The 59,397-nt window shown below is 39.0% G+C and overlaps 3 protein-coding genes across 6 annotated transcripts in view; 2 read left to right on the forward strand and 1 right to left on the reverse strand.

Annotated features, from left to right (window-relative positions):
* Positions 1–3,246, forward strand: part of LOC139146277 (cytochrome P450 4A24-like) — a 21,622-nt gene extending 18,376 nt beyond the window's left edge. Inside the window, exons 9-10 of the mRNA XM_070717684.1 lie at positions 1,244–1,326; positions 1,639–3,246. Of these exons, the coding sequence (XP_070573785.1) occupies positions 1,244–1,326; positions 1,639–1,804 (249 nt within the window). The 3' untranslated portion in view covers positions 1,805–3,246. The remainder of the gene's footprint in view (positions 1–1,243; positions 1,327–1,638) is intronic.
* Positions 3,247–23,147: 19,901 nt separating this feature from the next.
* Positions 23,148–44,730, forward strand: LOC139145621 (somatostatin receptor type 5-like). Of its 4 annotated transcripts, none has more exons than XM_070716889.1 (3): positions 23,187–23,282; positions 37,615–37,856; positions 41,514–44,730. In XM_070716889.1, the coding sequence occupies exon 3, from the start codon at positions 41,794–41,796 to the stop codon at positions 43,081–43,083; it is 1,290 nt and encodes a 429-aa protein (XP_070572990.1). In that variant the 5' UTR covers positions 23,187–23,282; positions 37,615–37,856; positions 41,514–41,793; the 3' UTR covers positions 43,084–44,730. The 4 variants fall into 4 exon arrangements, with proteins under 4 accessions (XP_070572991.1, XP_070572990.1, XP_070572993.1 ...); XM_070716892.1 differs by lacking the exon at positions 23,187–23,282 and adding an exon at positions 34,948–35,134; XM_070716890.1 differs by lacking the exon at positions 37,615–37,856 and having other exon boundaries at positions 23,148–23,282.
* A 3,508-nt stretch (positions 44,731–48,238) lies between these two features.
* LOC139145624 (alpha-actinin-4-like) lies at positions 48,239–59,162 on the reverse strand. Its single transcript, XM_070716897.1, has 3 exons — positions 58,836–59,162; positions 50,705–50,863; positions 48,239–50,153 (listed from the first exon to the last, which is right to left on the reverse strand). Exons 1-3 carry the CDS (start codon positions 59,025–59,027, stop codon positions 49,998–50,000), a joined length of 507 nt encoding a protein of 168 aa, XP_070572998.1. The 5' UTR covers positions 59,028–59,162; the 3' UTR covers positions 48,239–49,997.
* Positions 59,163–59,397: the final 235 nt, after the last annotated feature.

The raw sequence follows: 59,397 nt of genomic DNA on the forward strand, positions 1-59,397 counted from the left end.
GGTTATGAGATTGTTTTCAAGCGACGGCGGCAGACCGTACGGGGCTCTGGATATGAACCTACCGCCGGTGTAGCTGTAATAACTGTTGCGTTGTTTTTAGTGCCCACAGACGAAGTCCTGGGGGAGTTATAGGTTTGGTCATGTCAGTCCGTCCGTCCGTCCGTTCACGCAGATATCTCAGACATGCCCTGGTCAATTTCTTTCAAACTTTGCACAAGAATAGTACCCAACCCCATACAGATGCACGTCGATTTGTTTCACAATGCGATCGAATTTGGCCGTGTTAGAGGACCTTTTAGTTTACACCTCCATAGACTCCCATGTATAAGGCAGTTCTCCATAGACTCCCATGTATAAGGCCAAGAAAAATAAAAATTTAGTTTCTCATCGTATTCATATTGCCTAAAGGATGCAGTGACACAGTTTTTTGTCCCCACGGATAAGGTCCAGGGGGCTTATAGATTGGGTCATATCCGTCCGTGAGTCCATCAGTGAGTCCATCGGTCTGATTTTTGGTATATAGGAATAACTTAGCAATACAATTATTTTGACAAAATGTCACGTGACCTCAATGACCTATGACCTCAATAATATATATATATATATATATATATATATATATATATATATATATATATATATATATATATATATATATATATAATATATATATATATATTTGTCCACAACTCAGTAACCACAAGTGCTACACCCTTCATATTTGGTATGATGGGACACCTTATGACACCACATATTGTACCTCATTAATTATGCGCATATCTAATTCTGAGCAAGCCAATAGAGCTGGATGTCCGATTTTTGGTATATAGGGATAACTATACGGTAGAAATCTAAATATGCCCATCTAAATATTAGACATCTACCATCGAGAACAAAAGAAATTTGCTGTAATTTGAATATTTAAGGAGTTTAAGCAATTTCCACTATAAATAAAGAACCCCTGCCTCAAACTCCACAAAAGTTGCTAGACATATTTTGCCGTTGTCATGCCATTGCTTCGTTTAATAACCAGTTAATCAAATGCCTAATTGACAGGAGGAAATTCAAGACCATATTTGAATAGTAGTATATATTGTCCTCAAAATTACTCTATCACGGCCCAAGTACTCATTGCCTTCAGCAATACTGCCTTGTTATTATTATTATTATTATTATTATTATTATTATTATTATTATTATTATTATTATTATTATTATTATTATTATTTTCAATTCAACTTAGGAGTTCAAACCGGATCGCTTCAGTCCTGAAAATACTGCAAAGATGGACCCGTTTGCATATTTACCATTTGTTGCCGGCCAAAGGTAATGTGGCTATGTAGCCTATACAACGGTTAATTTCATTTGTAAAGCGGGGCTTTCACTGCGCTACTCTATGACAACATTTTGGAAACTATAGGCTTCCTTTCTGTCGTTGCCACCAAAACGATGGTGAGGCTTTTCTCCAAAAAATGGCATTGAAATTAAATTTGACCAGAATGGGCAATTTAGACACTTTGAGCGACATAGTTTGTTTAACACTGAGGAAGTATTTCGTCTTCAAATGAGCGAGAAAGAGCCCCGGCTGTCTTTGCGCTGGCATTCACAATTAACACAGAATTTTATCCGCGCTTTCAGAAACTGCATCGGGCAAAACTTCGCCCTCAACGAAGAGAAAGTGGTACTCGCGAGAATTCTCCACAAGTATGACTTGGAAGTGGACCCTGACCACGGGGTGGAAAGAATTGCTCTGCTGGTTTTGAAGGCTACGCACGGAATTAAACTCAAGATTAGGCCACGTTAATATCACGTGGTGACAAAATTGGAAATATGAAACCGCCAGCCCTGTGTGATTTTGTATGAGGATTTGCAACAATTGAGAATGGACATGAATAACTTTTCGTTGGTCCTTTCATGACCGTACAAGCTGCAATGGTATATGCGTTGGGATATGTGTATCCGCCAGAATTGTTATACACTCCTTAAATTCAAATCGTATTCACTAAACACTACAATAAATTCCCTCTGTGGCTCGTTTCAATGATATCTGCACATTGCCTGCAGGGATATATCACATATTCCAAAACTGTATGCCACCGAAATAGTTCAGGATTGAATAGTATCGGTCCCGTTAGCAATCGGTGTCGACTGAGTGCCCCAACGGAACTCATTCAACAATCTTTTAACAGTCTTTTTTGTTCATTCAACAATCTTTTAACAATCCTTTTTGATCGTGTACAAAAAGTACTGTGCCCTAGAGGTCTACTGATCTACCATTGCGTATTTTTCCTGAGTTCTGAGATTCACACTAAAAACGTTTCATGAGCTATCTAGTTAGTGATGAGGATTTAAAATCCTTGTATACAGCCTTACGGTTTGGTTTTTTACGAACCTATAATTTTGAGGTATTTTAACACTTTAAATAAATGCTCGTTCACCACTCTTATAGATGCCATGGGATTGGTGAAATCAGAAACGTTTCCGTTAATCGCGAAACGTACCCACCAAGCGGTGTGTTCTGAATTACACCAGCACACCCACGCGGAAGTGTTATGGCTGAGGGCATTTTACCAATTTGAAAGAAAATCAGCACGTAAAGAAGCAGCGATCCATGGAATGTCTCTTTGATTTACCTTTGCTAAACTGAAAGGCTACGTCTCATCGATTCCTCATTTAGTTGATTAGTGACGCTTGCCAATCTTTCCTCTTTCAGTTTCATTTCTAGATCCACGTGCCACACATGGTCAAAACGAACATTATCCAATTTATGTCCTATTGAAGTTACATCCTATGTGATTTTACTTTTGATTATTAAGATAGTGTGTGCCTCATACTCAAAACTTTCCTCGATGAAAATGTCAACCATTCTCTTGAAAAATCGTGCAAACTTTGGTACCAGACAAACAATTTCCCGAACATTTACTGATATTTGAAATTCAAAATGGCCGCCATCCCCTGTGCTCACAAAATGGGAAAATAAAAACTGGAATTGCGATTTTCGAAAATCTAAGAAGATGGAAAACTTAATGTGCCTCAATAGCTTTTAAATGAGCCCCACAAGTGGTAGATCAGAAAGGAATTGTAAAGAAATTTAGTCCGAATATCTGTCCGCGGGCGCGTAATAGAGATTATTCGCTCATAACATACATTAAATTTCACGTACCCTCCCGTTTCACGATATTTTTCCACTACACATGTATGCATGCACCTTGATTTTCAATTTTCTTAATAAAACTTACTTGACAATCCGTTGCTAAGAATCATTAATATACAGCTCTCATGGACGGGTGTCTTGGTACTGTCTTCACGCCCAAAATGGATATTCGATGGCTATATTGACAATCACCGTCAGTTTTGATGATATTTTCGATATATTTATCTTTAAAGGGTTACGTTTCTTACTGTCCTCCCAAAGTATGTAGAAATACGAAGTATTAACCTGACAACGAAACCCCCCTGCTCTGTATTATTTGCGGCTATATCATAGACCCTCCAATTTTTTGAGGGTCTATGGTTATATATTTATGACAATAAATTTTATAGGTCGGATTGAAATTCAATCGTAAACAATTACTCATACAGGATGTATCGACAAATCGACCACTAAGGACTTCTACATGTTTTTTAAAAGTCGCATCGTTTCATAGAAAGAACAGAATACAGGCAAATACAGCAAAAGTTAGTGCCGTTGGGGACAGACTTTCAAGGTCCGAGTCAAAGGTCATGTATGGACCTCCTCAGCTATCCAGTTGCATTATTTGCCAGTGTTATCGTGTTCCTCGACTTGACATTATCTGCTTCGATGAAGAAAAGAAGATTAATAAGGTATTAATTTACAATCTCTTAATGTATCTGTATTTCGGTGTTAAGCGAGAAACATGTTCCATTAGGCCCTTTATTCATATTCGAATACAATAGGTACCGGTTGTTTTTTTACAAAATGCACATTAAAACACAGTCACATTAAATCTGACTGTTCAGGATTTTTTATCGTTCTCAGGACAATAAAAAACATCCTTTACATTTGTCGGAGAGAGTAGTTATTTCTGACGTTAATTGCATCATGCTGCGAGAATTTATTGGTTCCGTATCAAATTTAAAGGAAATGTTACTTTTCATTTAAGGCAGCGTTTGTGATTTCTCTGATATCTATGTGGTAGTACACGGACATATTCATCGAGACAAACAAATTATTTCTTCAGGTCACATATGTCGGTCGATCAACCACCCATCGTCTTGACCATCCGTGCATGTGACTTGCGGCCTAGTAATTGTTTTAGTGTCAATCTAAAACATCTATTATTTATCCGCTCATCAAGTTCATAAGAAAATAAATTTTATTTTGTGATTTTTCGTTCATCTACCAACCAAAATATCTGCCTTATAGCTTTTTAACTTTTGATAAGGGTATTATCTAGTTTTTATTTACAATCAAATCAACTTTTACTTGAATTTAATGTCACGTATAGTAATTAGTTGAAGTCACTTCCAGCGGAACAATCCGTTTCCAAGGAGATGAACATAATTAAAGATATAGAGTTAAGAGTCCAGCAATACTGAATAAAGACGTTTTAAACAGTATGATATTACCAAATAAATCAAGTCAGTTGAATATTTCTCAACGAAATCGCACAAGAGATTATGGTTGGTCGTGATAATACTTTCATTTGCTAGTTATTCTTCAAAAGATTCAGAAGACAGTTTTTCGTTCACTCGAACTTTCTATTCACAGTATTTTCTGACCATCTTGTATGGAGCCTCCATTTTTAGGTTTCCGCTGTCTTTCTGCTTCGATGTCAATCTTGACAAAACCTTTGATGACGGTGTCTGTTAGATGTATCGAAGAAGCCTTTAATATCTTCAGCTTCTTGATGTCATGTGTGTCAGATATTCTGCCAAAGTGTTTGTGTGTCTTTGTCTTTATGTCCTCGCTGTCGTCTGTCAGTTAACTTTTGAAAATTCAAAGGAAACGTCGTATACTTTGTAGAGAGTTTTAATGACAGTTAGTTCTCATAACACAGTCATAGAACACATGCTGCATATTAAGTTTAGTTGGTCGTCTGAGATACGAGAAGGGGATGCACGAAAGATGAGTGATGGACGCTCTCACTGAAAAATTATGATTACACCGTTCTGCACCCTTGCATGGAGCGCTATACGTATTTAGGTACATACACATACATACATACATACATACATACATACATACATACATACATACATACATACATACATACATACATACATACATACATACATAACACACACACACATACATACATACATACATACATACATACATACATACATACATACATACATACATACATACATACATACATACGTAGGTATATTTAAACACATATATAGCATGCATACGTTATTTCACGCAGCTTTTAATTGTACAAAAATCGATTTTAGACATGACGTTATCCACATAGATTCATAAATGACAAGTTTCAATGGTAGCCGAGTTGTACAGAAGGGTTTGAGTTAACCATTCACTCAATTAACGTTAATTGTGTAATTAGGTTGAAATCGCTCCATTATGATAATGATGTATGGTGTGATATTAAAATAATGATTGTAATTACCCTTCGGTAATTAAATTAATGACTTTCTTGACTGCTATATTTACAATACTTGATTGAGCGGGTTTGTAAATCAACATGTAGACGCCCTGTACGTTGAGATTATCGTTTGACTGACTAAAACATTAAGTTCAAAGCTGTTCAATTCATGGAATGTTGAACTTTCCCTTCGTGTTATGAGTTTCCTATTTAATACTGATTGAGTTCCTCGTCTGACAGAACTACATGTAGTTGTATCGCCCATCTTTTAGTGAAGAGAAATTAGTACGTACCTGTCTATTATACAAACCAGGCGTTGCTGGACATCTGAACACTGTTCTTCAACGTTTTAACGAGACAGGGGGCACATATTGAGTCTGACTCAGGGTCATCAGTTTCTCAGAAGCACTTTCTCTGGAATCGGTTTTAAGGTAGAATGCGCCTCGGGGACATGTGCAGATATATTCGGACTCTCAAACTTTTACAATATTCTTTTGGCCTACCACTCGTGGCTGTTCATTTTGAAGCTAATGGAGTAAACTGTTTTAAATGGCTTAGTTTTGTGAAAATCTGGAATTTTATTTTTCTCCACAGGGATAAAACAGAGGTGGCAGCCATTTTTAGTCCTTTGGGCCTTTGGCCCAAAGTACTAATGTGATGACGCGGCCTCTGTTGTCGCATACAGTGGGCCGTATGCTGTGGACGCAGGTATCTCAGAAACGCTTCAGTAACTTTTTCTGAAATTTGGTCTAGTGGTCACTTGGGCATGTATCTCGAACGGTCTTTTTTCTTTTTTTGATTCAATCATTTTAAAGTCACTTTTTTAGCTTTTTTGTGAAAACCACTATTTTCAATTTTTCCTCAAAACCACTGATTTGATTATTGTGATATTTGGCATGGGTGTTCGTATAGTTGAAATGCCGTCAGAAATGTTCAAAATTTGGTGATACATGCCTTGTATTATTTTTAAACAATATTTTTATCCATTTTTATTTTATATTTACTTGATTTTGACTCACTTTCGCTAAAGCTACCGTCTGCGCATGCGCACAACTGTAGGACAAAATCTGAGTTGAAGAATCGAAACGGACGCCATCTTGTTTCTCGGTCTGGGCATATTTTTTACGTTGTAAACGTTTCACTGTGTATTTCAATATGTTCTATAGTTATGAAGTTGACAGTGATGCACTTTTGCGGCTGTCGTGTATTTTTTGGTACGAAATGCGCCTTTAATCGACTGCAGAATGATGGCGATAAACACCGGTACCGGCAGGCATATCAGTTCTGCTGAGGAAGTAATCCAATGGCCCGTATAGGTCAGGGGCTCACATAGGGGAGAACCACTTGATTTCTGGGGGGTATGGAGGATTTTGAGAAAAAAATTGTCACCAGGTGAAATAAAAGAAAAAAATTAAGCCTGTAATGGCTTGAGAAAAAAAATTCTCATAACAGACAGAAATAAAAAAGGAATTGTCACAATGCACTTGAAATGAGCAAAATTTTGGAAACTTCATTCTCATGTATTCTTTGCTTGTATGCTGCCATAGGCAGCGCAAATGTTTTTACCACAAGCAATTCTTATGTGGTTTTTTTTCCCAGCACTTATGATATAAGCATTCACTACTTTACACCTCAGTGCACTCGATGTTTTCCTTCCCTTTTCTGACCCAAGAAATCATATTTCAGGATTTCTGTTGCAATATCTCAATGGCATAGGCAATATCTAGATGGGACTATTTGACTTCTGTAAATTGTGAAAATTTAAAACACAAGACAGGAGTCAATAAACTAGTGTTAAAACCAATATATTATTCTCTCAATATAAATATGTTAGAAAGATTACAAGTTGTCAATGAAAAATTGAGGAACAACAAATATAATGAAATACAATGTGTGAGCCTTGTTTCTCTGACCACAAAAGATAACATCTCCCCTGAGAACTTAAAAGGAATTGACTGTTTTAAAGAAAAGCAGGTATAGTACTGATCACAGTTGATTTGCCAAAAAAGTGTTCTATAATTGAAAGTTGTATATATACTAGACTTTCCATTTTGTTTTCATTTGTTGGAATGTAAAATGAATACATAAAACCATCCTGTGATATGTGAAACACTGGCTTAAATTTGAAAAATTGCACTGCTACTCCATTTGAATAAAAAAAATTGATGCAGGTCTTACATTAGAAATAAAAAAATGTTGTCTCTCTGACAAAACAAAAGTTCCCATACCCACTTCCTACATACCCCCCGAAATCAATGGGTCTCCCCTTAATATGCGCATGCGCTCATAACAAGTTAGCGTTGTTTTGCAAGGACTTTGAAAAATCAAACCGACGCCATCTTGTTTCTCGGTCTGGTGCGAAGTTTTTAGCGTGTATTTGATGATGTTTTGTAAATATGAAGTTCACAGTGATGGTACTTTTGTTGCTGTCATGCATTTTTTGGCACGAAACGCTCCTTCGATAGACTGGAGAATGATGGCCTCCGTACTCGGTACTCACCACAGGCGTGATGTTTTCTGGGTAGTTTCTATAAGGGACTGGTCAGTTTCTTTGGCCTGGGGGGGGCCGGTGGATTATTTTTTGCCGACGTCAAAAAGTGGCTGACCCCCCTATGCCAAATTTTGAAAACAGGGTGACCCCCCCTATTGCAAAGTTCGAAAACAAGGTGACCCCCCCCCCCCGGCGCGCGACATAGGTAAAGCAAAAGGTGGACAAAAATTTTATATATATATATATATATATATATATATATATATATATATATATATATATATATTATATTTTACATTTTACATTTTACATATATTTATATTTTAAATAGTCATTCTATGTTTTAATGAAATTGTTGACATGTCAGTTGTAAGATAGGAATTTCAAAGTGTCAATCTTAAAGTTTGAATACAGTACATTTTGAATGAGCTTTATTTTGAATGAGCTTTGAATGTATTTCACACTTTCTATGCTTAACCAGATGTCCTGACTGTTGTACAGAAATGGATGTCAATCATTAATATCAAAGAGGAAAAAGCAGTGAATCAAAAACTTTGATGGGTGTAAAGACTTGCCAACCATCCAATTAAATCTCCTGAGGAGCCATAGAGAGCTTTTTTAGCCAAATCTGATGTGTACAGTGTCTGAGAGGACCTTTTCTTGTAACATTGAAACCATAAAAGCACAGCTAATAATGACAAAACTGCCTTTTTAACTGTTATTTTGTTCATAAAAAAGCATCTTTCTACAGAAAACCTGTGACAAAAAGGAAAATAATTGCATCAATGAGAAGGAAAGATATCTTGTCATTTTTCTATCTCTAAAATAAGTCACTTATCAAATATATATTGTGAAATATTTGTGCATGTTGCTTTCTCATATTGAATTCTCATAGAGAGAACAGAAAAGTATCAGAAATTTGTCATCCTTTCATATGAAATGCAGATTTCATAATGGTACACTTTCACTTAGCAAACATCAAGATATCTCTGATTTTTTAAAGTATGGCGCCCGAAGGGCGCGCCGAAAAATATGAAACATCCTGATATCTCTGATATATATGCCTTGTATATTAAAGTCATGCACCTGAACGGCATGCTGAAAAATGTCTGATATATATTAAAGTAATGAGCTTGAAGAGCACGCTGAAAAATATTGAACATACAGATATCTCTGATGTATGTATGCTTGATATGTTAAGTTGGGTGTGCTGAAAAATATGACTGATTATTAAAGTTACGCGCCGAAGGGCGCGCCGAAAAATACAACTGAATAATGAAATTTGTGGCTGACACTAGATTTTAGGCAATGATGAGCCTGTGTCAAAATTCAAAAACTCACTGACCCCCCCTATGGGGCATTTCAAAAACAAGGTGACCCCCCCCCCCATCACCAAAGTCAAAAACAGGGTGACCCCCCCCCCCCCATGAATCCACCGGCCCCCCCCAGGCTGAAGAACTGACCAGTCCCTAAGTGTAGTTCTACGTTTCGACGTTCTCTTCCGTAGCCCACGGTCCCTCCCTTTTTGTGGAGGGACCGTGCGTAGCCTAATCATCAAGGTAAGAAACAGAATTATCCGGCCTGCCAAGAAAACTGCACGTTCTAGTCGTTAAATAATCACGAATCCTTCATTGAGTTACCTAGTTAGATGCGGAAGGATCTCGGCTGTCCAAAAAACACACTCATGTCACGATAAATGTAAACTTTCGAAGAAATCTGCCGCGTTTTGACAACATCAGCGTTTCTGATGGCCACCGTTGTAATAACGCAACCATTAACATAATGGACGGGCTTACACTATTTTGCGGAACGGAATGAGCGGAACGGAACGGAACGGAATGGAATAGCCACACCAAATAAAAAATAGTTTCTCTTAATTAGAGTCCAATTTTTGCCCACAGATTTTTTGAGCGGAAAAGAATGAAATGAAGAGAGACATTTTGATTTAAATAAATATATGATTTATTTAACTCTACAAGTAAGGCACCTTGGTTTTTGAAGTTTCCAAAATGAAAATTATGTCAAATACCACAGGAAATGAAGCTTGTAATTTCGATTTGAAGCTACATCTAAATTTAAATCTAACCCGTAGCCCTAGAATCACGCCTTATAGAGGGCAGTGCCATAGTGTGGAGGGGTGGGGGGTGGTCAACCCAAAAGAGGGCGTGTCTATGGCCAACATGTAGTTGTGCACTCTGTTTTGTACGATCGCAATAGCTCGACATACTTTTCAAACAATAATGGCATGTGTACGGCATACAACGACAATTAGGGGTGTAAACACTACCTGCCTTCAAAAACTGATCACAAAAGAATGACTAAAATTGCAAAACGGCCCGTAATTTCATATTAACGCGTTGATCGACTGTGTATGTAAGTATGAGCGATGCCTTTTGTATGCAGGGATTACCCTGGCTCAAGAACGGCATGAGATAAAATCGCACATGAAAAAAAACAGTGGGAGAATTTCAAAGTCTGTGGGAACCGGACCTAACTTTCCCTGATTTTCTGCATATTGGTTAATTTGCATAACAATACACTCAGTTTCGGACGACCTCAGTTTTCAGACATTTAATGACATGCTGTTCGTTATACGCCCTTCGCTCCGTTTTGATAGCGTTTTACAAGTCATGCTACAGCATATTAAGCCGTCCCATTTTGGATTTTTTTGGGGTAAAAGCTATTTCGGGCGCTACAAACTTGGTGAAGTTAGCCACACCGTACAATACTAGGTGTAGAACGCAACACACAGGAACAGCCCGTGTCCGATATCTAGAAGCGCTATACACGTTGAAATATAGTTGCGTCGTCCATGGATTAAACGTAACTAATTATCACGAAATATTTCCACATAGTTTTCTAAACACATCGGAATTGAAAATCGGAGTTCGAAGTTTCAAAATATCAATATTTAGCCCCTTATCACATTCAAAATACGACGTCCAATTACAGCGATAGCAGTCCGATTACATGCGCTCAACATGGGGCAAAAATTTGGCAACTTTGACCCCCCCTAAATGCCACTTCTCTTGGTGTTAAAAGTTTGAGGATAAACACAATAAAATTTCGAAGGGTATGGTAATAAGATTTCGTTGTGCTCGTCATTTATGAAACGGCTTTGGGCGAAATTCACTACCCTGTCCGAAAACTGTCATTCTGAGTGTAGTTGTAATCGGAGGCGGTCGAATCCATACTTTCCAGTGCGGGAGTAACGGAAGTACAGTAGTCCAGAATAGTGCATTTTCATTTTTTCTTCGCACTACCACTCGTACTGGACACGAATATTCCTTCGAAAGCGCCATTTTGAGCTACGACAACACACTGTACATCAGCAATGAACACTTGCTGTATCGACTCCAATGATTTGTCAATGAACGCAAAACTTCCTGTTGGAAACCAATCACAAACGCTGTTGAAACGGGTAACTGCAACAGCTTTTTTCTAGCGTAATTATAGCGCTCTCTACGGCGACACAATGAGTGGTTCTGTACTGAAACCGGCCAAATGTTACCGATGAATTTAGATCGCGTAAAGGTATCACGTACGCTCCATTTGAATTATCGGCGCGACTTTTTTGCCCAATTGATTTTTCTGAATGCAATTTTTCTGATTTTTGAGCATAAATATCGCGTTATCGCGCCCCAAAGTGATCCCTGGTATGTATTACTGATGTCCTTTGACCTATCGATAGATTGATTTCAGCCCCATGTTTTTTACCGAGCATGCTAAGGGGAGAATCATTTGATTTCTGAAGGAGGGGCTGGAGGATTCGGGAGGGGGAATATTGTCATCCCCCCGGAGAATGATAAAATAATTTGCTGCAAAACCCCAAAGTGAGAAAAGAAATGTTACCACTTCCCTGAGATGAAGGCAAAAAATGTGATGCAAGGTGCTGGAATTACCAAAAATGAATGTTTAGAACCGACCTTAGTATTTTGATCTTTGAAATCTGGATATTTAAAAATTTTCTAACGTGAGAAGGGATTAGATGTGCAAAATTCTGTAATAAAGAGTACAGGTTGCATGAATGAACTTTGACATGCACAACATATGCACCTGCACTTCATTTTGAGAACAAATGAAATATATTGCATTGCCTTCAGTTGTGCAGAAAATAATTTGTTGCGCGAGCATGCTTTTGAAAAAAATGCTGTCATAATGCGTGAAAAAAAAAATTGTCTACACCTCCATTTTCACAATCCCCCCAAATCCCCTAAGTCTGCAGACCCTCGGCAACAAAAACAAAAGGGGGCATCCGCGCCAATGAACACACAGTCAGCAATGCAGTTGCAATGTATCAATTTTAGAAGTTACAATCCGTCACCGCCTCCCTCGTTTTTCACCTCCGCGCCACATGTAATTAGGCACCATGCCATCGAGGTGAAATAGTACACAGACCGCCACCTCACAGGCATTCTGTTGTGTGGGTAGTTTGTAAAAGTGTAGTTTATGCTACGTTTGGACGTTCTCTTCTGTAGCCTTAACGTCGGAACGTAGCAGAAACTAAGCAGTCTTGCCTAATAATATGTGTAATGTTTGATTTATTGTACTTATTCTACCACAGTTTCCGAAGTGTGTTTCTATGGAATAAAATTCTTATTAGTAGTCTTATTCACGATTTTCATCACGGCAAGAGAAACTTCGAAAAACAGATGCATTACTTTAAGGGTTGAAAAATGATATTTTATTTAAATCCAAATTTCTGTTTTAGATCCGAAATTCCATGCTGTTCCGTTCCAAAATTCAATGGACGAATAAAATGGACTCTAATTAAGAGAAACTATTTTTCTTTTTGGTGTGGCTATTCCGTTCCGTTCCGTTCTGCTCATTCCGTTCCGCGAATCAGTGTAAGCCTAATGGACGGTGTCTGCACACAGAAAGTGGTGCATCTCAGTCTGATGACGTTGATGGCGTTGCTCATGGACCAATCAGCGATGCGGACGGCGTACAATTATGATAATAAGTTGCGTTATTACAACGTTGGACGCCAGAAATGCCTAGTTTGTCAAAACACGGCAGATTTCTCCTAAAGTTGTCATTTTATCGTGACATGAGAGTGTTTTTTGGACAGTAGAGAGCCTTCCGCGTCGAAAGAGGTAACTGACTGTAGGATTCGTGTTTATTTTTCGACTAGAACGGGCAGTTTTCTTGGCAGGCCGGATAATTCTGTTTCTTACCTTGGTGATTAGGCTACGGAAGAGAACGTCGAAACGTAGAATAAACTACACTTATAGAAACTACCCAGAAAACATCACGCCTGTGGTACTCACCCGACCGGCGAAGCCATTGCTTTAGCGAGGCAATCCCACCGGCGGCCCGTACTAATAGCTGGGTGAGAGCGAGGGAACGCTCTCTCCTTCTACGTCCATTTCATAACAAACTAGCGTCGTTTTATGTTGATGTACTGTCCTTTCGACACAGCGATAACTTTTAGTTTTCTGTTGCTTATGTTGGGTAATTTCATCAGTTGTGCATTGATTTTGACATCATTGTTGACTTCGATCGCTAAAGACAATGTGTGCTTATGTTGACCGATTTACTAAGGAAGTACGCGCACTTCAGAATCACGGCATAATCCGACATGGCAATTTGGCAGGATCATCAGATCATACATGATCCGAGATTGCACTTTAGCACGGTCACGATAACTAATATTGTTTGTTTCACTGTTGTTTAATACCTATATTTCCACTAAAAGACCATTAGAATTTCCTCGTGGCTACTTGAAATCGTGCACTGGCATGCATGTAGTTGTTAACATCACTAATATGCTTGAATGTAGTAGACTCTTACTATTAATATATCGACTGTCACTGCATATTGCATATGTGTGCAAGTCACTCCGTATCATATCAAAAAATGTAGTATTGCGACGTTTGAGCTGCCAGAAGCCAGAATTTACAGTTTACGAGAAAGTTATCTTACATGTAAAACTCAGTTCTACTGTGAACAAAATGCAAGCTATGTTGTATAACTATCGTGAATAGCATAATATTTTGTACCGACAAACTGTGGTCAGGATGATACTGTCCAATTTTAATATTTGTCTCTTGGCACACACCAGATACTCATGACTGTAAAACAACATTTCCATATAATTGAATATTCAGTTTTATATTTAGTTTGCTTTTCACCATATTGTATGTCCTTCCCTGCACTATGTAATTCAATCCGTGACAAATTACGTCCACTCCTTCTGATGTCGTGATTCTTGATATATCATATTCTAAAACACTTGTTTTGACATTTTCGATTTGAAATTTTGATGATCTGAGTCGTGACAATGCCCCAGTCCTCAAACGTTCACAGTGAATAAAACAGAAGGAAGATCCAAGACATCCTTCTTTTTATATATATAAATACAACGGCACCAGACTTTAAATCAAATAAGTCAAAACGTCGTTTTAGCGTGACCAATCACGTCCAGGTGATGTGTCATCTTTCAGCTGTTCTGGGCTATCATCGGGGTAACTATATCATTGGGCACATTGCTTTTATTCCTTCTGGCCTATACAAATTTAATATTCGATAAGGTACCCTTCTCGCATGTGAGTTTGACCCTGGTTTGACCAAGAGTTTGACCCAAAGCGCCCTCTATCGTTAATTTGATGGAAACGGGGCAGAATACATGGCAATCATGTTGCTAAAAAGGCTTTGCTTCAGCACCAACTTTAATCTTTCATTTTTTCAAATTGTTAAAGATATCATATATATACAAATTATTTTATGAACGTCACATTACGACCATCAAGATTTTTTAAAAAACTAAAATTTCGCTAGTTATAAAATGTACCAGTCAAGCTCGAGCACGGTAATGAGATCACCCAGCACGGGCGGCCGGTCGCAGCTGTTGACCGGCTTTCATTGGCAGCACCCGCGTACTCGTGTGCGGGATACAGGGTAGCTGTAGGCCTATGTATCCACGGAGTTGTTGTGCGGTCGGTGTTAGTTTCCAGTTTTTATATGCTTGCTAGCTACCAGAATGCGAAAACAGCGAAAGAAAACACTCATAAACGAAACAGCACTGCTAAACAAATGTCAGTACGACGGGTGTGTACTAAGAAGAGTACGGCCGCATTTAACGTAGCTCAGCATGGCTGTGTGTTACGGAGTTAGGGACCGTTCAGTTTTTACGGCTGGGGGGGCTGGCAAAATCCAGGGGGGGTCATCATAATTTTGGAATCCACGAAGGGGGGGTCATCACTTTTTCACTGGTAGGAAAGGGGGGGTCACCACATTTTCAAAAACATAATACCTACAATAAAGTTCACTTTATGCCATGGCCATGATCGACCCTCTTTACCGGCGGGCCGCCTTCGGCGGCCCACTACAATAAATATATACTTTATGTATTACCCATTACCCTCTTAACGGGCAGACGCCTTTGGTGGCCCACTCCAAGTAGGTTTACTTCATGCAATGGCCATGATTGACCCTCGTTACCGGCGGGCCGCCTGCGGCGGCCCTGCGTACAATAAATTGACTTTATTGTAATACCGCATGACCATCTTAACGCCGGACGCCTTCAGCGGCCATGGTCAGTAAAGTTTACTTCGTGCAATGGCCATGATCGACCTCTTTTTACCAGCGGGCCACCTTTGGTTGCCCACTAGAATAAAGTTGACTTTACATAGTGGCCCATGACCCTCTTAACCGGAGGGCTGCCTTTGGTGAACCACTCAAATAAAGTTTACTTTGTACAATGTCCATGGACATAAGTTGTCCATGGAAATGAAGTTCAAAATTGCCTTACAGTTGTCCTGATTAACAGACGTTTGCATGGATGTGGCTGAGAAGTTTGTGCACTTTCATCTCTGCTACACGAATAAAGTGCGCCGCGTACCGGAGTTCAAATCCAAACCGTGAGGGTAAATTTGACATATGGGTTTTGGTTATTTTTCAGCGGGGGGGGGGGGGGGGTCATCAAATTTTTCGTCTGACAAAGGGGGGGTCATCATTTTTCTCGAAAAATTCAGGGGGGGGTCATCATTTTTTGAACACCGGCGACAAGATTTTGCCGGCCCCCCCCCCCAGCCGTAAAAACTGAACGGTCCCTTATACGGCCTCCCACCATAGCCCGGCTGACTGCCATAGACAAAATCGCTGGTAGCACCTCGGAAATACGGCCCGCAGTTTCTCCGCCGAAACAGCCGATTTTGAATCCAAAACTTGCATTGATCTACTTTTTCGAGCACACCCACCTCGCTTAGGTACATGATGACTGTGCTTAGCTGCGCTTGTAAATTTACGCAGAGCCCAATTTTTTCTCTAGGCCTATATGCGGGGGAAGCGATCGTAATTAGTGTGAGCAGTTTTATTGCAGTTCACTGCAGTGGCTTCGATATCTATTACTGAAAATGGTTGTAATCTGATTCAACCCATCAGCACTCGGGCGAAAACCAGCCCTGCAAACAACATGAACAAAAGAGCATCGCGATATCGAACTTATAAAGTCGACGTTCATCGAGGAGTGCAACCAGAGAAAATTATGAAATATGTAACAAATCTGATGAGAAAAAAGAAAAATATTTACAGGATAGAAAATGTTCATCGTCGATAGTAAATAGCCGAGCGGTTGTTAGAAATAATGTGAATTACAGACTGTTACATCGCGATGTTCATTTGTTTGCAAGGCCGGTTTTCGCGCGAGCTTGGCCAGATCTTTAAGGTTGCGAAATCTCCGATATATATCGGAAAGTATTTACCGCGATTTGAAAAATCTGTAGTAACGTCCGTTTTTCTAAGTTGGGGTCGAACTGAGGAAGTCGTGCTTGCTCAGATCTGTAAAGTGATGAAATCTTCGATATAAGCTTATATTGGATATTTACCCGCGATATGGACAATCCAGTTATGAGTATCGTCTATCGCTGTAAATAATGTATTTCGTGGAAGACCAGCCAAAACTCCCGATGATGTCCGATCGGTCCTCTGTCCAAGTCCCGATCGTCAAGTAAATTTTTTTAAAGCCTACATGTAAAGAATGTATTTCGTGCAAGGCCCTCCCGGAAACTCCCGATGATATCAGATCGGTCCTTTCGACGAAGTCCCGCTATTAATTATGTGTATGAAGTTTCGTGTGGACATTTAATGAAAAAATGCTTTAAATGTAAAAATGTATTTCTTGCATGAATAAATTTAATAATGTAAAACATGTAGGATTCTTGACTAACGGCCATGGATGCTATTTTTGAACTAAGAGTCGGACAGAGGTAGTCGGGTGGTCAGATCTGTTAGGGAGCATTCGTTTTTTACAGGGAGGGGGTCGGTGGAAATCAGGGGGGTTGACTTTTACGAAACCGTTTTTAAGGGGGGGGTCAAATTTTGCAATCAATGATTGGAAGGGGGTCAAATTTTACAAAGGTTTGTATGGAGTTATGGAAAAAATTTGACTTTTGAATTTCACAGAAATGTTACTTGGTCCTTCATACAAAATCTATGAGTAGTCTATGAGAAGCTATGAATAATTTCCTTTAAATACAAAAACTAGCTAAATCTGTGTTTTTATAGACTCTTGATTATTGACATTAACGTTCTTGATTAGACTAGGGCGATTACAAGTTCATGTGTGTGCAAGAAATTTGATTTTGGAACGTCATGGTCACCAAAAATATTGATTCTCTTTAAATTGTGGTATGTGATGAAACTTTGAATATATTTTTTACAATACAAAACTAGCTATTAAAATCAGTGTTTTAAAAAAGTTTGACAATTGATATAAATGTACAAAAATACGTGACAAGAATATTATATTTAAAAGAGCAGATCTAAAAAACCAATATGACAATTTAACCCAGTGATTATTTGTAAAGTTCAAAAAGGATTCTCTGAAAGGTCAAAGGTCAAATGGGAAATTATAATTCAATTAAGATATTATTGATACGGACTTTGACATCTGGGGGATGGTCGCTGTTTTTTTGTGCATGAAAATTCAAGGGGTGGGTAGCTCTTTTTCTTGCAAACACTTTTGAAGAGCCTAATTTTTCAGCCAAGGGCTATAGGGTGCAAAGGTTTAATGAATCAAATCTGATGATTTTTTGAGGGGTCACATTTTACAATTGATGAATTGAGGGGGGGGGGTTTAAATTTTAGAAATTTGATTTGGAGGGGGGTAGCTTACGTTTTCTTTTGTCCCTCAAAGTCCACCGACCCCCTCCCCGTAAAAACGAATGCCCCCTTAGGTGGTTAAATCTCCGATATACATTGGATATTTACCCATGATTTGACAAAGTATCGTCTAGTATCAGAGTTAAAGTCCGAAATCGCCTATATTTATCGGGTTAATATTGGTGATTTTGAAGACGGCGTGTCGAGACACACTGCAAGGAAATCTAGTATGATCGTTTGGTATGATATTAGAGTCTCGGAATTGCCAATATTTATAGGGTAAATATCAGCTATTTCTCAGCGTGTCAAGAAACGATAGGCAAGAGGTCGTTCTAGGCTGAGGTGTAGTCCCGAAATTGCCCATATTTATCGGTTTATATCGGCGATTTCGCAGACTTTTGAACGGTGCAGAACATAACTTAGTATCTTGACAGTTTTTAACATTTTAGGCCCTATTACCTCCGACTCGCCGGACTTTCTTTAGCCACTGTCTTCGAAGGAGCTGCTGTGTGGGAAAGCGGTAAAAACTAACACCGTTTTTGTTCTTCCTTTAGTCGTTTTTGCACCCAACTGCACTTAATTCATTCTTCATTCTACTGAGCATTAAAAAGTTGTAACATGCAGAACTATACTAGACAGTCATAGACTCCAATGCTACGGTAAGCTGTCACACACGATAAAAATTACAAACGACCTCAAAAGAGGGCTAAAACTGCAGCAAGTGAAAAATAATACAGTAAAAAATTAGGTCGACCAGCGAGAGATAATACTTGCTAAAACGCAGAGGGTGACAACTGCAACAAGTTAAAACAAATACAATAAAATACTGACCGACCAGCGGGAAATAAAACACTTGCAAAGCACAGAGAATAAAAACGCAGACGTTTCGGGTGCGACCCTTCGTCAGTGTCGCACTCGAAACGTCTGCGTTTTTATTCTCTGTGCTTTGCAAGTGTTTTATTTCCCGCTTGTCGGTCAGTATTTTATTGTATTTGTTTTAACTTGTTGCACTTTTTATCCTCTGTTTTTTTACTGTCACACACGCTCGTATCGCCGATGACATCACGCACACTCCTCCCATGAGCCCTTTCGCGCCCATGGGATTTCGAGTTTAATTTCGTAAATGTCGTCTACTTCAACGTCTCCTTCGTCGCGCCGCAGTCGCTGGCGGGTGCAAACATGTGGCAAATTTGAGCTGCATTTTATTCAAGGTGGATTTTAGAAGGGATAAATGGTGACACTCCCTAGACTTAGGTTTCCCTTTATCGGTTTTCCCTCCATCGGGGAGATTACACAGCACGGAGATAAATTTCCCACAGCGCGGAGATTTTTACACAGCGCGAAGATATTGACACAGCGCGGAGAATTGTCGTTTTCGTCCACGGTACAAGAAACATTAAACAATCTCACTCTCTAGCTAAACCTTTTTAGCAATGATGATTACCCTGTATATTTTGCCCCGTTTCCATCAAACTAACGATAGAGGGCGCTGTGGGTCAAACTCTGGGTCAAACTCACATGCAAGAAGTGTACCTTATCGAATATTAAATTTGTATAGGCCAGAAGGAATAAAAGCAATGTGCCCAATGATATAGTTGGCACGATGATAGCCCAGAACAGCTGAAAGATGACACATCACCTGGACGTGATTGGTCACGCTAAAACGACGTTTTGACTTATTTGATTTAAAGTCTGGTGCCGTTGCATTTATATATCTAAAAAGAAGGATGTCGTGCATCTGCCTTCTGTTTTATTCACTGTGAACGTTTGAGGACTGGGGCATTGTCACGACTTAGATTATCGAGATTTCAAATCGAAAATGTCAAAACAAGTGTTTTAGAATATGATATATCAAGAATCACGACATCAGAAGGAGTGGACGTAATTTGTCACGGATTTAATTCAAAATTAATATTGTTTTTAGCCTATACATACTTAGGGGTAAGCTTATTTAGTCTCATACATTAAAGATGCACTGTTGACCTACAAAGTCCAATCTTTTTATCATTGTATTGTAGATAGGTGTACACTCCAAATACTAAGTACAAGTGTGGTGAGTGTAACAAGCAAATGTGTTTTAGTCAATGGCCCAAATTTATTTTCTATTTGATGGACAATAAATACATGTGTAATCAATGCCAACAATCCAGTTTAAGTAATTGATTTATAGATTAGCCATTGTCCATTATATTACAATAGTTTGTGGCTAAATTTTCTCCCCTTCTGTATTATATAAGTTCACCGTTTCCTGTTTTAGATATTGTTGATCCTATTGAGTCCCATCTCTTATTCTTAATTCACTTTCACACATATCAAGGCTGTTGATACTTAGAATCCACACTTGAACTTATGCTGGAGCAGTAACCAACCAGTTCAAATAACTTTCATTTATGTCCAAACAATTTGACTTTTTGCCAAATTTCACATTTATGGCAAATAATAAACAGTAAGGAGGTACAAAGGACGTCGGTGCCCCCGGGCCCCATGTTTAGTTCCAAATATCGGTAAATATTGGGTAATTTGTTTCCCCAGTACCACAATTTGCGAGGTGACCCCCGATTTCATTCTTGATTTTGGAAGTGAATGATTGCAAGTTGAAGAAAGTGTGAGGAACTGGATTGAGTTGCGAACTACCTTAAATGGCATAAACAACAATGGTCTATGAATGCATGTGGAATGTAAAATCCACGTTGAAATAATCAGATTCAATACAGGATACCGACTGCAAATAAGCCGTCTTCTCCTGATTACCTATCGATGATTTGTCTTTTTATTGGCTTGCGCGTTTCCACGAGTCCCTCGGAGTCTAACTGTTGTGTTCAAGCATTTCAATGACTTGTTAGGTAACAAAAAATAGAGCTTTCAATTTTAGAATTATTGATCACTGAAGCAGTTAAAAATCGATATAGCTTGTGCTAATATTGAAAACCACTAAATTTGAATATTCATCTTCGTTGGTCACACAATGAACTCAAAATTGCTTCACTTTATTACACGCTGTATTTACGTAACTGCTAACGGGGTGTTCAAATGAGGCCGTTTTGTTTGTAAGCTGATAGTGTGTTCAAACATTAAGAGTACCAGCTTATTTTTGATTTGTAATCTAATTTTTATTCATTAAATGCAGGATCCCACATGCCGAACGCACATGCAGGCAGTACCGACAACAGTAGAATCGATGAATAATTAATAACATGCCCTCTCTTTCATGTCGTAATTATCATAATGCCGAGTTTCTTTTTATATTTTCCCTGCTCTAAAATATCTAACTTTTCTTATCGTGAAATTTAATTATCAAGCTTCAAAGTGATCCAAATAAATCAATTTGATGTAAAACGTTGGCACTTTACAATGCTATCTACAACTTTGTATTGGCAATACAGTGTCTAATTTCCGACCACTGCATTAACTGCAAGGCAAAATCAGCGATGTAAATAACTTACATCACAATTGAACAATTTTCAAACAGGTGATGGCAGAATCCTATATAGGCGCAGCCCGCAGTATTCTGGCCTGGTTGTCAATTACTGCCGTCGTCAAGGTTGCGAACGATGCGCGTCGCTTCATCCGTATGACCAACCAGTGCAATGCCCACTGGTTCCCGTTTTGTTTTTCGATCGCTATCAACTATCCTTTGTTACTACGGCGACACGTACCGACTAAAAACTGAAAAGCTGTTAATTTACTCACTTATTGAGCCAGTCCAGTGTGTTTGCTCAGAAATCTTAGATGAGTCACTGTCCTTTTGGAAAGGACCTTGTAGAATAATAAGGTGTGATACAACGGTAGATGTGCACGTGTTGTAAAGAATGGAGCCCCGTCAATGTTTTCATATTCTGCGCACTACGCTGTATCCAAGGAAGTTCATGACGTAACTAGAGTTTCACGACGTTTCTGTGACGATCTTCCAGAGTCTGAAATAATCACAATCAGCATGACTCGGAATATCTTATTATGAATATCCTTCAAAATGCGATGCAATTTTTTTGAGAAAAGAATTGAAATTACCATGCTTATCTTCACGAAATAGTAGCAGCGTGCTGTGAACAGTCTAACGGCGAACTATAGTGAATTATCGTTTTCCATCTCTATTTGTATTTTTTTCAAAAATATGAGGGTGTGTATTTTGTCTACTTTGTTAGAATTAGCACGGTGAGTCGCCACACAGTTGATGGGTGTGCCAGTTCTCAATATTATATTACCACCTGATATTTGCATCTTTAACTGAATACATCGGTTCTTCTAACGTACCATCTTGTAAGCTCAGCTCGATCAAATGGGTCTCAAAGTTTTTTGGTTTTTTTTCGCTCGATGAGTATTTACCTATTTATTGTTTGGTTTTGAAGTCTTACAGGCGATTCTCCATACCGATCGGATATTATCGACAATACGAAGGTATGGCCATTGCCGCACAGCAAGAATCACCGAACTTCGGTGTAATAAATTCGCGCCATCTTTCTTCTATATACAAATCAAGGTTTGCGGAGAAGCAGTCGACGAGACAACACAAGGGCCCTCACGTCAATCATAATCGGTTGTAAAAATGTTACCTGCATTTTAAATATAGGAAGGGGAAAGCAACATACTTCATAGTAAAAACACTACAGTGATAATTACTGTAGATCGTCATCATTATCATCACAGGGACCACCATCATCGCCATATGATAATTAGCATCAATACGCCATTGCGCCACCATCAGCTGACGTAATCACCGACATCAGTTAATTGAATTCTCATGTAGTTCAATACTACCAACCTCAAACAACGCCAATATTTACTGAAAGCCCAGAAAACAAACATTAGTGCACTGTGGGCCGCATCCCAAAAAGTGTGGTGAAACCAGCAAAGTGTGACGTTATAATTTAAAAAGTAAACAGTCAAAACCTTCATAAAGTCTGTCAATTCTCCGCACAAATTAGCATAATGTTGTGAAATTATGTTAATTAATTAATTCATTTCAATCAAGACACATGAGTAATATCGATTCTGGACGGTTCCCTGGCGTCATTAAACAGCCAGGTATTACTCCGCGCAGCACTGTCGCCACTCTCATTGTTACGTGTTGTCATTTCGCGGTGAACTTGTCATCCACACAGCAGCTGAATATATTGAAGGTAAGATGATCATTTAGTTGTATTGAAAGTTGAGCAACTTTAGTAATTAGAAATGTTGTGGTCAGATATGAGATACAGTTTTTTCAAATGACTGTCAACAATGAATGATCGAAGCAGATATTGGCATACTGTGTTGTGTTTCATAGAAAAAATATGCAGAAATGATGCATCGTGTAAACATTAATTTCTTTGAGTTTTATTCAAGAGCGATAACTCGCCTTGACCTTTAGGTGATTTAATAAATTGATTTACAGGGCGATATAATACAAATTTGTTTGAAATTGGGAGAGGTGGCTTATAGTATGTCTAAGTGATGCAACAATTCAACTTCACTCCGTTGATTATTTGATCAGAATTTTGACTTAGTTGAAGGGTTTACAAAGTTAAAAATAACGATTCATCGCAAATGCGCACAGAGTCCAGTGCAGTCTGTTTTTATACGAAATGTTATCTTTGACAAACATGAGCAGAACGAATTTAAGTCTTTAATGATGGGGAGAACTACTTTATGCCTGTGATGCGCCAGTTCGACCATGTTGGATTCAAAACTTAAAGCAGAGGCGTTATTGACCATGAAGAGAACCGGTCGACAAGGAAGTCGGGCTGCCGCGTCAAGCATTGAAAGACAACGGTGGGGGAGGTTGTTGTTTTATTTTCGGAAACCTATGTGCACTTTCTTCGCAGCGTGATGAAAATATTTAACAAGATTGTCGTCGAAACGGATAGATTTTTGTTGATTCAAGCGACAGGTTTTAATTTCAATAAGCAAAAGGCATTCACAAATCAAAGGGAATGTATCAAATTAATTTCCTATTAGTACCGATGCATTAGTTCCGTCCTTTGTAATAATTGGTTTCGCACGTTTGACTGTCTAATTCCCGCCTCCCACGACTCCACTCGTTTGTTATGTACGCGTTGTCAATCACGACGTCCTTGTCAACTATTTTTATACCTGCATGTTTGTACTTTTACCACGGTACCAACAACACGGCCTTCATGAATATGTGCTCGTATATGCACGGTAAAATAGTAAGCCAGTATCTTTTTCTCCACGCTTTTTCAGTCCAGTTATAAAAAACTTCAAACTATTCGAAATGTGGGGTTGTTCCACCGCACCTCGTTTGCAAATTACCATAGCGTGCTACCCGTGACGAATACGGAGAATTCTTGCCAGACAATACTCATTAAATATAAGGAACAGAGCGCCGAAATTCTGGTGTTAATATTATCTGTTACCAGAGAGCATCCACTATGGACATAGATTGTGAATACTAATAACGGGAAAAATGCAAAACAATTTACATCTGGCCAACCAACGTACAGAATTATCACCGGCCCGCCTTCACAATCCATATACAGAATTTTTACGGTCCTTTGTTTTCAAGTTTTCATATCCTATTTAGTCATTCTATGGAATAAGAGCATGTTGTTTATTCGGCCTAGCTTGCCACTTTTATTAAAAAATCATACATTGGTATACTAAATCCGAGAAACTTCGCCAAGGACTTGTATAAACGACAAGGGCTCCAGTACAAACAAAAGCGCGTGTGTGGTTTTCTTGGATTTCAATACTCGACCGGTCCACGCAACATTGTGTCAGTTTCACGCGAGATACACTCATTAATGGATATTGTAACATTTAAATACTAAATCGGCGTGAAGCCTGGCAAATATCCACCATTGTAGATTTGGTATCGGTTAGATTTTCCCGCCAATTCTGAGTCGATGACGTAGAGAACACCGTGGCAACTATCCCATAAAATACTCGACTCGGTAAACCACGGCAATACCGTTACCAAGGTTAAATGGCAAAAATAAATGAATTTCTGCTTTCATTTGACGAAACGATTAAATCTGGTCTAGAGTAAACAAATCAAATATACCACAATATGAAACAGGTGAGTATTGAAATCTACACAGTTATTCTTTTGGATGAACTTATGGGGAACGTAAGCTTCTGTGTCAACCTAGTACTTAAATTACTTATCTGCGGTTTTCTACATTTTGATATTTCTACTAAAACCAGAAGCTATTGTAATTGTCGTAGTCTGCTTTAAGTCTTCATTAAATCTGCTCCATTGGCTAAATTCCCTCGAGTTACAGGTACAGTATGACTCGGACTTACTTTCTACGTCAAGCTTCTCTCTAGTCCTGAGTGCATGTAGACCTTCTGGCGTTGACAAAGATTACCTCCGCAGGGCGTGATGAATTTATTCCCTTTGACAGTGAAATCAATCGCTCAGCTAATGATTAATTCTATCAATGTCTTGTTAAAATACCCCGCTTTCGCTAGGGCCATTAATTCTCAGATTAAAAACCACAGGCGCTAAAAAGTTAGGAATTAACCCCTTTATCTCAACCAATGGCTTATTAATGGGGTGTATTTACTGTTGCAGTGAATGCAGTGAAAGCGGGATATATTTTGATGTTGAAATAAAACGTATTACCGTTACAATCATGATAAACACCTTTTCTCAAATGGTTGTGATTATTACAAATCATGAGATTCAAGCAAGGTATATGTATTGTTCTAAACGGGGTGTCAATGTACGCTGCAGCATTGGCCAGTCGCTTGAGGAAGGCGAAACGGCATTGGACTGTCAATCATTCATCATTAATTTAATTTCTATATTCTGACCAGAAACAGAAAGATGAGAGATTTCATCTACAGTTCTTAAAGGGAGGGGTCGTCGGAACTGCGCATGTGCGACTTTCTTGTTTACAAACAATGTATTTGATGCATTACACCTAGTTGCACCATGTCACACCTTTATGTCTAGTTGCATCATGTCAACATAGCTGCAACATTTACATTTTACGATATTCATTGTTAACAAACGTTTTTAACTTTCATAAATCGCCACCGTACCCCACATACAGTGTTTACAATCGGTCGTAGAGGTCCCTGGCAACCTTTGAGCAGAGTTCCGATGACCCCTCCCTTTAAACAGGATACTGGTCTAAAACAGTACACTGAAATAGTCACATTGAACACTTATCTATGAGTTTTCTTTCAAAGTGCACTTTAAATTCAAAATCAAAATCAACGTAGGTCTCAAAATACTATAAATTGTAACGGCACACTGTGATATTAATTTGGCCATGCAGTTGTCACGTGATATGTTAATTGACGGAAAATGTTTGATACACTGACCGGAGAAAATATGTGAGTATGCAGAACGCCAATAATGACGCGACTGTGTTGTGATAGCGTCCTTGCTTTGACTTGTAAAAAACTTGCAAATTTGTGTTAAGAACATCCTACAACGAACAGAAAGAGAGACAACGATATATTAGCAAGTGGGGGTTTTGAGATTATTACGTGTTTTCCATGAAGTGGAAATCCTCTGATTTAGAAAACTGTCTCTTTTTGCAAATATGGGCGGTAGAGTTTGTGACTGGGTAAAGGTGTGCACGCGTGCAACTCTCTTCTTGCTCGTGTAACTCTTTATGGAATAATATAAACATTTCTCATCTAATAACGATAATTTGCTAAAGTTATAAGGGTATGTATGTATGTATGTATGTATGCATGCATGCATGCATGTATGTATGCATGCATGCATACACACGTATTTGATGGTGTGTGTCGCAGAGTAGGTATTTGCCGCCAGATTTATGAGGAAATGTTCAAAAAAGGAGAAAACTATCAGCAGAGCGAATATTTTTTAAAGTAATTAAGCAATGCTGCTGTTGTAAATACATACATTACTTGAAACAAAAGTCTAGAATACTTGGAATAAGTATTCACGTCTGTCTACTCCGACAAAACACATCAAAGTTTAAAATACTTACATCTTCAATCTGACCAAGATCTCTGTTATTCGTCCGTCGATGATTTATTCTTATGGTTAATTTCTTCGATTTACTATAGTCACATTGCTATCAATGGGCAATCCTTTAACCCTTTGAGCGCCAAAGTCAATTTTTGTCGTCTTCGTAAAATGTACCCCTGTCAAATATTTTCAGATTTTTGCCAAAATTTTGATGAAAAACTGTAGCCAATGAAATGTGACGTCCGTTTGGTCTAAAATAATCAACAAAATTACAGAAAACGTCATAAAAATTGGTGAAATGTTACACTAAAATTTTGCTGGGAAAAATTACAGCACTCAAAGGGTTAACTATGTTTTACTATTCGTTTGGTTCCGTTCGCTTTTACATGTATATCTTTACACTCTCGTTCACTATCTTTTAGTATCGCCTTGCAACGGTCATGCTTGTCTTAAGGTGAAGGCTGACTCACTGTCATGTTAAAAAGCAAATAGAGGCAAATACATTCTGTAAGCGACATAACCTTTGCCTTTTGTTAATCCAGTCTACGGCGATGTAAGGTTTGCGTTATGACGCAGAGAAACCACACCCGGTGTTTGAGGCAGGATGTGAATCGATATCGGAAATCTTGGAAATGGCGCTGTTCAAACATGTATCGATGAAGAATCACTTTTTTACAGATTTTGATGTCAATATTTGATTTATACCGGAATTGAGAGTAAGCAGAAGGCTGAAGAATGTCTTGAGAGACAAGCGACGTATTACTGGACATTAGGACACGTGGACGACTGTTTTTGTCAACAAAAAATTGAATAAGATTTGTCTGATAGAACAGGAAAACTGACTGATTTGATTAAACCACGACAGATAACATACAAATGATGTTACAGTCAAAGCCAAGAAAAGTCATTTATTGAGAAAAATTATCGTGATTTTGAATTGTCAACTTCTATTTTGGTAACACTTGAAGCGTAGTCCATTTTAGGACAAAAAACAAAAGGGGGGATACATGCGTCTGCGCGACTGTCTTGTCTACCAACAATGTATTTTATGGACGATATCCAGATGCATCACATCAACATCGGAACAAAATTTACATTTTACGATGTACATTATAACAAACATGTTTTAACTTTCATCAATCACATCGTACCTTGGATACGGTATTTACATTGGTCGTGTGGGTCCCATGCTACCTTTGAGCACAGTGCCCACGGCCCTCTCTCCCCTCCAGGATCACAAAGTTATTCATATAATACAGCCGATAATAGTCTGTAGTAGGAACACACCATGCTTTACTCAAAAGGTACTGGAAATTTAAACAAGTTCGATTTAGCTTGTTATGAATTTGAAGAGCGCCACGGGATTATGAATAGTGGCCACCATTCCAAAATATCTTCATTCAAAACCCACATAGTTACTTCCTTTCCTACGTGGTGTTTTTCACGTCAACAAAACCCGTGGTGAGATTGAGCCAGCTACACTGAGCTGTTTTGTAGCTTGAAAAGCGACGGTTATTCAGCGATTCGAACGAAATGTTTGAGAACAGAGTCAGCTTTCTCAGATTGCGGTCTTTACTATTTAGGATTTCTGTGTGTATAAAGTGTGTAGTTACTGGGGTTTTGCCAATTGAAGACAGATTACATAGGCGAGTTTCATATTTCGGTATAAGTCATGTCTCTATAACGATTGTGAATGGAGAAATGAGATTCCTGACTGTAGCGCGTCTCTCAGCCAGGGCAGCATTTCTGACGATGGTAAGGAACGTGTTGCATTGAAGAAGTGTGCAACATTACAACTGTAGTGTTTTGGTTTCCGTACCTCTGATTTTGGGTATTTTTACGCCCCCCCCCCCGTAAACTTTTGCAGCTTTTTAATAGGCCCATCCCCTTTACGTAATAGTTTTTGCAAAAAATAACAATGCCCCTACACGTCACACAAGTCAAACTCTCTATTACCACGTTTGGGTTAAAACTGGAATTCCGAAAAGTCCCCCTAGAAGTACAATATGAAAACCTCCTCGAGAGTTTAAAATATAATATTCGCAGAAAATCAAATGTAACCTCCCGAGGAAAACGTACACTATTCAGTAACCTTTCAAAATTCTACTTGTTGGAAAAACATACGTAAATCATTTGTCATAGGAACAAAGCTAAAAATCTTCACAAAACAAAACGAGAGGAAGTGCGTGACAGTCAACAGCAATCTTAACGGAAGAACTCCGGCGTTCAGGAAATCCTTCGAACAACTCGAACAATTCAAAAGGGGCTTTTCTTCTTGAAATAAGAATGAATCAAACAATTGAAAAGGCGCAAAGAGATTGATTAAAGATCATGAAGACAGTAAACTCTCAATTGACGAATATACAGTTACGAAAGTGACCTCGCACCAGGCTACTAAAGTACGGCCCTCTTCTTGCAGTCCATAGTATCCATCGCCGTTTCCATGACGACTTCATGTGCAGGAAAGCATTCAAATCTTGATAAAAGGAGGAGAGAAGAAACGATATAAAATAGTGCCTTGCCTGGCAGCGAATACCAGTTTCTGCATATATATCAAGACAGTGATCCACTCGGTTGATGCAAGGCTAAAAGATTTCTAGTAAATTGACAATTATTAACCTCGCTGTTCACTTTACCCGTCTCTCTGTCTGTCTCTCTCTGTGTCTTTCTATCTGTCTGTCTGTCTATCTCGCTGCCTGAATGAATTTTATGTGCACAGTCAGCCTCCCTGTCTGCCCCTCTATCTGTCTGTCTGTCTGCCTGTTTCTGTCTGTCTCAGACTCTCTCTCTGACTCTCTCTGACTCTCTCTCTCTCTCTCTCTCTCTCTCTCTCTCTCTCTCTCTCTCTCTCTCTCTCTCTCTCTCTCTCTCTCTCTCTCTGAGAGACAGATGTTTCCTCAATTTGCTTGGCACGCGTACGAAAGCAGAGGCGTTAGACAAGTTGCTATTGTCACAAACAGTATTTACTTTTATGACGTTAAAGAATGACTGACGGTAAAAAGTAAATGTAAAATACATGTTTTGATAGTGGATTAAATTTACACTGGAACAATAGTAACTTAAAAGCAATATCTGAACAGAAGTATTTGAGGTTGATTTGGCTGTATTTCAAAATCAAAATCTACAAAAGTATACGCGACGATTCGAAAGTATCAAACGACGGTTTCTGGCCAGAATGAGGAATTTTCTGTCACTCTTTTTCAAACTATCACTACCATGGCCAACTTTTTTTAAATCAATGAGCTGGCAAGCTATTATGGCCATACGTTGGCATGATTTTTACGAGGCATAACTCAATTTTACTCCTTCATTATGTAACACCGATTGACAATTTAAGTGGTATCCGTGCAGATGTGTCGAGCTTTGGTGACAGAATACATAAAACTATATATTGTTCTGGCTTTACAAAAAGTAATATTTGTTTTGTTGAGTATTCACCTTGCATGCAGGTTTCTAAGACGTACGGAATGTACATGAAGGTCGCTTTACTTTAGGCCAAACTTAAAGAATTTTCAGACTCTTAATTGTTTTCTCGACAAATCGTACGCAAGTTTAGATACCTATCATTCCGGGAATAAAAAACAATGACATGATTTATCGAAGGTAATAGGGATAGACTCTCGTGAAAATGTCTCAGATGAAAAATCAACTAGTGATTGTGTGTTTATGATGCAATCAGTATCGTTGCCAGGCATAGTGATCAGTCTCGCCCAATTGAAAACGGTGTTTTGTCATAACATGCATGGACAGCATTTAGGGACATCTGTGATTAGCTGTAATACATTTATCGGTAAATCATGTTCGGCTAATATAAGACGCTACATCTCGAGCTCTTTTTGCGGTTTTTTTTATAACTTTATAAAATAAAAGGTCATTTACGAAATACTGTTCATGTTGTCCATAATTGTACAATTAAACGAAAATTACAAAAAAATTGCGAAACATGTTTCTCCTGATTGCGTCAGTTGCGAGGTTTACCACACGTTGTTTAAAGGACACTTAGCACTTAAATACTTAGCATTTATGTACTCCAATTTTTAGCATTTATGTACTCCAATTTCATAGTAGGGTTCTCAGCAGAGTGGGGAAATGAGATCTCACTAAACCGCTTGAAAACGAATTTGTAACTTTCAAGGAGGAGTGTATATTTCATTCATAATAGTCTCCTTAGACATGTCCGATAGACCCATTGTATCGTCTTACCTGTTAAGTTTGATGAGCCTCAATCTATCTGACAAATTGTCCTAAATGAACGTTTCTTCTGACTGTGCCTTGAATCTTTAATGGCAAATCGAAGAAAAAAACTCAAAGCATTTGAGAAATACTCATTAATTTTTTTTCATTTGATATGGGAAGTTTTGCTTATTTTGACGTCCTGGATGTCAAAAGAGCCTGCAACTCTTCCGTCCTATAACATGCTGAGCATAAAAATCAGAACGATGGTACGGTCTACGATATAAGTGCGTCTTTTCAGAACTTTTCGAATCAATATCTGTATCGGGAAACTGAATTATTTGGAGTAATTTACAGTAGTTCGCGCCTCGAAAGTGAAAGACGTAAGCTCTTGCCCAAACTTCCTTCAGCAAACTTTCAATCATTCTCTTTCAAAATCATGAGTCGTCGTGCAAATTTTGGTACTATTGAATCAAATTACAAAACTTTGACATTCAAAATGTCGCCATCCCTGTGTTATCTCTATGGGAAAAATAAAGTTCCCGGTTTTTACAAAACAAAGCAAGTGAAAACTTTATTTCCACCATAAGCTTCCAAATGCTCCACATGCGGTAGGCCAAAAGAATATTGTAAAAAATTTGAGAGTCCGAAAATACATTTTCGGCGTGTTCTACGTTTAGCCCATTAGATATCACGTTCGATGCATTTTCCATTATTTGTTCTGTTTGCACACTGCAACTTATTCTTTCACTTCTGCATCACATAGGAATTCGTAATGTTTAAACTGTTAACACAGCCTGCATGAGTGTAATGATCCATAATATTGTTGACAACTGCCTTTGGTCCGGACTAGAACTCACTGGTATAAGCAATCACATTGAGTATTGTATGCAGTGTTATGAAAGCAAGGCTTGTTACTCCGTACTTCATTATGCCTGACGGAGAAGAGAAAGAAAGAATGCTTGTTTTCGAGTAACAAACTAATTAAAATTGGATTAAATTTTACAGTCATTGTCGCTTTGAGTAAGTTTGACACAGTATAAATATTTTAGCATGTAGGTTCAGTCATCTCGTAATTTATGCTCACGGGACTTCGACAGCAATATTTATTACGAAAATAGTTTCACGGCGAGGCATGCAAAATATTTAAATATTACTCATAGTTCTCGTAAATGAGGTTCTACTTGTTGTTTTTGAAAACTGGAACAACGTTACGTCGTTACCCACCGGACCCCGTCTTTTACTGCAGTAAAATGCCGATGAGTTTTCACGTTCCGTTACGACAAAGTGTACACGCGTAACACTAGAGCAGGTTCATGATTCGTCAATGAGTTCGGTTGAACGAAAAATATTATTGCCAGGGTGAAGACGCGGTTATAGCTTGGATATCTCATTTTCTTTGTGCCATTTCATTTCCCTGAATTAATTTCTCAGTAAATTACGGATATCGCCTGAACCGTATCATACCTGGCAGGTCAAATCTTGCGGCATGTACTTCTCAGCAAAAAAATAAATAAATAAATAAATGAATAATAATTAGGTTAATAAATAATAGATAAAAAATAACTGTTTATAGTTAGTTAATCAATCAATCTATCTATTCTGTATGTTTTAAATGTTTCAATTATTAATTAATCATGGATGTTAGTTTATTTTGTTACGAGGGGAGGATCGCAAAGGCATATTGACACAGCTACGCAATTGGCTCTATTTATTTAAATTCCCTTTCGTCTGTTAAGAACATGGTCAAATGAAGAGTTAATTACTGTAACGTTGACATGGTGATTTCCCTGGACAGGTATGGACCCTGGAATAGTTTCTGCAGTGATAATTGTAAAGGTACTATTCTGAACACAATAGCAATAATATCAATGTTTGTATTTACAATCTACGCTGAAAAGTACGGGCAGTTGGAGCTACCTTCATGCTATGGTAACTATTTGTGAAATGAAATGGTTCAAATTCGGTAAAGTGACGTGCCCTAACTATGATTTGGTTTACACAGAGTGCTATACAGTTCACAATCTCGGAAAATCACTGTGATACCAAATCGTACACAAATGTTATGAAAATAAAGGGTCGCGTGGTTTGTTGGAGGGAGTGTCCCACGGTTTAGTGACATAACGAAACACATGTTACATCCATGACCAGTTGGCCGACACCATCATAGTTAATCTATTCTGCATCACATCATCCGATGCAAACATTCAATGATTTGGTCCTTGAAGTGCATTCGTCGTTCCTTTTCTCAGAGAAGAGCCCCCCCCCCCCGGGGGGAGGGGTAATTTTGATGTGTAGTTAGAATGAGTCGGAGATAAAATGAAAGGTTGGAATTTGAATTAGACGTACATTCTTATTGAAATTAATCGAATAATCTCCATGTTATTAATTTAGATTTCCATGATGATTTAGACCTGTAATTCATTCTTACTAATTTTACATGAAGTAACTTAAATGTAAGTTAGATATTCCGGAGTACAACTTCATTTAACTGTCAGACCTAACGACACACTGAATTTCAAGAGTTTGTGTCACAGTAAAAACTGGTAAACAAACTATAGGTGTCGCACTTGCCTTGACTAGATTAAAGGTATACTGTCACCTGTTTCAATTTCGCCACAGTTACCATGGAAAGAGAAAATCTAACCAATCACAGATTTTAAGTGGGTGGCCGCTTTTAAAAACAGCGCCCCCACATGTACACTTTCAATACCAAGGAACGCCCCGTTGACCATATATGGGCATATTTAGATTACAGGTGACTGTATACCTTTAACCTCTGAGTTCTGTCCGGCACTTTGACTGTTTGCTGTATTCTGCAAACTTTGAAAACAGTAGCGCTGTCACGCTGCAGCTTGATTCGGACCGACCAGCAGCTTTTTGGAAGGTATGATTTGATTATAGAATTGACGCACCCGTTTCACAAATTCACATATTGGTCAAACTTTGAAATATAGAGCAATAGACCGACCACAGCCAGTCTTGCAAGAGGGTTGAGGGCAGCACCTTGATAGTTCGTTAGGATAGAATAGTTACACTGAAGGTTTCTACACCCGTAACCATGATGACGATGCACTGACTGGCTCAACTGCTAACAGATGACCTATGACCTGTTCGTCACATGTCGTTTATTGAGAACGGTTTAGTGTTAATACCAACCGACCGGCTGTAAACGTAATGCCATGCACAATCTTTTCTGGTCATTACACTAATAACTTGGGATATAAACTCAAAATAACAGATTTGAACATACACTCGGTGTCGCTAGGATAAATGAAATAATGTCCTAAACGAGGAAAGTACCTACATCACATTTTTTTCGAAATAAGTCAACATCACTTGTGAAATTCTACGGCCATTTATCAGGAAAGTGCAGTACACGCATTGTCGTATCCGTCGAGAGTTTGTTTTAATGAGCATGTAGCATATAATCGCGTTTATATTGCTAACAGCTGTGTCGGCCGATGAAATCACTTCAGCTCACTATTTATAGAGCTATTTGGTATTCAACAATAATTCCTTCCTTTTCGGTTTCTATTACATCAGTAACGAAAATAAGAACAATTCGTATTTCAATGACAAGGTCATTTACCTTACAAAACTAAAATGTGCTTCCATCGATGACTCCCCTATACCATAGTGGAATCGTCCACGGGCATCGGAGTGTATCAACGCGATCATTCCATGTTAATTCAATAATTGGTGTAGCACTCACCGAAACGAAATAAAGACATCGCGGTGAGCGCACATGTGACGTGAAACCTGTGAGAATGGGCTGTTGTCGTGGCAAAAGTGACTTTCGTCTTTGAGAAGTGGAGGGCAACAAGGAATTTATCGGTGGAGATAATGAAATCCAGCGGCTGAAGCTTAGGAATTTGTGAATTTTGATAGTCTATAGCTTTGGTAAGTTGAAAACTTGATGCTTCATACAAAGCTACATTACAACATACCAATTTTTGGATTTTGTATGTCAGGAAGATTTTCGCGTTGTCATTAAATTTTAGTCAGTCCAAATGTATTTAAGGGCGTTCATTTTTGTACAATTATTGCGATGAAATTTAAATTGCTTTTCGACTGAGTTATTACGGAAACTGCATTCGAGCCGAAGCGTATTAAGTTAACTTTGTCAGTGATTTGAAACAAGAGGTTTGCATGTAAACAAAGTCCTCACAAATGGCATGTTTACTACGCCCAATCTTTAGAAAATAGACAGCTATGGCCTATAAAAGCTGCTTTCATCAAATGAAGCCAGGCAAAACAGACCGGTCTTAACTGCCGTTCGTTGTCGGAACCGATTAAACAACGCACGGTAATCGGACTAATTTTGATGTATATGTATTGTATTGACTACCGGCGTTTATATTCCATAGTGCTATACGTAGACGTAACCATGGCAGGATTATACAGTCATATGGTCTCGTCTTCAAAAGTGCAGCGCATTTCCGGAAACTACTGCTTGAGTTCAATTGTGGTCCCTGCATCGTAGTTTTTGCTCGCGTGGCACTCTCAATGCGTTCACTGGAAAGGGAGATCGGAGAAAGCAAACAAACAAAACGCTTATAAATCAAGCATTTCTCTTTACAGTCAGTGGTCTCTTCGCATTCAACTTGCACTAATTTATCACGGTGTGACACAGACCGGTGCAGTGTTACTGAGAATCTTCACTTTAGATTGCTTCGCGGTTCATTCAACAGTGATGCTTCCAAATATTCATAGCCCCTGTAACAGCATGAAACTGAAAAGGAGACCCAATGCAAAAACCCACAAACTTTAGTGACATGGATACGTACACAGGCAATACGCCATTTATATTTAACAAATTAAACTGTTGATGACATTCATATATGGAGTTGTCATGAATAGCTTTTCTTGTTGTACGCCTCTCTCTCTCTCTCTCTCTCTCTCTCTCTCTCTCTCTCTCTCTCTCTCTCTCTCTCTCAGCAGAAGCAGCTTGATAAGCATTTAAGCAACAAGCACAGTTCAGGGAAAGCATTGTAGGAGATAGAGAAGGCACTGATCACAGTCCTTCTATTATACATGACTGTAGACCGAATTTTGTTCCATGTTGCAGAGACCAATGGTCACTTATTTACCCATCTTCGCTTGCCAAGCTCTCTTGTCCGGGCAGCTGGATGCTCCCCGAAATCCGATAGTTAGTTAGTTAGTTAGTTAAACAGGTAGTTAGTGGGAAGTGACGGACCCGTGCGAGTGGACGATGTCATTTACCGTACAAAAAGGCAGCGATCGGTCAATGAAAAAAAATATGGAACTGCACAGAATGGTTCATGTTTTAAAATATTTTATTTGAACTCTGGATCCCGTGTGTTGCTGCTCACATGAAATAACCATGGTGACATGCGCAACCATCCATGTACACCTGCTAATTCACAGTGTCTTGGCACATATGAGCTTCGCTACAAACTGGACGCTATGGAAGAACAATTAGCCTTAGGGCGGTATGTATGAGTTTAGCTCACACTGAATAAAGGGTCAGCCCTAGCTTTGTTTCTGGAACTTCGAAGTCGTGTCTTTTGTAGGACTGCAAGTATAGGCCTACTAACTGTGCATTTTCAAGTAATGTGTGTGAAATATAGAAAAGTTACAACCACAGCATTGATCCGATAAAGCAATAAAACTTCAAAACAATGCTGCCATACAAGGAGGCAACTAGCTGGCAACATGTATGTAGACAATAACCCATACTAAATCGCTTGGCATTTCGTGGATCAGAATCCCTCCATGGGACTCTGTTAGGCGTACTTGTGGGTTTCTCGTTCGACTCACCATCACCACGACGGTCTGCAAAAGTTTATTCATGCCGTTTACTATGCCGCAAGGCAAGTCTAGATAACATGGTAATTATGTTAGACAAAAACCCAAGCGAGTATGCTAATTCCTTTCAAGAAAGCATCTACTGCCAGTATGATAGCCCGTTAAATGGGGGGACTCTGAACCTTCCTAAACTGTCGTATACGGGTAACACAGTCTATAAGTCGATTACTTCTGTTGAACTCTCAGTCAAGACAATGAGATGGTATATGTCGGTAAAGAAAAGAGATAGCCTCACAATTAGAATGTGAACATTATAAATAACTACCAACCTACCCACATGCACCCACCTATACCTACATACAATGCATAAGATGCACTTCATACATAAATATCTACATAAATACAAATTTTAGCCATCTCTCTATCTCTCTCTCTCTATCTCTCTATCTATCTATCTATCTATCTATCTCTATCTATCTATCTATCTATCTATCTATCTATCTATCTATCTATCTATCTATATATATATATATATATATATATATATATATATATATCTATATATATGTAATATATAAATATATATATATATACCCACCTTCTTGTTACAGGGGCTAATTATTAGGAGTTATGTAAGACACCCACAAGTGAATGGAGAGTAATAGCGCTAACGACGTCATTGTTTGAATCTCAGATAAAACTAATTGTGGTGGTACTCTGAGTTTAGACCGAGTAATCACTACATTAGTCACTGTTACAGCTGGCGCATAGCTTACACGAGCACTTCCTGAGGGAAAAGAGTTAATCTACAGCCGACCATTTCCAGGGTGCAATATACACGTTCAGCTCAGAGGTAGGAAAAGATTTCTAATCGCCATGTGTTGAGATGACAGACAATGACACTGAATTGTAGACCAAGTTTCTTCCTTGAGTCGGGAAAGTGTTGGACGCCATCAGTCAGAATTTACTTTTTACACTACTCGGCTTTTAGATTCCGATTTAAACTTTTTTGATTCCAGCTCAGATGGCGGTATTTATTACGAGGAGCTCCTTGAGACAACAAATTGTGGGTTAGATCACTGTCCTTCCCCGTGAAGGGGGAGGGGAGTACTGTGGCGAGATATGTCATTTGAGCCACGCAAGACAGTGAACGGTTAACGATACATAACATGTATTGTGTCAACCGACTCGTGAATGTTGGTAAAGAATGAAAGTAGTTTCCACAGTTAACCGTGGTGATGATGTAATCAACGGTTCATTTCTTGGGATAAAAGTCACATTCACGTACGGTTGGCCTGTAGGGATATCGTGACGAAAATTTGTTGATGTCGAAAACTTGTGTTTTTGAGATCGGCCGCACCTGCCATGCCGCACTCTGCCAACATTATTCCAGTCACGGCAGGGGCTCGTGTCAATTCAGCTCTTACAACTTGTGGTAGTTGTTTTCGCCGGCATTCACTAAAATCTGCATTCTTTAAGTCGGCAGTGTCATTGAATAACTGACATACTAAACGCAGTAATTGCAATTGCGAAATCCTTTAGGTTTAACTGTACCGAAAGTAAAAACGCTTTTTTTCTTTTATTTGGTTCATTGTTGTCAACATTTCTACCAGTATGCAATACTCGCATATATCTATATGGCAGTAATCGGATCATTGGGCTAAATTACCGACACGTGTATATTTGTATCCTTTTGTGTTATAAATCACCGTCATAAATGTGATTATACGAGGTGAAATCTTAATAGCGAACCTTTGCGCCGCTCGTTCGATCGTCAAGCCACGACGATTTGAAGGGCGATGAGTTTCATAGAGATGTGTCGTCACTGTCTTTTGACGAATTTATGAAATTTATATCGCTGTTTTTTTAGGTGTTCTAGTTGAAAATGAGCTTGTTTGAGTTGATATTGGTCGTAATAAACATGATCGCTTTTACGTCCATAACAACCTACGGTATTTTATCCTACTCTTGGAATTCGACGAAAAACTTACCAAGAGGCTGACATTAACACCTCTATTGATATAGGAGCGATTAATTGTATTACAGCTATATTAACAAAACGCATACCAGTACTATATTTCTCCGTAATGGTAGCTAAAGGTGAAGTACCAGTATTAGTTCACCGCAATAGTGGCTATGTTTGACAAATGTTTGTCGCATCGGCCCTTAAAGTTTCGCATTGACGTAACTCCACAACGGCAGAATGTGACTTTCGTCATTTCCCTGCGTCCACGGCGGATAGATATTTTTGTTACCGGCAGTTAACCCCCAATTGCAGGTCATAGATTTCGCTCGACTTCTGCATATTTTCTAAGCTAGAGGGTCGAGCTGAATTGTTAAGCAAATACCACTGCGCGCGCAAACGATAACACAATCCACTTAAACAGATGCGTTTCCATGACTTCATCGCCTGTAAAGAGAAAGAAATCGAGTAAATATCGGTAGATTTATACCGGCGTTGTTACGTTTGAACTATTTATTGCATGACAACCATGGACGAGTCACGGAGGATTGAACAACTCAAAACACATTGATTTTGTTGTGCGATCGCTTGCAAATTTGACTTCGTTGTCATCTACTACGGTAGAATGCACCTCAAGGACAGATTTTCGCACTCTCAAATTTTTCCAAAACGTTTCTGATACACCGCTTGTGGGGCTCATTTTGAAGCTCTTGCTGTAACAAAAACTTTCACCATGATCTTAGTTCTGTGAAAATCGAAATCTTTCTTCCCATAGAGATAACACGGGTGCGGTGGCCATTTTGAATTTCAAATATTGGTGAATGTTGGGTATATCAACACGATGACTGCCCCTGATTTTTTAACTCTTGATTTGGAATGAGAACACTCGGAAATTTCTCTGAGGAATTTTTGAGCAAAAGTTGAAGTCTTTCAGTTTGAGGTGCGTAATAACTTACACAGAGAAGCGACTTGCCGTGTCATATCACAGTGATAGAAGCAATATTCATGACATATTTTATTATTAGTAACTATTCCCGAAAACTTGCTTAACATTTGAGCTAGCTCAGCCCTCTTACAAATAAAATATGCGTATAGGTCGAGCGGAACCATTGAGGCGCAACAGAAACGATTGCACTTGCGCACCTTTAATTACAAATACATTTTGGGCAAAAGGGTTGAGCTCAAATGTTACACAAATACACGGTTATGCAAGCAAACGATCTGACACAATCCAATTAAGGTAGAATACGCCATTTGGACAGATATTATGACTTTCAAACTTTAACAACACTGTTTTGGTCTATCACTCGTAGGGGCTCATTTCGAAAATTGAGTGACGCTAGTTTTCAGCAGATTTGTTTTGTGAAAATCGGAAATTTAAATTTTCCCCATAGAGTTAACACCGAAATGGCGGCCATTGTCAATTTCTAAGATTCAGTATGTGTTTAATCTGTTTCTATAATACCAACGACTCCTGATTCTTATTCTTGATTTCAAGAGGGAACGATTTAAAGTTTCTGAGCGAAAAGTTCGAGAGAAACTTCAATACTTGATTTGAAGGGGCGTACTACCTTAGAAAACACATACGTTTCCATATGACTGCATCACTCACAAGAGAATGTAGACATGTAAACACACGTAATTTATTCACTACGAGACAATCAGACGAGTCATGGACGTTTGAAATACTCAATACATCATATCGGTTTCGTCGTGCGATCGCTTGTAAAGTTTGCCGCGTCGTTGTCATATTAAACAGAGAAGAGGCTTGCCTTGTCATATCACGGAAGTGGAAGAAACGTTATCGACTTATTATTGTAATTATTTCAGGGGGATTCCACATGCATAGAAAGGCGTAGTCAATACTGAAAAATATGGTGCCTCTTATTGGTCAAGAATGACAACTTATACACTGGCTATACATTACGTCATGGCCTGAAAATTGACAAAATAATTGGCTAGGGTGCTATAATGACACACTGTGTTCTTTTCCTTGAAGCCAGATCGACATTTCTAAATTATTTCTTTCCAATTTCTAATTTATATCGCGATGTATATCGCAGTTTGACCAGATTACAAGTCATAAACCATAGAAAAAAGACTATATGGTCAATGGTCAATGAGCAAATGAATTGTAATCGGTCCATTTTGCTAACTCGACAGCCAGCTTAAACACCTAGTACCTGATGTTTTTGGCATCGGAACGATTCAGATGCAAGTTTTATTTGGCGACAGTTTCTGTGTCATCCTTGTTTGTGCATTTCATATGACCATCCTCTCAAACTTTCTTTAAAACTGATATAACAAGCCGGTAGTGCGGGGATAGGAGCGATGAAATACATGTATGACGACAGCCAGCATTCTGCGATGGATTAAACTGCATTAATCTTAAAAGCAGTTGGCATCTACACGTCACATTTGACACCCTCCACCGACAACATTTTAATATAACACAGATGTCAACCAGGAATATTGATGCTCTTCCAGGGTACGGAAAATTTGTGACGTGAGCTAAATATTAACATGACTTGTTTTTCTTTGCCATAGGTTACACGGACATTCCTACAACCCTCACCACAGTGTGCGGAAAGAGTAGTTACTAAATCACGACCATCGCAAGGGAGGCAAGTGAAGAGCTTCAACACGTGTGAATAGCCATATGTTGTGGACCATCGCATTCTATTTTGACATCCTCTACGGTGCATGATCAATATTGCCGGTGAAAGTCGACGCATACCTCTGTTTGTAACTGACAGACTGCTACAAACTTCAGCATCTAATTTAGTTTCAGACAAGATTCTCCACACCCGACAATTTGTAAATTAAGATGAACACATCTGATATAAGTATGGCAGCTTCGAACTCTAGCCGAGCGTTAAACGATACCGAAATTTTCACCAATGGGACAACTGTTCTCCCGGCGACAGTGGCGACAACCGCGATGGACCCTTTGCTGACGAATGCCAGCGAGATTGCCACGAGTGTGTTTTCTACAGTATCGGACTACGTACAAGGATCTACGGACTTGGGTGTTGTGAACACCACCGCTTACAACATCAACGATAGTCTGGTTGGCTTCAATGCCACAACCGTTGAACCTCCTTCTGTCTCGGGCAACGATGGATTACTGACAGCTGAGCAGACGCTGATACTCAACGCCGTTACTGGATCCATCGGTGTTCTCGGAAATCTTCTGGTCTGTTTTGTTTTCATAAGAGTTAAGGGTCTCAGGACACTGACAAACTTCTTCATTGTTAACCAATCAATTATCGATTTGCTGACATCCATCGCGTTTTTAGCCAATAAGTGCGGACCAAAGAACATCTGGGTCCCACCGGGCTTCTGGGGAGAGCTGCTCTGTAAACTGTGGTTGTCAGGGTACCTAATGTGGTCCCTTATCATGACGTCATCAGTGAATCTCACCGTCATGACGCTAGAAAGATATGTAGCCATGGTCCATCCTTTGAAACACAAGTATAGCTATACCTGGAGAAAGGCGCGTCTGATAGCAGCATTCGTGTGGATTTTCCCGTTCGCGGCCGAGTTGTTCTGGGCGTTCGCCAATCACAACGGCGACAACGGGCGCTGCTACATACAGTGGTACAGCGATGTCGCTTCTAAGGTGTCTGGAGTTTTATTCTTCTGTATCGAATGGGTGTTTCCTGTCACCGCCATCAGTTTGACATACATCAGCATATTGGTCCTTCTCAGCCGCAGGTCCAAGTCAAAACTGAGTGAAGACATGGCCGGCACCACCCAGGGCAACCGTTCGCAGGAGCTGATGGAGCGGGCGCGACGCAACGTCACCAAGACCCTGTTCATCGTGGCGCTGGCCTACCTGATTTGCTGGACGCTCCAAGCCTGGGAATACTTTCTGTACAGTGTCGTGGAGCTGATACCGCTCTTCAGCGTCTTTCACGATTTTGCCGTCATATTGGCGTTCACTAACATGTGCGTCAACCCTTTCATTTACGCCTTGCAGTACGAACCTTTCAGAAATGGCATCCTAGAGGCGTTTTGTTGCAAGAAAAAGAAGCGCGACCGATACCTTCATGATACTAGTACTAAGACAGGTATAGAAAATATTGCCATGACTACAAGCACCGAGAATGCATAAAAAACGAGTCGATTACGAATTCCAAAAAAGTGAAAAACCTTAAGTTTCCTCTAGTCCGTCAGAAGATAGGGAAATCTGTCATTGACTTTGAGACTGATGTGTACTTGAAATGTAGACAGTCATGAACTGACAAAGTGAAGTCAAGGCTCCGGCAGGCAGAATGCACCTCGGAGACATATATTCGGACTCTGAAACTTTTACAATTCTTTTCTGATCTATCACTTGTGAAGATTCATTTTAAATCTAATGGTGTGAGAAAAATTGTCACTCTCTTAGTTTCTTCGAAAATTTTATTTTTCTCTATAGAGTTAACACAGCTATGGAAGCCATTTTGAATTTCAAATATCGGTAAATGTTGGGTAATTTGTTTCTCTCGTACCAATATTTGCACGGTGACCCCTGATTTTAATCTTGATTTTGAAAGAGAGTGGTTAAAAGATTCTTTGGGGAAAGTTTGAGCAAACGTGTTAAGTCTTTCACTTTCGAGGCGCATAACGTATATGTTGATTCCGTCGTTACATTCATGTGTTTTTTGCCCGGAAAAAAAGACTGCGGAAAAATGAATTTATATCGTGTGGTATTGGTGTGGGCTCTGTAAAGGCAATCTTAACAATGTAAATACGGTTCATGGGGCATCAAAACAAATAACGCAGAGAGTATGAGACCTTTCTTTATGGAATCACGAATAGCTCGGAAAGAACAATGTGCACGGACGCGTCGATAGAGAAGCATTAGTTGACTGCCGTTTCTGTCGTAGCAAAAATGACAATCACACTGGGCACTTCTTTTGAATATGTCTGTATGTATTTATATTAATCGCTGTTTCAAGATCAGTTTTTTCACACGTCTAGTACGCAGTTTTTACTGCATAAGAGAATATTTAAAGGAATTATTTCATGTGAACTACATGTATGTCATATCATGATTCTTTTACGCTCGCTTTTTGATGTGATCATATCAGACTTTCATTCGCGCCCTCAACGGTTGAGGTCTCCCGTGAAGAAGTTCATCTTTCGGTCAACCATTAACGAACGGGTATTCAGTATAGGCCTACCCATAAAAACAACAAACGGGTCCATGAGAGGATGATTCAGGTCTTTTCCTGTGCAAACATGTGCAGTCCTGTTGTCAACTCCTTTTGAATACGATACCCTTTTACGGCATATATGTTTCTGAACCTACGACACATGTCAAATACATGAAAATACTCGAAGCAAGGCACTTACATGTGTTGGCGGGAACCATTAAATATGATCGCGAACAGATGAACAACAAAATATACTTCAGGAACGAAAACATACCACCAGTGTTTTTATATGTTGTATTCAAACCCACATTTGTGACTCACATTCTTAGTCTCGTATACTGAATCATTATTTTTGGAATCTGATAATTTGATTTGATATAAATAATAAATAAGCCTTAGCTACTTCACCATTGAGTGATCACAAGATACTTGAAGTGACATGAAGTTTTGCGAAAAGTAATTCGCCACTCACATCTACAACATGTAATTGATGTTGTTTTTTAACGTGAACAACGGAACACAATTTACGAGCCAAGCTTTGTTCAGGTTCATCTCAGTGATGCCAGGATTAACAGCGCTTAAATCAACTTGTGCACGACTTAGTTTCAAATACCTTTCTAGTTCTCTCAAAAGAAAACCATATTGCCATTCTTTCACCGGCTGAGAGGTCTTTCACTAAAGGTTTATAATTTTATTGTCAAAAGAGAAAAATTGCACACGACCATCCGGTACCGTACCGCTTTTATTGGGGAAAAATCTGACAATTTAAAAATTATAGCGCACTTAAGGGAGATTTTGTTTCTCATCAACTCATTCCGATACATTATAGAGATTTTCGTTTTAATGTACCTGACTGTTGGTAGTAAAACAACAAAACCAAAATTTAAATTGATAGAAAAATCCGATCACCAAATTCTAAACTTCAAACGTCATATCAACTCGTATCTATGAAGAGAGCCGTCATGAGTTTGTCAGTAAATTTCTTCATCCAGCGATAACGGGATTGTAAATATATACTTTATGATATTCAGTCGGTCCGTGTAAATGTTGAAACGCACTTATTTGATATCACCACAGTCGTAAATATTGAAGTATGAATTATTTAACTCATATCACGGTACATTATCGTCGACAACGACCATTACATTGGTCCGATTTTACAAGGTCTTATTTATGAGAATCAATGAGTGTTTTTTGATACGTTTATTCAGCTCTGATTTTTTATCACAGAGTTTTGTGCAAGCTTCCCACGACTCTATCAATAATCATAGACATGTATCACAGCAACATAGGGACTACTGTTACGTGATTTGACGCTCTAGTTTTATATGTGATGAAACCATGCTACAAGACGAGCCTTTATCAATATTTCTGCTCCGGTGATTTAAACGTTGTATTTATCGTTACTACGAGTACGTAATAAAGATTTTATAAAAAGACAAATGACATAACATATTTGGTGATTTTATCCAATTTCATGCATACATACATGTACTTTACGAGAGGCGTTCTGGAATTAATGATGGAGGTCAGAAACCATATGTAGGGCCTGACCCAGTAGAAACAATCGAACAATTCACAAAACCATCGAGTTTTGCGATTTCAAGCATGCGCAAAAGAAGATAAAATGTGTATTGAAGCAGGATCGATCTAATTTTGACTGGAGTGACAAACTAACGTGGCAGGAAACTCCATTTTTTTTTACAAAACTTTGTGTTCCATCAAGTATATATTTACATATATCTCTGGCTATCCTAAAAGCAAACTTTAATATAATGGTGATATTTTGGCATTATTGCATAGGCTTGGCCTTTTGATTTTTCCCTCCCCTTCGTTCTGTTTTACAGTGATAAAATTTCTGCCTTTATATTAAAGGGAAGCAGTCGTCGGAACTGCGCAAGTGCGACTTGTTTACAAACAATGTACAAACAGTGTACAAACAATGTATATGTTTAGATGCATCATGTCAACATAACTGCAACATTTAAATTTTATGATGTACATTATGACAGACATGTTTTAACTTTCATCAATCGCCAACGTACGTTGGATACAGTGTTCACATCGGTCGTGGGGGGTCCCTCGCGACCTTTGAACGCAGTTCCGACGACTGCCTCCCTAATCAAGTAGTTCAGTTTCTCCTGAGCATGTTTATGACGTCTTTAATTTGCCTTCTCATTGAAAATTTAAGATGCGTTGGCTTCAATCTTCACCCTATCATTCGAGTAATTGATAAATCTAAGTTTATGGACAATTCGCTCAAAAGATCAAGACTAGCCAAATTCTCCGTGTCATGGCAGTGTATTTAACTTCTTTGTTACATTCACCGATATCTTTATAATAACCTCTAAATGCACAGGCGCTTGGAACATTGCTGGGATAATAATCGTAGATATTATTACCTAATATTTTTCTTCGTTCAGCCAAGGAAAATACGAGTGACGTAATGACCGTGTCACCACGAGTCGAAGACGAGTGTGGTGACACGGTCATTACGTCACGAGTATTTTTCGAGCTGAATGAAGAAAAATATTAGGGAATAATATACTTATCACATGCACAAGCCAATAATTCGTTATTTTTTGCAAAATAAAATAAGTTTTCCATGACGATTCCGCGTTTAAACTTTTGAACTACTTCAGGAACAAATATCAGTACGCCGTGCACAAGTTGTCAATCATTTCCAGTCGCTCATGTGTGGAGCAAATGACAGCTCTCGGTCAAAGTTATACTCTATTTCAAAGATAGCATAGTCCCAGAAATTTATCACAGACGAAGATACGCTATTTTTCGGGAACAAATATCGACTGAATCTCGACGGCGCGAACACTGTAAACGTCGCGCCTGACCCTGTTTGCAATGCGTACGGAACCCACGGTATACGCGACCAGCTTCGAGTTCGTTGTTTCCGCAAATTATTCACGTAATTCCTTCGGAATATACAGGCGGTACACTCTTGTGTTTACATTGTTCGGATTAGTAATGTCGTAGTCTGTGAAAATATCGATTTCATTACATGACTTTTGATCGTGGAAGAAACATCGGCCACCATGTTGTTTGTTTACATATTTACGAGCACACCGAAGATCGACAAAAAAAGGTCCGACGCACCAAAATTGATGACATAGACGCGGGTTGTCATGACGTATAGACGACCAGAGAATAAATCCCGTATTTTTTGTTCGGAGACGACAAACTTGGCTTGTGCATGTGATAATCGTATTTAATATGTAGAATGTCTGTATACGACTTGATTATTCAATAAAAGAATCACCGTACGTGATATTAGTGTAGGCCTATAGGCCTACATGCTGGCATTATATATACGAATGGCTATGGCTGCCTGGCTCAGGCCCGGCGAACGCACTGCATAATCATCAATGTGTAGAATGTCTACATGACTTGATTATTTATTAAAGAATAACGGTACGTGATATTACTGTACATGTCGGCTAGCTTAACCGACCGGCTGTAGAGCTCTGCAGGTCTTCGGGCTCCGGCTTGGGCCCGTTGTCCACTGCTGCACAGACAGGAAGGAAAGGTCTGAAAGCTTTATCGCCCGATTTCATAAATCAGCGAAATTCACGAACTCTGAGCGTTTCCGGTGATAAAAACTGGTCAACGGTCAGATGGTTGCATAAACAATCGATCGACTGGTCTCTTTTGCCTAAAGTCATACCTTACCCTATGCTACTGGCGAGAAATCGTCCTGAAATCGGCTGGGCACACCAACCCAGCGCCGGCCATTTTGAATCAGCTGCATGCAATGTACGCGTCTACATACAACCTTTCGCAGATGACATATTGTCGTTCACTTGCTCTTCTCTCATTTCAGGATTTCAGAATTTTGACCACGTGAAGAACTTTTATATGGGGCTTAACAGTTATCCATTGCTGGCAAGAAGCACGCGACACGAGCATGCAAAGTGCCGCGCGTGATTTACATCCGTTGTGGGATTATCATCGATAATCCTGCAGACGTCGACTCGATAAACCTACAAAATATTCAGGTGACCGAAAGAGGGCGCATCTTATACTACTCACGCACTTACACACGACATCTCAAGCAAGCAGAACGTAAAGGTTAGAGAAAGGCAGACAGGAAAAAATACTTGTAGACAACGAAACTTATTTGGTTTTTATCATATTAGTATTTATTGCCCCTGAATAAATCCCTGTGGTCAGCTTACAATATAAGATATCGTAATATTGATGATAGCACGAAAGAATCAGTCCATCAGGAAATCAGGTAGCAGCATTAAGCTTATACATTGAATGATAGTAGAGTAGATGCGATCGTAATTTTGTATACCTGTGTGCACGTTAATTGTTCGCCAGCGGGAGGAAAGTGTTTGAAAAGATTGTCGTTCATGCGGATTGGTTTCCCATACCATATTTAGTCACCTCCGCTTTGATCAAAGCCTACATCCATTCACTAATGACTGGAATCATTCTAGACTCGTAGTTTCCTCGTTAGTGGCTGTTGCATTAATTTTGTTCGGTTCATTTCAATAATTGGTTTTGCACGTTTCCCGAAATACCAAAGTACTTCCCGACTTCACTTGTTTGTTTTTTGAAAATTTAAGAAATCGAACCATCTTTGTTCGCTTTTTTTCTTCCTGCACATGGTATTAAAGTACTTGAAAGCCAAAAGAAGTCAATGAAAGTAAAAAAAAAAAAAGATAAAAAAGACGGTGGTTTCGTTACAATTGTATTTTTATTTGGTAATCTTCGTTGACTGTGTGCGTGGTAAACGTGTTTGGAAGTCACTGATAGGCTAATTTCAGTTTAGTTGTGTTGTTAATGAACTTGAGGTTCAATTACCGCTACTGGAATTTCAATTACCAAACAATACAGCGAGAAACAACAAGAGTTCACTCGATTAAGCCGCAATAGTTGTATGAAATTACCCCGAGATCAAGATGTTTAACGATCTTGAGAGTGATACTTGAACTTGACAATGGATGGAGCCTCGTTAACTTCATTGTCACAGAGGCAGACCAATTAAGCATTTCGTCGAGACAAGGTGAATAGTAGGCTATCGGCTTCACGAGTTTTGATTATGTAACTACTATCTAACAGAGGTATCGCTCTCTGGTGAAACTGGCGGTGTTATTGTTTTAGAAGTTGGTGTCTTCTCCACAAGCATCAAGTTACCTTGTAGTTTTAGAACCAAAATGTCCCTTCTGTTCGCGCAAAAACTGCTCACCTCAACAAATACATCCGTTATAATGACAGCGATTAAGAAACAAGACTAAATAAAGTGAAAATTGGAGTCTTTATTCACAAAGATACGAAAATGCATGAGAAAAATTAGCTGCACTATGTTACACAGATCATGGAGGTAGTCTCTACTACCTCCATGCACAGATTGATATTACATTAAAGACTTACATTATCATACATTTCAAAAATAAAGCTTTGCGAGAGAGAGAGAGAGAGAGAGAGAGAGAGAGAGAGAGAGAGAGAGAGAGAGACAGAGAGACAGAGAGACAGAGAGCATAATCTAAGAAGCAAGCTTTACAGTGCTGTATTGGTATCGATGAAATAGACTCGAGCTTCTGTAGTTTTGCCTTCCCCTCTGTTTATTATATGTCGATTAGATTTCTATCTTGGCGGTTTTAATGACAAAAGGTGCGTGCATCCCTGTGTGTAGGATATATTTTGAACTCACCTTCGTGTTTACACTTGGGAGGGGCTTCGATTTAAAAAAAATACTTGTATATTGAATTTAATTATTTCACATAAACATAACTAGGATTGTTAAAAGCTAATGCCGATATTTGCACACAGTCAGTGCTCAACTAAAATAAATATTTCAAAAAAAGTAAAAACTTTACAATGGCAGCTGATTTGGTATTTAGCTATTTTATGTTTTTCTGTTTCATCATCTGTAGTCAGGGTGTTTTATCGTCATATCAAACGTTGAATAGTCAAGGGCGCCCTCTATGGCAGGTCCCTCATACAGCGACATCCTGGCGATACAATATTCGGCAATGTCCGGCGGAAAGGTATTCCGAAGCTGGTCTGGAGTTATATATTTCTGAAACGAAAAAGACAACTGTCGGTGTTGATGTAGCCTTTAGTAACTTCTGTTTATCGCTAGTTTGTGAGAGAACAGAGAAGGACCGTTTTGTCGACATAAAAGTGACGATTGGCCAAACCGTGAAACAACTTGAAAAGCCTTTTGTTCTTTTTGTTCTTGTTTAGTGTTCAGAGATTTAAATTTTGCTGTCAAAAGTAAAATATTCATCGATGTATCTCGCCTTAGAAAAAATTGTAAAATTTACACGTCGCTTACACAGCGCCTAGGCAAAATTCTGTAGAAATAACCGTATTTTTCATATGCTCAGGCCAAATAAAAGATCGTTTGTTTCTGGTAACATACCTCAGTAGTTCGAAGGATTTTTTCCCTTTCTGTCCACTGAGGACCATAAATAACAGTAAAATTTAGAGAATTTAATAGAACGCTTTTGAAAATGTAAAAAAATGTCAGGGATCGGCGGGATTTTCTAAGGTGGGTGGGGTTATTCGAAACAATTTTTTTCCCTTGGCCTCATAAACCGTAAAATTTACAGTGTACAATGTCCATACCTTTCCCCTTGCAAGTAACATAAACGATTCGTTGATTTGTACATCCGGGTCATCGCTGCTTGGTTCACGTGACAAGAAATTCTCCAACATTTCATAGGTAATTCGGCCTTTGCCATAAGGGTCCAACTTTTCCAAGATTTTCTGGAATTCGCGGTCTCCCTGAAAAAGTAAAAACAAATAGCAATCTCAGACATGGGGCTTTTTGAACATATTTAGCTAAACTGTAGTATCCAGCATTAGCGACAAACATAAATGATACAGTAGGTAAGAAATTTAAGAAATTAATCGGTTAAAATTTAGCCATTTCAATCTTTCATTCAACTGAATATATAGCAACAAAGATTGCGTGGTATGTGTGACGGCATTGATTTTTTCCCATCAAACGGTTAAAGGTATACTGTCACCTGTTCCAATTTTGCCAAGGTTACAATGGAAAGAGAAAATCTAACCAATCACAGATTTTAAGCGGGTGGCCGCGTTTTAAACACAGCGCCCTCACACGGGCATTTTTACCACCAAGGAACGCCCATTTGACCATGTGTATAGGCGTATTTAGACTACAGGTGACTGTATACCTTTAAGATGTGAAGTTTTACAAACCAATTAAAGAGATACGGTCAGCCATGAATATCAGATATCAATTATACATAACAGTATTTTTGCCGACCATGACAGTCGAGAAGAAGATATAGATAACATTGAACTCACTAAATACACAATACGCTATCTAGCAAAGATCTTTGCTTGTCTGAGCTTGTACAAAGTCGCATTTTTATCACTAGTCGGGATCTGTAGAACTTCAAACATGAAGCGTCATCACTTCGGCTAGTACGCATGATCAGTTGGCAGTGAGTCTGTGCATGCTGTGAAATAAGCTGCATGACCGACGTTTCAACTTTAACTGTACAGCGTCGATATATAGTAAGCTGTTATTTCGGTACGGTTTAGTTTTTGTAAAAATTTTAAACTGTAAACTGCAATATTTAACAACTTTTTATAGATGGAATATGTACAAAAAATACGTAAAGAATGTATCATTAATGTACTTCGATGTTGTGCAAAACGGTGCAACATCGCGGTGCTTCAACCTGGTCGAAGCAGCGTGATAAAGTTGTGATATTAAGAATGTTAAATTAGAGCATAATCAATTAAGCGAACATGCTATCTTTAATAATAAACATATCCCGTTATTTATTGTAACCATACCGAGATTACAGTAACACAGTAATCAGTGCAAGAAATTGAACAGTTGCGTTACAGCTAGCCCTGCGTACGATGCTGTGTGTTCCGCTACAGCTAATCGCCCCGCTCACCACAAGCCTGAACGAACATAACGTCCAGCCAGCACATCGATTAATTTTTCCATCACAAGACTCTAAGTGTCGGAATATTCCTGTTGTTTTCAATCGTGCGTGGGTGTATTTACTTAAAATGAAAATAGGTTGAGAGGTTGGAAAGCAGAACAAAGGTCACATGAAAGCGTACAATCTACTTTAGACATGTTAGAATAAGACGTGTTGTATTTCAACAATTTTGCAAAGAGGTGTTAACTTTTGCGGAAAGGCGAGAGTGCGTTGTACGATTTTAAGGTTACATCCCAGCACACTTCTTATAAACTGAAGTGATGACGAGTCTTGGCATTAACAACGGACGGTTTGCACTCCGAATTTCACAAGTAGGTCGAGCGATGACGTACTTGTGTGTTGCTGACCTCACACAAGGTGGCAGGTCGTTGAAAACGTTATACGGTTAAGTTCAATTAGATCAATATCATCCTTATTGCCGTTGACGAGGGCCCATTGAAATGGCAACTCTTCGTAACCATAACAACGACACTAAGGCACGCGAAAAGAGCCCAGCAACTTGGTGAATTTCTTTTCATGAAACAGATGTTGCCTCTAGAAGCTTACAACATGCAAATATCTGTCTTTGTCAAGGTGCTTTTTACTGCGCATCGACGTGAAGCAAAATATTGTGCAATAATGATAAGATTATTTTATTTGTTCGTGAGATTGGAATAGCTGTCAACGATATTCCGATGTGAGTGTCAGAAAGGGGTGGTCGATGTCAGGTTTTGATCCTAAAGAGGGCCTTATTTACTTTTGATGGATAATAATACATCTTCTTGCACGTGTAATTGCGCGCTTTCCTTCTAAATCAGCATATATCTATACGTATCTACAAGTATTTATTTATCTCTTGGGCTTACTGTTCACACCATGTCAACAGGGACCTATGCATTCCTAGAGCTGAACCAAGCATAGCTATCAATTAAGTTAGCTGTCGGCAGTTTTCGCCAGAAGCCGAACACTACCGACAATGACACAGGGCTATGCAGTAAGCTTACGGATGCAGCTTATTGAAAAACAAAACTCGCTGGATCAACTTCGAATCAGTAAACATGAGGAGGTTTTCATTTTTTATGGAGAGGGGTAATGCAAAAGGGGAAGTTGATAGAGGGACTGTGGTTTTACAAACGTTTATGAAGGGGACAAATTCTAACCATGGCTGTTGGGGGGGGGGGGGTTATATTTCACAAAAAAATACAGTTTAATTTCACATTAAGATAATTACAACGGAGGTTAAGCACTTATAAAGAGACTAAATGGTGGGAAAAAAACTTCAGATATTAAATAATCTCAGAATACTTGTCACATGAAATGTTGGGTATGAATTTTGATGATATTGATAATGCTGACGATTATTAGGCTGTTGGTGGTAGCAGTGAGATAAATTAATTCTATATTAATAAGGTAGCGTACGCCTCGAACCTCAAAGATCTAAACTGTTACCAAAACTTTCCTAATGGACACTTTAAACCATTCTCTTTCGTAGACAAGGATTAAAAATCAGGGACCATCATTAATTCTTTGACAGCCAAAGTCAATTTTATCACCTGTACAATATATCACCTATATGCAATCGTTTTTCAGATATAGACCCTTTTTCCAGTTTCTTTTCCAAAATTTTGATCAAAAACTGTAGTCATCCGAAGAAATGTCCGTTAGGTCCAAAATCATTTTGAAAAATACAGAAAATTCTCTAAATATTGGTGAATGTTGCACTAAAATTTGGCGGGAAAAATTATAGCACTCAAAGGGTTAATGCTGAACTTGAAAGAAACAAATTGCCTAACATTTACCGGCACTTGAAATTCAAAGAGATCACCATCTCTGTTTTAATTTCAAAGGGTTGGGGTGACAAAATTTTCCATTTTCACAAAAATAAGCCTATTAAACCTTCTGTACTTCACGAGCTTTAACGTAAACCTCCGCGCAAGTGGTAGATTAGAAAACTATTGTAAAAATTTGAGAGTCAGAATATCTGTCCCCGAGGCGCAGCCTACACGTGAAGTTAGCTTTATAATACTATGTGCTTTCACGTTTTATTCTTTCGAAATTTTAAACAGAAACACATGCTGAGTACAGTTAGAGTAAAAGACTTCATTGTAGGGTTATTTGTTGGTATGAGAGTGGACAATAAATTCTGTATGCATCTTTAGTGTAATTTATATGTCATTATTTAAAATTTATAATGGATGGATTGGTGTCGTGTACATGCGTAATACAATATGTTTCTCTGCTGTTGTACACATACATGTAATGTACTACTTGACAGTATAAGTCAAAGTTTAGGTATATTGTTTTTACATTCTGCATTACATTACATGCTTTCGCCAAACATTCTACACAAAAGGCGTCGCATTTGTGTAATCAATTGATCAAATTTCGGATCAGTCTTTCCAGCTGATATAAGGAAATGGTTTCCCCCCCCCCCCCCAAAAAAAAAGTGGCGACCTTCCCAAGAATCAAGCAAGAAATAAAACGTCCATCCCTAAAACAGTTGCCTGAAAAACAGTGACCTCCCTAAATACACAGACTTCCCCCCTTTTAATTATGTCCGGGCCTAAGTCAAAACACTATTCGTTTACGTTCTGCTGGACCTACATATCGTCTCTCACAAAACAATAATCTCTTACGTACAGAGGAGTATTTTACAAATAATAACACATACCAGTGCTCTAAAAGTCTGTTGTACTGACTCACACATACTGTGGGGAAGTAAACGCTGTATGGCTAACAAATGAGAAAAATATTGGCACCATGAGACAAAGAAACTGATCGGAAAGACAAATACCAAAAACAATACATCCTTACCACCTGTGGGCCATGTGTTTTTGTTGTTGTTTTTAAATTTATTTTGCTTTAGTTGGATTCAGTGGACTTTTTGTGTTGGTGTACAAATATTTGATATCCGACAACGTCAGAAGTTGCTGTGTCCAGTTTCTCCCGTTCGCAGGTAACAGTGAGTGTGTGAAATGGGTCATTAGGTCATGGATTGGTGTCGTGTTTTAGGCCATGTATTGGTGTCGTGTAGATGTATAATTCGTCTGCTTTTATAACCTTCACAGTTATGACTCAATAAGAGTCGTGATGCAAGAGATGACGTCACTTCTTGTATTGGAGAAGAGAAACAGCCGTAAAAGTCGGTCGGTTTTGTCCAGTAACAAGCGAGGTACGTGCTCCAACCACCGACAATGTTCAAATCTTCGGTAAAATCCCGACCACCGGTTCAACAATCAATATGTAAATCCACCTCAATCAAGCCGCAACCGATCATATTATTTCGGGACTTTAATGAAGCATGCGACAGTTACGCCGGGTTCTAAGTTAATAAGTACACAATGGACGTTTTGCAGAAAACATGTTTATCTTTCTGTCTCTCTGTGTACACAATCGTCATAATCTTTTCTTTCTGTGCAAGAAAGTGAGAGTAATAAGCACTGCAAATGCTTGTAATTTAGAAACTTTAACGAGCAGAATCAACAAAGGCATTCGGTGTTCTGAGGTAGCGGATGATTAGCAGTGAGTTGGGTACATTAAATAGATATCAAGGAGATCGAAGTGTCAGGTGGCTCTCTATTCTGATGCAAATCGATAAATTCTCACCAAATAGTTCTGGGAGGACAACTGACTTCCTCAATGCCCGTGACAATATAAGTTTTTGTTTTTTGCTGTACTTCGACGGTGGAAGGCGACAAAATTTAAAATTATGTCTTTTGAATTCATATCGCCGTTCCAACAAACCTATCGACAGTTTATTTGATATCGTCTTAAAACATTACTTGAGCCAATGATACTTCGTCAGGGCATACAAGGGTAAACATATGGACGAGTAAATTTTAGACAAATGCAGGGAATCGTTGTTTGCAAAATCGTACCGGGTAGGTACTTTGGAACGGTGAATCACCATACTGACTATCTTCTTGTGTCCGGTTCTTGTGTATAGCCACCTTCGCTTGCCAAGGTCTCTTGTCTTGGCAGCTGGATGCTCCCCAAAATTAGAGTTAGTGGGAAGTAACGGACCCATGCTAGCGGACGATGGAGTATATCTGTTTTGATGCAGCTATACCGATCAACGTTTGAAAGTGTTGCTTTCACAATACGTGTAGTCTTGCACTTTTGGAAGTCATCCCTAATGTTGTATTTGTAATTCATTTTTTTCGACTCCAATATTGGCCACGGATTAACTTATCGACCGCTTTGCCGAAAAAAAGTAACTTTTTTCTCCTAATGCACTTACATTTCATAGATTTGGCGACGTGTATGATGACAACAATGTTGGACGCTTACGACAATGAGTTCAACAATACAATACTGTCAAATTAACCTAGTTTTTACTTTGAAATTCCGATTTCTGTATTCTGGGAGACAGCTATAATGGCTGTTTCGACCCGTAATTTTACGGCAATAGGATCCCAATGTACATTGCAACGATCGCGATACAAAATTATAACACGCTTTTGCTTGTCCGGAAAAAAAAAAACACATTTAGTGTCAGTAAAACAATATAAACAATTGCTAAATCAATATGATGTCTATGCCGTGAATTAGGAACAATCATACACCGTGTATTTCTCCGAAATAGGAGATCTATTGAACAGGTGTTTTAAGTCATAGAAAGACCTAATTCATTACGACCCATGACATATCCACTCAAAGGAGTTACGATGTCTGGGAGCCTCTGAACCAAAATAGATAGAATCCAATATTGGACAATATAAAAACCGTTAACTTATTGTCAAGTTATCTGAGTAAACACATCCGTTGATCAAAGCCACAATGGACTTAACAGTTCTAAAACAAACTTGGAGTGGATGTCAATTCATCGACCGACATCAGGTTGCGTGGCGCCTTTATTCTACACCGGGCTTTCAAAATGCTCTACGCCCTATTTGAAGAGTTCAATCGTATTCGTATCAATTTACACCTGAACACATTACCCATACTGAAGCATTGGCGTTGTGCTACAGGCAAGACTTACTGGTGACTTTGGGACTGAAGCAATACAGTTATGTAGTGTCCCATTGTTCTAGAAAAGATGCTTCACCGTGATTATCACTGTTTGTCTTGGCAAGAATTGATGACGTAATTGCCCACAGGTTAGGATAAAACGTCCCTCTCTGACACTAGCTCCGCCGTGTCGTGCACGTAACTTGTCAAGGTGGCCCACACAAGCACCACGTCAATAATGTATGTGTTCTATAAGCGCTTAATCTCGCACATTACATCGGTAAACTACTTTGAGACGTAATTCTCAAAAATACCTAAGTAGACAGACGTCTGATTATTTTTAAAGGTTACTTTAACACAAGCATTTCGTGTGTTTGTAATTTTTGAAAACAATTTCCCGCATTTTAGGTGGGTAAGATTGATGAGTGTTCGATAAACAATTATTGTTCATAAATTATTTTTCAAACCCTTCAGTTCTATTATGTTAGAGAATATTTCGAATCTGATATCACGGTGTAATTTGATCCTTTGATCATATGAGCTTGTTTTTTGAAGAGATGAATCATAAGAGTCCCTTTTCAAGACCAGCTCTATGTGCAGGCTTGGCAGATTTCATCCCACACCAAAGAGCCGTACGTTGGTGTTTGAGGATGGAAAACGGACTATTGTAGAATTGACGTGTAAATTGCTCTCGAAGTCAACCATCTCGTTCACGGAAAGCGCTCTTCACCTTGACACGAAATTCTCTTTCAACAACTTTTGCGCTTCACAAGGCTGGGCAAGGCAGCTGTTGCTGTTTACTGTGTGTGCTCATGTAAGATTCCAATTCCGTATGGTTTTGAGTCGTTGTTTTCAACTTGTGGGCAGTTGCTGCATCATATGCCAGCATTCCGAACATTGCCCAATAATATTAGATGCACATGCGCATAAGTCGTTTGAGATATCTGCGTCATTTCGGTAGACGGGGTCATTCACAAGACAGAGTGAAGGACGTTTCCCTCGTAAGTCAGAAACTGATGTGGAAATTTCGTCCGAATATTTATTCTATGCCATTATCTCCCGTTCGTTACATAAAACCAATAGATATCGCAGTTACAACTTGAAGAAATGACAAGTTGTCTGTGATAAAATTTCTTCATGTTGGCGAAGTTTCGGCAACGAGTCCATGTTTTGTCAACGCAAGCATTATTGGCCCCACATTAAACTATTGACATGTTTGTCAAAACTCTATTTGCTCGCCACAAATGTTTCTGTAAGTAGCCGCATACCACGCAAATCGATCTGCGGATCTCAGCTTTGTGTTGCAGCTGAAGAGCGGATACAGTGGAAGCTGAGAAGTTGAACGCTGATTTGTAGCATATACATGCAACTTCACATTATGTCAACTGATCCTTCGTCAGAGCATAACACAAATATAAGGGAGTGTGTTCTGTGACGTATTTACAATGAGAGTGAGGAATTCTTCAATTTGAGCATGCAACCGCGATATTGCTGGATAATGGTGTACGAGGAAGCTGGGTGGGCCGGGGTCGCTCATTCGATGAGGGAAAATCCCACGTGTGTATTCAACTATCATTGAGAATAACATCGTACAGAAGTTTCTATGCATAGAGTGAGAGGCTGCGATACGCCTGAAGGGGGTTCCACGTTGACGCTCGTAAATTATGGGTGCCCCTAGTTAAAGAAAAGAACGAGGCTACATCGCAGGGTTAATTGGCACCAAAGAACTGTACTGCTCTGATGATCATGGGAGCGTGGCTTTTACAGCGTAGTGGTGGGTTGATCATGATGCAAAAAGAAAAGTTATCAGAGTAAAATAACAAATATTGCCATCTCACCTTAATACCTTCTCTGACGGGATATCCTAAACTTTCAAGGCACGGTCTAAGTTCACTGTATTCGATATGATAACACTGTTTGTTCATATTCCATAGATAACCGATATCGTTCACGTTTCTCTTCTCGCGTTTGCCGGAGTCCGACATTTTGACGTCGTCGTCGTCCAGCTCGCATTCCGTCTTCCACGTCATAGCGAGGCGTCTGATAGGATTTCTGTTGTGAAGAAAGCTGGCTGTTGGTCACTGCTTGAGGCCAAGCGAGGAGCTCGGACTGCTTTACGTCTCACCCTGACCTCTCTATATTTAGAAATTCAAGATTCTTTTTTTTCCAGTGTGTGCCGAGATCGTACTGACAAGGTTCTGCTCCCGCGGACTGAACTATTTGCCAGCGGGGGTGCGAAAGGTACGAGCCTGCAACTATTCAACTCGCAAATGTTCCCAGAGCATAAAATTTTAACATCCACCCTATCAGCATTCCTTTTTTTCACAAATGCGATCCCCGAGTACCTATAAATGGGAATTAGACTCAAAGAAGATTAAATTTATCACGAGCTGTTTCCAG

This window comes from Ptychodera flava, chromosome 12, assembly GCF_041260155.1.
Source record: "Ptychodera flava strain L36383 chromosome 12, AS_Pfla_20210202, whole genome shotgun sequence".
NCBI classification, from domain to species: Eukaryota; Metazoa; Hemichordata; class Enteropneusta; family Ptychoderidae; genus Ptychodera; species Ptychodera flava.

Coding starts and splice junctions, on each gene's coding strand:
- LOC139145621 (XM_070716890.1), top strand. CDS start 41,794: ATGAACACATCTGATATAAGTATGGCAGCTTCGAACTCTAGCCGAGCG.
- LOC139145624 (XM_070716897.1), bottom strand. CDS start 59,027: ATGACGTGGAAGACGGAATGCGAGCTGGACGACGACGACGTCAAAATG. Junction 50,864..58,835: donor CCGTCAGAGAAGGTATTAAG/GTGAGATGGCAA, acceptor TTACTTTTTCAG/GGAGACCGCGAATTCCAGAA. Junction 50,154..50,704: donor TGTTACTTGCAAGGGGAAAG/GTATGGACATTG, acceptor TTTTCGTTTCAG/AAATATATAACTCCAGACCA.